Here is a 66,517-nt window from a genome sequence, read left to right as displayed (position 1 = left end):
CAAAGTCACTCTCAAAAAGAAGAGGTGGAGAGACGGACAATTCTGCTGAAATGAGCAGAAGCTGCTGAGAATTGTGCTGATAAGAGGTGAGAAGGCTGAGAATTGTGCAGAAAAGAGGTGAATCAGCAGAATTTCTGCAGAAAAGAGGTAAAGAAGCAGAAAGTTGCGCTGAAAAGAGATGAATCAGCAGAATTTCTGCTCAAAAGAGGTTTTTTCTGAAAACAGCTGAGATTTGTGGTAATAACAGGTGAAAAGGCTGAAAATTTTGCAGAAGAGGTGAATAAACAGAATTTGGGCTGAAAAGAAGTGAAAATTCTGCTGAAAAGAGTTCAATCAGCAGAATTTCTGCTGAAAAGAGTTCTGCAGAACTCTTTTCAGAATTTTGCTGAAAAGAGGTTTTTGCTGAAAACAGCAGAAAAAGCTGGGATTTGTGCTGAAAAGTGGTGAAAAAACTGAAATATTTTACTGAAAAGGGGTGAAAAAGCTGAAATTGAGTTAAAGAAGTTTAACTGTTAACTGAAAGAAATGTGCCATAAGAGGGATTTGAACACAGGCCTCCAGTCTGAGAACGGATGCTCATCTCACTGAGCTAAAACACAGGTCATCCCGGCAAGGAAATCAGTGACGCCACTGATGATATGGCAGAAATGGGCAAAAATATTGCAAAAAAATTCAATATCTCAAAAAGTATAGAAGTTATGAGCACCAAAAGTCACCAAAAGTCATAGCAGGCATATGTTTCAGTACAAATACGCTGATTTGTACTGAAACATAGTACTGATTTGTACTGATTTAAATACTATGTTTCTTCATAAATTCTATCTTTTGGCAAAATTATATATATGGTAAATGGCCTGTATTTATAGAGCGCTTTTATGGTCCCTAAGGACCCCAAAGCGCTTTACATATCCAGTCATTCGCCCATTCACACACAGATTCACACACTGGTGATGGCAAGCTACGTTGTAGCCACAGCCACCCTGGGGCGCACTGACAGAGGCGAGGCTGCTGGACACTGGCGCCACCGGGCCCTCTGACCACCACCAGTAGGCAATGGGTGAAGTATCTTGCCCAAGGACACAACGACCGAGACTGTCCGAGCCGGGGCTCGAACCGGCAACCTTCCGATTACAAAGCGAACTCCCAACTCTTGAGCCACGATCGCCCTAACCACAGAACGGAACGTCTACGACTTAGTACTTATGCTATAACATAACAGAAATATTAATTGGGCACAAATACTATAATTTGAAACAAATACCATGTTTTGTCACAAATACCATGGTTTGGCACAAATACAATGATATGGCAGAAATACTATGATTGGGTACAAATACTATGATTTGGCAGAAAAACTGCGTTTTAGCACAACTACTGAGATTTGATTGAAATACTATGATTTAGAAGAAATACTGTGACTTCGTACAAATACGATGCTTTGGTACAAATACGATGCTTTGGTACAAATACTGTTTTGGTTTGAATACTATGATTTGCAACAAATACTATGATTTGGCACAAGTATTGTGATTTAGTACAAATACTACGAATTGGCAGAAATACTGTGCCTTAGTAGTAATACTAAAACATTACAGAAATACTGTGATTTTTCAGACATAGTACGTTGTTGCAAATATAGTACGATTTTGCTCAAATACTATGAAATTGCAGTAATACTATGATTTTGAAGGAATACTATGATTTGGCAGAAATACTATGCCTTAGTAGTAATACTATAACAACAGATATACTATGATTGCTTTGTTTTTGCACAAATACCACAATATGGCAGAAATACTATGTTTTAGCACAAATACTATAATTTGGCACAAATACCATGATTTGGCAAAACCCATGATTTGGTACAAATACAATGATATGGCAGAAATACTATGATTGGGTACACATACTATGATTGGTGAGAAATACTGCGTTTTACCACAACTTGTGAGATTTGATTGAAATACTATTATTTAGAAGAAATACTATGACTCCATACAGATACGAAGCTTTGACACAAATACTATGATTTAGTACAAATACTATGATTGGGCAGGAATACTATGATTGAGCAGAAGTACTAAGATGTAATAGAAGTACTTTGATTTAGCAGAAATACTATAATTGAGGAGTAATACTTTAACATAGGAGAAATATTGATACACATATACACAGAGTGTACAAATCAGTACAAATACTATGATTTAGCAGGAATACTATGTTTTAAAATAAATACTATTGTTTGGCAGAAATTTCTGCTAAAAGGTACTATTTCTGCTTTTTAGCAGAAATACTGTAATTTGGCATAAATACTTTGATTTGGGATGAATACTATTATTTGGCAGATATACTATATTCAGCACATATACTATAACATAACAGAAATTCCTCCACCTAGTAGTAATACTATAACATAACAGAAATATTCTGATTTGGCACAAAAGCCATGAGTTGGCACAAATACCATGATTTGGCACAAATAGTATGATTGAGCAGAAGTACTAAGATGTAGTAGAAGTACTTTGAAGTACTATGATTGAGAAGCAATACTTTAACATAGGAGAAATATTGATACACACACACATACACAGAGGCTAAAGTGAACAGTGGCTGTTAAGAGTCTGGGCCTGGTATAGGTCAGTTAAATTAGCTGCACCTGCTGTAATCAGCCCTTACACACGCAGACACAGAGAGAGGTATGAGTTTTCTGCAGTGTATTTCTGACATTCAGGATTCCCCTCGCACAAATGGCCATAATTTCCTAACCGTAGGAGCTAGAACAGTCATTCTGACACCGTTTTGTTCAGAAGAGATGGGGGAATCTTCAGGTCTTCATAATTCAAAGATAAAATATAGATTATTGAAGATATATGACTTGTAACACACTGTAACTGAGTAGAGGCGAAGCAAAACTGCCTTGACTTGGCCTCAAACAACGTTTTGTAACTCTAAATCTATATGGAGCATCAAAATCATTCTTTCACTGTAAGAAACAGCAGGCTTTGGTGAACAGTCATGGAAATTTTCAGGGCTCTGTTGCAATCCATCAAAAAGATATGACGAGAGAAAAAAGTGTCTCATTTCCAGAGTTTGAAATCTGAAGAGATCTGAGCGAGGGACAAATTTCCTACTCTCAAACATATGCAATTCATGGCCAAACGGTAATAGGTGAGAAAAAAATTCTTGAATTGTGAGCATCAGGACTGTCTGGAGATATATTGGCACAAGCCTCATGTCTCAACTCTGTTTTGTTAAGGAGATATGACGATTTGAAAATGCCTCTCATTAGAGAATTCCAGCGGTGATTTTGAACAAGCTCTTCATTGACTTTCTATGGAGAGTTTTGAGACTTTGTGTTGGTCTGAGGAGATTTGCCAAAATTCTATAAATCCCACAACAATGATAGTGACATTTTCTGAAAGCCTGCAAAAATACCTACATTTTGATGTATAATTTGTGGGAGTTGAGTGGAAATTGAGCGAGTAGAAAGAAGTTGTTCGGACATGAAGAGAAAATTCAGAATGGACGAATGTACACTCTGAGTTAATTGCATAGCAACCATAACAACGCATGTATTTTCTGAAAAATCACAATTTTGCAACTCAAAATTTAAAGAGGGATAAGATTAAAATGGTAGAAGATCTGAAAAAGCTGAATCAGACAGGAATAGTCCAATAATTTGAGAACATTTTAAAGTTTGAATGGAGTTCCTAGGTGAAAGTATAAGAAAGTAGTTAAGTTTCAAAAACAGGCAAGTTTTAGCAGAATTGTGGAAGTTTTCCATTCATTTCAATGGGACAAATTAAAGGAAAAAAGTGTAATATTTTAAAAAGTATAATAGTAATAAACACCAAAAGTCATAGCTGCAATACGCAGAAAGAGCAGAACAGTTTAGAGTTTGAACGGAGAAAATCGGACAAAAACTGCGGAAGTAGTTCAGTGCCGAAAAACGTACGGAAGCAACTTGAAGATGAAGAAAAGATAAAGAACTAGAAAAATTTGCATTTCCTGCGAAAATGCTGTGTGGATGCCTTAACGCTGAAGCTGTCTGCTGAAAAGCTGAAAACGATGAAAAGTTGCAAAAAGTTGTATGGTGGTGAAAAAAAAAAAAAAAATGCCACCCTGAGCAGGATTCGAACCTGGATCTCCTGGTCTCAAGGCGGCTATTCATTTCACTGAGCCAAAGTCATTCTGACAAATAATAGGTGGAGAGACTGACAATTTTGCTGAAATGAGCAGAAGCTGCTGAGAATTGTGCTGAGAAGAAGTGAAAAGGCTGAAAATTTTGCAGAAAAGAGGTGAATCAGCAGAATTTCTGCAGAAAAGAGGTAAAGAAGCAATAAGTTGCTTCTTTACCTCTTAACGTGGACCAAGGTGGGATTGAACCCACGACCTTTGAGCTGCAGAGCCGTGTCATTACTGATTGCGCCACCTGGAAAGGGGGCGGCGGTCTGAAAGACAGATACTTGGGCAGTCAGAAAATAGATCGCGGTGAGAGGCGAAAAACGCCGTTTTTTGGAGTTACAAAACGTCGTGTAACTCAAAAACTAGGAGGGCTAGCAGCATAATTCTTGTACTGGGTGAATCAGCGGACTTTGGTGTATTTTGACTGCGATTTTCATAGCTCGTTCTACCTCCGTCGCGGAGATATGACGAGAGAAGAAACGGCTTCATTTCCAGAGTTTGAAGACTGAGAGAAGGACAGATTTCCACCCCTCAAACAAACGTAATTCATTGCTCAACGTTAAGATAATTGTAAAAACTGCTTCCACTGTGAGTGTCAGCAGTGTCTGAAGATATATTGGCACAAGCCTCATGTCCTAACTTTGCTTTGTTAAAGAGATATGGCGATTTGAAAGTGCCTCCCGTTTCAGAATTTCAGCTCTGAATTTCAAAACCTCCCCATAGACTTTGAATGGGGAGTATTGAGACCTTGTGTCACTCCGAGGCAAATTGCGAAAAAACGGTAAATCTCACAATAAAGATAGTAACATTGTCTGAAAGCCAGCAAAAATACCTACGTTTTGATGTATAGTTTATGGGGGTTGAGTGAAAATTGAGTGAGCAGCAAGAAGTTGTTCGGACATGAAGAGAAGTTTCAGAAAGGACCAGTGCTCACTCTGAGTTAATTGCACAGAATTGTGGAAGTTTCCCATTCATTTCAATGGGACAAATTAAAGGAAAAAAGTGTAATATTTTAAAAAGTATAACAGTAATAAACACCAAAAGTCATAGCAGTCATTAGCAGAAAGAGCAGAACAGTTTAGAGTTTGAACGGAGAAAATCGGCTGAAAACTGAGGGAGTAGTTAAGTGCCAAAAAACGGAGCAACTAGAAGAATAAAGATAAAGAATAAAGAGAAACAGGAACACAATAGTGTGGAAGCCCTTTAGGGCATCCACACAATAAAGAGAAACAGGAACTCAATAGTGTGGAAGCCCTTGAGGGCATCCACACAATAAAGAGAAACAGGAACTCAATAGTGTGGATGCTTAATCAGCATCCACACAATAATTGACTAACGCGTTTCAGCTTGTGGCCTTCATCAGGGTCATAGTAAAACATTGTAAAAAAAAAATTGCTTAAATACAATACAGGAAACAGAAAAAAATTCAAATTAACCAGTCAAAACTTCACAGATAGGTCAGCTGACATATAATAAGTAGGTATTGGTTAACTAGTTAAGTCACGCCCAAGTAAATACTGGACTAGAACATTAATGATGAGGAGGAGAGGGGGGTGACATAACCTCCATATGTCTGAAAATAATACATGCATGAATAGCATAAGAAGGATACTATAAATATACACACAGGTCAAAAAAAACCCCAACAAGGGGCAGTCTTTAATGGTAAAAGCACGTTTGAATTGCAAAACAAGATTACATCAAGACATGGGAACATATTTGTTAAAAAATCCTAATTTATGTCTCTAAAATTTAGACTTGAAGTGTAGACTAAAGATGAGATGTCTAGAATGCTACGCCTTCTTTGGCTGAACGTGCAGAAGATAAGGTTAGGTTTACGGTAGGTTTAGGTTTATCTTCTGCACAACCTTCACGCCAAAAACCAGAACAATTAAAGAAATAATTCTAAAACATTGGCATATCCTTCAGAATGACCCAAACTTATTAGGTACCTTTAAAGAACTACCAATGATAACTTACAGGAGAGGAAGGAATATTAAAGATAGACTTGTTAGAGCTTGCCAGGACCAAGGTTATTATCATTAACGAAAACTAACGAAATAACGAATAAAAAACATTTTCGTTAACGGAAATAAAAATAAAAACGAGACTTTGCAAAAAAAGGAAAACTAACTAAAACTGAAATGACCGTTCACAAAACTAACTAAAATTAACTGAATTTATAGAGAAAATGTGTTTAGTTTTCGTTGATGTGTATGTGTCATACGTTAGTCTAGGGTGAGAATGAAGTGTATTTTCCAGGTTATGTTCTTGCTGTGCCTTATTGTGCCAGCAGGTGGCAAGTACCTCAGTCGGGTCGTCTGTGTTGCCGCTCAGTCCACGTGTAGTATCATGTCAACAAAAGTCGGGAGAAAGCGCCAGAGTCCAATTTGGGATTACTTCGAATATGATAGTGTTTTAGATAAAAGCAAGTGTCTTGTAATGGAAAGAGATAAAATATGTGGGACATTTTTAAAGGGGAAAAATCCCACAAACCTTAAAGTGCACCTGAAAAGTTTGCACAAGAAGGCTAACCTAGCTTACCTTGAGAAGGTAAGGGAGAACGCCCAAGCCTCATGCCCAGAAACAGAAGCTAACCCCAGGCAAGGCAGCGGGATGCATGCTGAGACAACCCCACAAAAAACATTAATGCAGTGCTTCCAACGGCGACCCGATGGCTGCTGGTTGGTCAATTCGCAGGAACATCACAAGCGAGAGGAAGCGTTGGTGAATATGTTTATTGAGACTGGGATATCTACACAACTGTGTGAGTCAATTGCCTTCAAAAACTTTAGCAATTCACTTGAACCAAAATTCCGAACACCAGGAGCTGCAAGAGTTAATTGTCTCATTGGGGCCAAGATGGATATAGCAAAGCAGAAACTGAAAGAACTAATAAAAGAAGCGAGGAAGCTAACACTGTGTGTAGATGGCTGGAGCAAAAGGGGATTAACAGCATCTTTCATGGGTGTGTCAGCTTGTTTTTACCACCCACCTGGAGGCCAGGTCCACCATGCTTTGCTTAACCTGCACCGACTGGAGCACCCACATACTGGTGAGGCCATCGCCCGCTGCATTGATCAGACATTAGAAGAGTGGGCTGTAGGGAAAGAGAAGGTGCTGCTCGTTGTAACCGATAACGGGGCCAACATCGTCAAGGCCGTACGGCTTCTTCAGAATCGCAGGCGAACTGATGATACCAACGGTTCTCAGGATGAGCAAAGAGCTGCTGGAGAGGGCCAACATGAAATGTGGATGGAGTCTGAGTCGGAGGAGTCAGACACGGAGTGTGAGGAACGTGGAGATTTTGGTGAGTGTTTTTATAGGAGCAAACACATTGTCAATTTTTTTTCTTTTTACTCATGTAAACCGTTGCATTAATCAACAGCATTTGCAGCTATAATGTTAGTTTCCTAGTAAATTTTCTGATGCATGTGAATTTATGGATGAAATCTACTTCCTACTTCCTCTTCCTCTGTAGCTATATTGCAGACAGCATATATGTTGCAGAAAGGCTGGAAATGGAAACTAGCTGTAGCTGGTAAAGATTCACTATGTTTTTGTAAACGAAAGTTCCCCAACTTTTTTTATTTAAACTAAATAATTGCAATGCTGTTTATGCTTTATTCACATAAAAGGCTGCCCACATCATTTGACTCACAATCCCCAGTAAAAGCTTTAATCAGTGCTTCTGCTGTGATCCTACTCATGGCTATGGGGATAACACTATTAAGAAGTAAAATGTATTGAAACAGGTCTGCTTACTTAAGAGACCTTCAGCACAGAGCTAATGTCCATAGTTTACGAAATAGTTTTTATTAAATCAAATACATACCTCAAGTGGAAATATAACAACATTTTTAGACTATTGCTTCTATGTTTATAATGTTTACACGTTTTATAACTGTCTGTTTTGTTTTTTTTTAAGACCTTGAGCTGCAAGAATATGGGGAGAGCAGCAAGTTCCACAGAATGCCGTGCCTAGCACACACTCTCCAGCTCACAATCAAAGATGCCATGAAACACCCGACTGCTGATTAAGTCATAACTAAAGCAAGAAAACTGGTACATGCTGTAAGAAAATCATCAGTGGCAAATGAAGAAATGATCAAAAGGTGTGGTAAAACTCTGATCCAGGATTGTACCACTCGTTGGAACAGTACTTTTGACATGTTGAGACGACTGCTAGAAACCCGAGCTGAACTAAACCAACTGCTTGAGCAGCTGAAGATGGATACACTTCTCACAAGTGATTGGGCCAAGCTGGAGAACCTTGTCAAGCTCTTTGAACCCTTTGCCATTCATACAGACCAGCTTCAGAGTGACAGCCAGTCACTCTCACAAGTAGTGCCATGTCTGCTCAACCTTGAGGCACATCTGCTGACAAGTCCTTTTAGGAATCCTTTAGCACAAGTGCTTCTGAAGTCTTTAAGGGAACGGTTTGCTGGTATTCTTAATCCTGATTCCACACAGTTTGATGCTACACCAGCAGGAGCCTGCCTGCTGGATCCAAATGTTTCACTGATTCTTCAGTCACCAGATACAGCATCGCTGATGAAAGCAGCAAAGTCCTTTGTGCAGAACCTGGCAGCTCAGTATAACCCACGCACTACTTCTCAGGATGATGTTAACACTGCAGAGCCCACTGAAACTGTAACAGGGGTCCCTCCTAGTGTCCTTCAGAAATACCGCTTCCTTGCATCTCGTATAGAGCTCAACTTGTCATATGTAAATCAAGATGGTCTGTTTACTGAGATGGAGAAGTACATCACTGAGGTCAAACAGGGTGTGTTTAATGAGACACCCCTGCATTTCTGGAAAGCAAGACAGGCTGTCTATCCAAAACTTGCCCCTGTAGCTCTAGATCTTGTTAGTGCCCCTGCTTCACAAGCATTTGTGGAACGCATCTTTTCTGTGTGTGGACTCCTGTCATCTGGGCTGAGAAACAGAACAACCACATCTCTGGAGCAGCGAGTTTTCCTTAAGATCAACAAAAAATTGTTACTTGACTGATGTACCCTGATGTACCTCTCCTTTTTCACCCACATGCACACTTGCAGTTCAGTTCAGTGCTTTTTTTTTGCTTTTTTTATATTTTACTAATGTATAACTAAACACTTAAAAGTTACTCATGATGGCTTGGCTTTTGTGTTGTGTTACTGTATTGCTAGTCAGTTGCAGTGTTTTATCACAGCTGTAATACCAGCATTGAATGTTTGGCTTCCTAATGTTTAACTTAAATTTCATCCAAGTTACTTTAGAGTTGGCTAAGCTCTGTTTATCTACACTACCTGCTTTTCAGATGCTGTTGTAAATCTGTCTACTAAATATTAAAGCCATATATCTTTAATAGTTGCCTGGTATCATTGTTTGTTCATCTGCCCTAAATTAATATTTTTAAAAAAAGAACCCATAGGTTCCCCATAGTTGGGAATGTGGGTTGTCTGTCTCTATGTGTTAGCCCTGCGACAGACTGGTGACCTGTCCAGGGTGCACCAGGGTATTGTAGCTGGAATAGCAACCTATCCAAGAATAAGTGGAAGAGGATGGATGGATGGATATGATGAAACTGGGATTTTGTTACACTTAATTATTTCCATTTTTTAAACAGTCTTGCCCCTAGTATGTAGCTCGTATTGCAAACAAGACTAAAACTGTAACTATAACTAATAAAAACTAAACTGAAACGAAGGATTTTCAAAAAATAAAAACTAAACTAAACTACCAAAAAAATGGTAAAAACTAATTAAAACTGATATAGAATTGAAAATCTGAAGTCAAAACTAAATAAAAATAAAAACTAATGAAAATTGCAAAACTATTAAAACCTTGGCCAGGACCCTATTACTCCAGATAAAACCCTGATAACCCATAACCTACATGGTAATTTCAAGTGTGGGGCATGCATTAATTGTCAATACACCAAAAATGTTAAATCATTCAAAGACCCTACTATAGGTGACAAAACCATTGCCATAAAGGGCTTTATCACATGCAGAACTAAAAATGTAATCTACATGATACAGTGCCCATGCAATAAAATATATATAGGAGAAACATCCCACCCTCTGAAAGAATTAATGAACACAGAAGTTCGATCAAGAGGAATGATTTAACCAGCCCTGTTGCAAGACACTTCAATGTTAAACATCCAAATTCACCATTATTTTTCCTAGGCATTGACGCCATTAAACTAAACCAAAGAGGTGGCAATATAAATTTTATCCGGAAAAAAAAAAAAAAAAAAAGAGAAGCATTTTGGATATTCCGTTTTAAGAGTCTGCACCCCAGAGGTATGAATGAGGATTTTTCTATCAATGAGTTTTTATGAATTACAGCTTTTTAAATAAATTTTATTTTTATTTTTAATTTTTCATTTTTTATCCTAATTTTATCAGTTAAATTACTCTCACATGAGTAATGTTTATTCAATTGATCTTGTTACTTCAGCCAAAGGAGGCATAGCGTTCTAGACATCTCATCTTTAGTCTACACTTCAAGTCTAAATTTTAGAGACATAAATTAGGATTTTTTAACAAATATGTTCCCATGTGTTGATGTAATCTTGTTTTCCAATTCAAACGTGCTTTTACCATTAAAGACTGCCCCTTGTTGGGTTTTTGTTTTTTACCTGTGTGTATATTTATAGCAGAGGTTCCCAAAGTGTGGGGCCCGCCCCCTAGGGGGGGGCGCAGAGCCATTGCAGGGGGGGCGCGGTATGAAAAGAAAAAAAAAAGAGCGCTTGGACACTGTGGACAGGTTTTTGACGGGGCTCCCACATAAACGCAAAGCAGGAGATGAAGCATCGCCAAATATATTTCCAAACCAACTTCCTTCCAAGCCAAAGACTAGAAAATATGGTGAAGCATGTCTTCCCTTTGGCCTCACCTGCACAAGTGCCAAGGTAGGTCTCCCCTGCAAAATTAGTTTCCCTGCGTCAGGAGCAGCGCTGGGCTCTCCAAATCACGGACAAACAGTATCCCACATTCTTGATTTTTAGTTCACAAACACTTCTTGTAATAACTAACTACTCCTGACATTTTGGACATGTTAGCTCTTTATGCAGTAAACTTACAGTGGGATACAAATAATATCAGGCTGATCCTGCCGTAATTTGTTCCCCCTGTTCAAATCACGGACAAACAGTATCCCACAGCTGTTTATGTGTTTAAACCCATTTTGCACAGAGAGGCATTTTTTTTGAAAAATGTATTGATAGCAATGTTGAATATTATTACACAGGAAAAAAACAACTACACATAAAATAATTACACCGTGACGCCTCTGCCTTTCTAAATGGAGGGACAGTAACTGCGTGTGTATATGTAAGCGTGTAAAACCTGACGATAGAGACAAAATACTGTTAATCTGACTATCTGCAATTCATCTCATATAAACAATAACGTGGCGCACAGCGTGACGTGAAAAGAGGCACATACCTTTGACGTTGCGTGACGAACTCTGTATTCCTCGTCCACACATAAACGCAAAAAAGGAGTTTTAAATAATCTCCGTTTTCGGTGAATCGCAACGCCGTTTACGTGTTGACGAAAAGCCCAAACGCATAGAAACAGCTGCGTTTTCAAAAATACCCGTGCAGGTGTGGACGCAGCGTAAAAGAGTTAGTAGTATATTTTATTACTACCTGTAATTTATTGCCGTTTACTTGTATTTGCTTAATTGTTTACTAAATGTTTGAGGTGTGAAATAAACCGCAATGGAGTTTGTAAACAAAATATGGGTGTGTGTGTTTGGAGGATGTGTTTGTGCGGGGGGGGCGAACATTTTTCTTGTGAAAAAGGGGGGCCTGGCAAAAAAAGTTTGGGAACCACTGATTTATAGTATCCTTCTTATGCTATTCATGCATGTATTATTTTCAGACATATGGAGGTTATGTCACCCCCCCTCTCCTCCTCATCATTAATGTTCTAGTCCAGTATTTACTTGTGACTTAACTAGTTAACCCTACTTATTATATGTCAGCTGACCTATCTGTGAAGTTTTGACTGGTTAATTTGAATTTTTTTCTGTTTCCTGTCTTGTATTTAAGCAATTTTTTTTTACAATGTTTTACTATGACCCTGATGAAGGCCACAAGCCGAAACGCGTTGGTCAATTATTAAAGTTGTTCTTCTTTCCTCAAGTGTTGCTGGAGTTCCTGCTTTTTTAATCCTCCATTCTGCATGCCAAGAGTGTTAATGTGTATGAATGTAGTTAGGAAGCACTCAGTCTTGTGAATGTGGCATGTTGTATAGAGCACTTTTAGTAATCCGGGAGCGTAGAAAAGTGCTGTTCATATCTCTTCAGTGAGATATGAACAGAGTTTCGTCGTGTTACTTTTGCACTTTTATGTTCTGGCACATGTTGTTATTACATGGCTTGATTAAGGTACACATTAGGCTGACATCTGGGGCTAGAGATGAAACTGTTCTGGGCCAGCACAGGGCCACCAGTGTGTCTGCAACCTGCCTTGTACTGGCCCATGTGTGGGCCACCTCTGGCAAACCAGACCTGGGCCACCAAAGGGCCGTCATTCTTTGCGTTATGTGGACCATGTGTAAGCACATTGTGTGGGCCAGATCAGGCCATACCAATTTTGCTATGTTGGAAGCTGAAAGAAAAAAGTGTGGCCTGCACTTTGTGATGGAAATTTTCTAGTTTGTTCTCTCATTTAGATTCAAGTGCTTGGAATTTCACTGTAGAATGCTGTATTGCCTTTTATTTCTTAGATGAAGGACACATTTGTCACTATGCCTTGGTCACAGCTGATTGCGTTGCAGACTTTATTAACAGACAATTTCACGACAACTTCTGTTTGTAAGAGTGACAACAACTGGTATAAATGGGCATGAGGAAAAGAGAAGTGCAATGTTCTGAGAACCTGAAAACATCCACAAGACACTGTTGTGTCTTGTGGATGTTTTCAGGTTCTCAGGTCTGCAGCACTGAAAAGAAATTGTCCATAAGAATAATTTTTCTTTTTACTATTCAAGTACGAGTATTGAGTATATTGATCACAATATACTTATGATAGTAAATCATACCGTTTCTGGTCAGACATTCTTTTTAGATTAGTGGCTACCCTCTCTCCCTCTCTCTCTCTCTCTCTCTCTCTCTCTCTCACACACACACACACACACACACACACACACACACACACACACAAACAGACTATTCAGTGAGATTTCTTATATTCAGAATCATGAATAATGATGGGTTAGAAACACATTTTTTAACTTTCCACATTCCTGCAGCTACACACAGACTAATCTGCCAAGGTCATGTAGATGCACACAAAATCCATTAAAACATTAAAACAGGAATTGTCATTACTCAAACTGGATTTCTCGTTCAAAATATTAATCAGACTTCTACTTTCATTATATCGTTAACTAAGAATAAAGATGATTTATTATTAGCAAGAGCATGTGTAGATAAACTCTGTTTTAGCACTCTGTATCATTTTAACCTAAAAGGCTGGATGTGAAGACCTTTTACCCTCTCTGAAGATGTGATGACAGGTAATACTCTGCCCCACCTCTCTCAACAATAGAGATGTAGATGATGCTAGCTCACAATAGACTTATATTATATGCATACCAATATCCATATATTTTACTATACAAGCACATACACACACCCACATAGAGTAAACTTATACATTTTGTATCAGTGCCAAAAAACCTGTCCATCACATTCACACTTAACAACTCCACGCTAAAGTAAACCTAATGCAAAAGAGCTGAAGGATGAATAACAGGTAAGAAGTAAAGGGATCCAGACAAGAATGAGTAAATCAAAATTGTGAAAAAATAACCATGACAATGGTTGATTGGTCACTTATGGGGCACAATTATTAGCTCACAATATCTAACTCCGAACTGTTATGTGCCATCTCCTTTTTCTTCTTGTACTATGAGGAAGAGCGTTGTAATCGATCTCTTCCAGTTTCATAACCACTCTGTGACCAAATTAATAGATTTATCATGTATTGTAAGTTTAAATCTACTAAATATTACATCAGCCCGCGTGTACGTATAATATACTGTTCTTGGTCTGTCACAGCTCCAAGCGTTGTACCTCATTGTTTTTCAGCCACAGGACTTGGACACGTTGTAGTAACTGAGCTGACCATGAACTCTTCTAGTATTCTAGTCAAATGTGATGTTAAAAGTTGTCTGAAATTAGTGGATGACGATCTGCACTCCATCGTTACAGTTGTTACATCATTTGACAAATTAATTTCCCTTTTCTTTGGAAAATTGTTTTATTTCCCTAGTGCTGTTAGTGTCGCTCTCTTGTCTGTGATTCTTATGCAAATGCAAAGTGTTGTTTGTCTGTTTGTCCTATGGCAAAGAATATAGTTTGTAAGTGCCCTTCAATTCTAGCACTTGCTATTTTCAGTAAACCTTATGCGGTAGTTGGAGATGGGTAATATAAAACACTTGTGTACTGTGGTGTGTGGTCACTTTTCTACATATCTCTAAAAATACAGATTTACTCCAAAAAACTGGCCACATTTCAACTGAAATAAGTACTATGCAGTGTATCCGGAAAGTAATAACAGTGCTCCAGTTGTTTTATAGGCCTTACCTGACATTATACCGTAGTGACACACACTAGATGACCCCACACAGTCATGCAAGTGCTTTCCTGAGGCCTCTGGCTATCTTTACTGCTCCTGTTTGGTCATCAGGAAACTAGCTTGTCTGCAAACATGAATGCTTTTGGCAATGTGGTGTACTTTGGAATAAGGCTGTAGTATGACAAAACGTGGTACAAGTGAAGTGCTGGGAATTTTTTCACTGTATCAAAATATTGATAACAAAAATTCAATTCAGTTTTATTTATATTTCACAGTTGCTTCAAGGCGCTACAATGATACAGAGTCTCCCTATGAGCAAGTGCTTTGGTGACAGTGGGAAGGAAAAACTCCCTGCTAACAGGAAGAAAACTTTGGCAGAACAAGGCTCAGAGAGTGGCAGCCATCTGCCACGGCTGGTTTGGGGTCAAGGCAGGAACACAGAACAAAGACATGCTGTGGAAGAGAGCCAGAGATTAATAATAAGTAATGATTAAATGCAGAGTGGTGTTTAAACGCATAGTAAGTGAAAAAGGTGACTGAAGGAGATATACTGCATCATGGGAAGCCCCCCAGCAGTCTAGACCTGTTGTAGCATAACTAAAGGAGGATTTGAGGTCACATGATCCAGTCCTAACCAGAAGCTGAAGCTAAAGGCTCTGCCTCCCATTCTACTTTTAAATACCGTAAGAACCACAAGTAAGCCTGCACCCTTACAGTGAAGTGCTCTATTGGGCTGATAGGGTACTATGGGGCTTTACATTCAGTTCTGGATTTAACCGGGAGCCAATGAAGAGAAGCCATTATAGGAGAAGTATGCTCTCTATTTCTTGTCCCTGTCAGTTCTCTTGCTGCAGGCTTTGCAGGGACGTTTTAGGACATCCTGATAATAACAAATTACAGTAGTCCAGCCTAGTTTTTTAAGCATCACAGGATGTTTCTAATTTTAGAGATATTGTGCAAATGGAAGAAAGCAGTCCTTCGTATTTGTTTAATATGTGCATTGAAGGACATATCCTGGTCAAAAATAACTCCAAGGTTCCTCACAGTGTTACTGGAGGCCAAGATAATGCCATCCAGAGTAAGAATCTGGTTAGATACCATATTTCTAAGATTTTCAGGGCCGAGTACAATAACCTAAGATTGGAGTGGTAAAGGAATCAAATATTTAGAACATATACTAGAAGGAACAGAATTTATTTCATTTGACAGACTAGTTACACAATATGGGATCAACAAGAAAAGATTTTTAGAGTATCAACAAATTAAATCCATAGTAAAAAAGAGATTTAAACCAGGTCAAGTTGAACTACAAACACCACCAAGTGTGGTTCAATTTCTTACTCTTAAAACCCCCAAATTACTGTCCAAAATATACAGAATGCTTTCTAAAACAGATGAATCAATATCACTTCCTATTGCAAAATGGGAAGCGGATTTATCAGTTAACTTAGACCAAAACTTCTGGTCTCAGATTTGCTTAAAAACCTTTCATCTAATTAGAAACCCCAGTCTTCAATTAATTCAATACAAAATACTACATAGAGTACACTATACAGGTCATCGGATGTTCAAGATGGGCTTTACGTCTACCAACAACTGCTCACACTGCCAAACCAATTCACCGGACAATTATATCCACGCTCTTTGGTTCTGTCCACCAGTTCAGAAGTTTTGGCGCGAGATATGTGAAGACTTATCAAAGTGTCTGAAATGTAACATTCCAACTTCCCCTTTAGTGTGTTTGTTGGGCAGCCTAGATAATGTCACTACGGAAAAGAATATAGCCCATATGGTTTTCACTGCCCTATGCATAGCCAAGAAAACAGTCCTCATGAACTGGAAAAATAAAAATAATCTTAATTCTAACCAATATAGAAATTATCTATTAGATTACATTAGTCTTGATACAGCCTCTGCCACCACATCAGATCAATTGCTCTGGGCTCCTTTGATCAGCTCCATCACCTAGTGGGGGTGGGGGGTCATAGTTTGGTCCCGCCTTCACTGTTGTGATGGGTGTGGGGCAGGGACGGGCTTAGGGCATCGGGGGGTTCCCCAGGAGCATCTTCCGTGGGGGGCTCAACCCGGGGTAGCGGTCATGGCCAATTAAGGGCTCTGTTGGCTCTTGGGTGACGGTTTCCTCGTGGCTGCGTGCAGCAGGGCTAGGGGAGGGTCTGTGCTGACGGACGTGGGTTACTGACCTGGTAGCCTGGCTGCCCCTGGGTGGGTCCGGGACGGGCATGAGGTTCTGGGGGCGCTCCGTCTCTGGGCCGGGGCCCTGGCCGGGCCTCAGGGGCTGGGTCCTGGTTGGTGTGTTGCCGGGGTTGTGGGCGGGTGGGTGTATGGGGGCCCGGCCCTGGCGCAGGGTGCCGCCGGTGCATTGAGCCACCTGGGGGGCTCTTCAACTGGTGGGGGAGGTTGTCACATCTTGCAGGAGCTTTCCTCTCTTCAGGAACTCTCTCTGCAGGAGGGGGAGATACAGGAGAGGTGGAGGAAGATCTCAGCCTGGGCGTCTATTGTCTAGTGTAGTCTGGAAGATGAGTGGATGATGGGATGGGATGGGATTCTCTGTGGTGGGGTCGGGTGGACTGTCCCGGGCTCTGTGGGGCCGGGCAGCGCTGCCGCGCTGGGCCCCGGTCCGGATGGGCCTGGGCCCCCCTTTCCCTGGCGGGTTGCAGAGTATGGGGGTGCCTACTGGGGTCAGTGGGGGAGCTGGCCCCAGGGAGGGGTTACTTGCCCCTCCCTTCCTTCCCTCCCCATCTCCAGCTGCCTCCTTCTTCCCGCTCCACCACAATCACCCACACATGCAGGGCCTTGGGGTAGGGGTGTGTCACCAGGGTGCAGGGGAGGCATCCCCCCCCTCTGTCCCCTTCTGGCTGCCTCTGCCTCAATTTTATCCCACACCTTAGACATTCACATTACTCACACTCTCATTACACATACATATGTCTTGGGGCTGGGCACGCCACACAGAATCCAAATTACCATCAGGGTGTACACCTCACCCCTGGCGTTGTTGCCCACCTCTCAATTTTAAATACACGTAGACATTGAGGGCTAGCAGGAGGGGCTATGCGCTTACCTGCTGCTCTGGCAGGTAGCTCCATGCCCTCCTGGGTTTTAAATGCACCTTAGAACACACATGCATCAAAGCTACATATGAGCGGGTGGAAGGAGGTTTGGAGTCTTCACACACCCCCGTTCTCTGCGGCGTGCTGGAGCGGGGAGGCTGGGAGGAGGAGTTGGCCGTCCGACTGGGGTCTGGAATGTGGGGCCTCCCTGCTGCTACGGAGTCGGGGCGGTCTGCTTCTCCCCACCGCAGGGAAAAGGGTAACACCACCTGGGTCTGGGTGCAGTTTCCCCCTCCAGGGGCAAGGGTACCCAGACCCGGTTCTTAGAGTACGCTTGGGGAGAGTGATTGTGTGTACAGCGTCTCTTTATGTCTGTCTCCACATTGGTTGAGTGTGGAATAATTGCTTATGAGAGCATGAGGGTGGGAATGGATGTTTGTATCTGTGTGTGCCTGTATGTCTGTGTCTATATGTCAGGTTGGGTATCAGACGCCACCTCTCTGGGGACATCTCAGGCCCTCCAAGGTTTGGAGGCCTATCTCCCCCCACCACTTCCCCTGCTGGTGGCGGACGCCCTCAGACATCGGTGCGTTGGTGGTTCTGTGTGTCCGGGGGTGGGCGCCCAGGTACACACCGGCTCACTCCTTGGCGGCTGCTTATCGGGGCCTGGAGCCTGGGGCTCGCTCGGGCCACTTCGGAGGCGGGGTGCCCTCGGCCTCTCGGCCCGGAGCTCGGTCACTCAGGCACAGCTGGCTGCCGGCGGAGCTCACGGGCACGTCACTGCAACCCCCCCTGGCTTCTGCTCCGCGGCTGCTGAGTGACCCCTCATCTGGGACTCTCCTCAGCTCTTTCTGGGATAGTGACGTGGCTGCCCCTCTGTTGGTCTTCCTTGGTCTCTTGTGTTCTGGGGGCCTCTGGATGTCTAGAGTTTTGATCTCCTCCATACCTGCGTCATGCCCTGGAGGACGGGGCAGTGGCCCCCCACACCCTCTAGCCAATCATTACATGAAGGAACCTTTTAAAAAAAAAAACCAAGCGTGTCCATGCTCACAGGTGTACACACAGGTGATCACACACACAAACTACACCCTTTTTGACTCCTACCTCAAAGCACACTGTGCGCTGTCGATCTTATGTGCTGCACAATAATGTTTAATATTTAGTATTTACTGACATATTCCCATAGATCATTGTGATGATGTTTATTACTCTCGTTTTCTTCTGCTTGCTTTCTTCTTTCTTTCTCAACAGGTGATCCAGGTGATCGATATATGTATTTTTTGTCTGCTTATTCTGTTGGTTTTTGGTTTTTTGCCCTTTTTCCCCGTCCCTCTTCCCCGCTGTTTTTCTTTCCCTCTTTCTTTCTCCCCTTTCCTTCCCCCAGTCAAGTCTGTCCCGTATTCAGCAAGTGAAAATAAAATAAACAATAAAAGGTGAATCAAATGGACCATTACGGCAAGGCTGGGATGGTCCATTTGGTAAAGTAAATCCGTTGGGCATCTTTCTTCGCCTTTAGACAATAATTCTGATGGCAAAAGAACCAAACGGGACAGGTTAAAAAAAAAAAAAAAAAAAGATTTTCAGGGTCGAGTACAATAACTTCAGTTTGATCTGAATTAAGAAGCAGAAAATAACACAGCTGACTTAAACGACTTGAGCATTGTGTTAACTATCTATATTTACAGGAAAATCAAAAAATATTAAGATGGTAAACAGGACACGGATACACATATAAAAACGATAAATGCTAGAGTTTCCAGTAGATTCAAGGCAAACACAGTTAAATGGGCTTCCAAAGACAAACGCTAACTATGGCTACAGGATGACAGTAAATGAAAAAATGGTGTATCACTTCTGATTTGGTTATAATTTATGTTACATTTTAGGATTTCACTTGACAAGCAGTGTTTGGCTTGCTTGTCCTGATGTAAGGTCACTGCTTGTATATGGCCAGTGTCAACAAGTAACTGAGGGAGGGAGTGCCAGTGATTAGTGTAGTGATACTGAAGGTTTGACTTCATTCCATATTTGTGGGAGGTGTTGAGGCTTGCTAGCTCAGCTTTTGCTGTGAGCTGTGATCTGTTCTTCCAAAAGAAATCTGCATTGATATAATATGATCTCTCATTTTTAAATAGATGTTTTTCATTCTTTAATTTGACTCCTTAATTCTGTTCCACAGGTGACAGCCAAGGGTTTCGCTCCACTGCTTCAGTTTGCCTACACCGCCAAGCTGGTTTTAAGTCAGGAAAACATCCATGAAGTAATTCTGTGCGCGGACGTCCTAGGTATCCATAATTTGGAGGACTCTTGCTTCCGATTTCTTCAAGCCCAGCTTAGGAATGACAGCCAACCTGCCCATAATGGTAAGGTGGAATACAACGATAATATCACAACAGAGAATCCAGTCTTTTCTGAGGAAATATCCTGTTATGATTCTGCAGACACAAGGCAGCAGGGCAGTCATGCTGTTGCTGACCTGCCGCAGTGTCCAAAATATAGGAAATATCAGGATGGAGTTTGTGATAACAAGCACAATGTAGAGAACCATCATATTAGTAATGACATCATTTCGGCTAACCATACCTCAATTAGCCCTCTGAGCTCACACTTCACCGACAGTAGCGCTGTTCCGCAAACACGTCTTACACCCTCCAGGATCAAAGAAGAACCCTGCGTATTTGAGGAAAAAGGAGATGAAAGGAATGACAGCAACTCAGACTTGTGTACTGAGGAGGTATTGGAGATGGAGTTAGAGGTAGAAGGGGTTCCAGTAGAAGATATGCAATCTTCCAGCCAAGTATCATACTCTTCCTGTTTGCGTTCCTACCTCCAGACAGGTGGTCTCAGCAGCATGCCAAGCACCACCATTCAGCAGCTACTAAGCAACCAACTGTCTCTAAATCATTACAAAGAACTGGTCATACAGAGACCACAAACGAAGAGGGAATCCCTGGATGAAGTTGACCTCAACACTGGCATTGCCAATGTGATACCAGCAGCGCTTACTGGTATAAGTAGAAACCTTGAAAATTCAGTGTCTAAGCATGAAGGGAAGCTGGACAGACGCAGTGTCATTTTCTCTTCTGTGCCTATCAAGCAACATATGCTGTCCCATACATATGTTGATGAGGCCATCTCAACCTTGATGCAGGAAGAATCCCTTCCCTCCAGTCAGTCATTCCTCATTACCAGCTGCCCTGTTTCAATGAAAACATCAGTGGACTCTCCTACTACTTCTAAATCATGCAACCAGATTTCCAGCCCCTGTGCCTCATACTCTCACCCAGAGGATGCAACCATTGGTAGCTCATCTTCCACTTCATCCCAGTTTGACTTTTCCTCATCGCCACAGTCAGGCTCAATTTCTGGACTTCCTCACTGCCTGGCTGGGATGGTGGAGCACAGGAATCCCCACAAAGAAGTAGTCCTCACTCAGGATTGCACAAAGATTAAATCTGAAAAGACATTCAGTGCTAGTCGTGGGAACTCCAGTGATGAATCAGGCTCTTTCTCAGAGGGAGACAGTGAAAGTGGCACCTCTAGAATCTCTGGACCTGAGGTTAGTATGGCTCTTTATTATACTCCATTAGCCAAAATGTCAGTGTGTTGGCACTGAGGTCATCTTGGAACTGTCTTTCTGGCATGAGAACTGCGTTAAAGCAGAACTGTATATATTTGGCTTAACAGCCTCAAAATTACTGGGATCATTGATTTAACCTTCACTTTCCTTGTCGGTCATTAATCACATTTGGAATAAGGTCACAAGGATGAAACAAACACACCTTTGTGGCAGTGTTTTGTGTCTTGTCTCCTGTCTTATGTCTTGCTGTTGAAGCCATTAAATCCCAAAAGGTTGATTCTCTTCATCTGGACGTAGCATGGCAGAGCAGTAGGGTGGTGCAGGACAGAGGACAGAGAGAAATTGGTAAGGTGTGCGATAGGAGTGACAGATTGTTTCAAGGTGGTAGTAACATTACATCAGGGATCTGCTCTCAGCCTCTTCTTGTTTGCAGTGGTGTTGGACAGGTTTGCAGATGGGGTCAGGCTTCGTGGAATATGATGTTTGTAGAAAATGCTCTGGATGCTCCAGAAAAGAAGAGGAATGAAAGTCAGTAGAAGCGAGACAGAATACCTGTTGAGAGGGAGGCAGGTGTAAAACTGACGATGTCAAGAGCAGAAGTAGAGATAGTGAAGTTTGATGAATTTAAATATCAAACTGCACAAAAGAGGCAAAGAAGGCAGGATGTACATGGGTGTGCTGCCCACATCTCCCATCTGCTGACTAGGGATGGGTACCGGTATCGGGTGCCATTATGGCACCGGTTTTGACATAAATGGTAGTAACCAGACCGAAAAGCAGCGCACATTTCGGTGCTTTTTTTTTCATGACATGTCATACACTTTGGATTCTAGCCGATCATTTTACCTTTACAAGGATAGTAGGCGGGCCCAGGTACGTACGTTCTTTTAGAGCAGAGCTACAGATTAAAAATGCCCAAGGCGAAGCGGTCAAAAGTCTGGCTGTACTTCACAGCAAAAGATCCAAACTCAGCAGCCTGCAACAAGTACTTTAAACCCCACGCCCCCAGTACCGGGAGCAAAAAGGAGGAGATCATGTTTAATTGGTTATAACACGGGGTGAGAAATATAAGTCCAGATATGTGTGGTATCCACAGAAACCTCTGAATCTCAGCTAAAATCTCATATAAACCATTTCTACAACCACCAAACTCAACGAAAACAAGCCATGATTAAACGAGCAGTTATGTAAATGCGCACAAGTCCGCTAAACAAACAAGGCGAACCAGAAATTCTCCAGACTTCATGTAACCGGCTAAAGATAGGCTGGTTATCTTTCAGAGCTATCACCAATTCCAAACATCAAGTTTCACCACACTCTGACCAAAATTCACTGAATCAGCCGCAAAAGAAGACCACAAAAACACACAGCAGCGCAAATGCGCTAAGACAGAAATTGGCTTACCGTCCAGATTTCCTCCATTATTTTCGCCGGTAGCCGCTGTACTGGCGGCACTCCGTCTCTATTTCACTCTTCTGTACCACCTTTAGCAGTCAGTCCGGCAACATGCATTTGAAACGCGAGCAAGTCCAGGCTCTTTTCTTGCAAAAAAGATGTTTATTGAAACTTTGAATTTACATTGGCTAAGGGTAAACGTAAATACAGTAAGATCATAATTCACGTCGGCAGTAATGACACCCGGTTACGCCAATCGGAGGTCACTAAAATCAATATTGAATCGGTGTGTAACTTTGCAAAAACAATGTCGGACTCTGTAGTTTTCTCTGGTCCCCTCCCCAATCAGACCAGGAGTGACATGTTTAGCCGCATGTTCTCCCTAAATTGCTGGCTGTCTGAGTGGTGTCCCAGAAACGATGTGGGCTTCATAGATAATTGGCAAACCTTCTGGAGGAAACCTGGTCTTGTTAGGAGAGACGGCATCCATCCTACTTTGGATGGAGCAGCTCTCATTTCTAGAAATATGGACCAATTTATTAAACCCCCCAAAATATGACTATCCAGAGTTGGGACCAGGAAGCAGAGTTGCAGTCTTACACGCCTCTCTGCAGCTTCTCTCCTCCTGCTACCCCCCCAAAAACCCATCTCCATTGAGACTGTGTCAGCTCCCAAGCAGACAAAAAACAAACTAAAAACCAGCAATAAACAATTTAAACATAAAAAATCCCAAAGAAAGAACAATAGAGTATCCACATCTGAACCAAAGAGTAAAACAGTGAAATGTGGATTATTAAATATTAGGTCTCTCTCCTCCAAGTCTCTGTTAGTACATGACTTAATAATTGATCGACAAATCGATTTACTCTGCCTTACAGAAACCTGGTTGCAGCAGGATGAGTATGTTAGTTTAAATGAATCAACACCCTCGAGTCATTCTAACTACCAGAAATCTCGAAGCACAGGCCGAGGGGGCGGTGTGGCAGCAATTTTCCACACCAGCCTATTAATCAATGAAAGACCAAGACAGACTTTTAATTCATTTGAAAGCCTGATGCTTAGCCTTGTCCACCCCAGCTGTAAAACTCAGAAACCAGTCTTACTTGTTATTATCTATCGTCCACCTGGGCCTTACACAGAGTTTCTCTCTGATTTCTCAGACTTTTTATCTGATTTAGTGCTCAGCTCAGATAAAATAATTATTGTGGGTGATTTTAACATCCATGTAGATGCTAAAAATGACAGCCTCAACATCGCATTTAATCTGTTATTAGACTCAATTGGCTTCTCTCAAACTGTAAAAGAACCCACCCACCACTTTAATCACACTCTAGATCTTGTTTTAACATATGGCATAGAAACTGAACATTTAACAGTGTTTCCTGAAAACCCTCTGCTGTCTGATCATTTCCTGATAACATTTACATTTACAATAATTGATTACACAGCAGTGGAGAGTAGACTTTATCAAAGTAGATGTCTTTCTGAAAGTGCTGTAACTAAGTTTAAGAATATAATCCACCCACTGTTATCATCTTCAATGCCCTGTACCAACATAGAGCAGAGCAGCTATCTGAACGCTACTCCAACAGAGGTCGATTATCTTGTTAATAATTTTACCTCCTCACTACGTACGACTCTGGATACTGTAGCTCCTGTGAAAACAAAGGTCTCAAATCAGAAGTACCTGACTCCGTGGTATAATTCTCAAACACGTAGCCTAAAGCAGATGACTCGTAAGCTGGAGAGGAAATGGCGTGTCACAAATTTAGAGGATCATTATTTAGCCTGGAGAAATAGTTTGCTGCTTTATAAGAAAGCCCTCCGCAAAGCCAGAACATCTTACTATTCGTCACTGATTGAAGAAAATAAGAACAACCCCAGGTTTCTCTTCAGCACTGTAGCCAGGCTGACAAAAAGTCAGAGCTCTACTGAGCCAACAATCCCTTTAACGTTAACTAGTAATGACTTCATGAACTTCTTCACAAATAAAATTTTTATCATTAGAGAAAAAATTACCAATAATCATCCCACAGATGTAATATTATCTACAGCTACTCTTAGTACCATTGATGTTAAGTTAGACTCTTTTTCTCCAATTGATCTTTCTGAGTTAACTTCAATAATTAATTCCTCCAAACCATCAACGTGTCTTTTAGACCCCATTCCTACAAAACTGCTCAAAGAAGTCCTGCCATTAATTAATTCTTCAGTCTTAAATATGATCAACCTATCTCTAATAATCGGCTATGTACCACAGGCCTTCAAGCTGGCTGTAGTTAAACCTTTACTTAAAAAGCATCTCTAGACCCAACTGTCTTAGCTAATTATAGGCCAATCTCCAACCTTCCTTTCATATCAAAAATCCTTGAAAGAGTAGTTGTCAAACAGCTAACAGATCATCTGCAGAGGAATGGCTTATTTGAAGAGTTTCAGTCAGGTTTCAGAGCTCATCACAGCACAGAAACAGCTTTAGTGAAGGTTACAAATGATCTTCTTATGGCTTCTGACAGTGGACTCATCTCTGTGCTTGTCCTGCTAGACCTTAGTGCTGCGTTTGATACTGTTGATCATAATATCCTATTAGAGCGATTAGAACATGCTGTAGGTATTACAGGTACTGTGCTGCAGTGGTTTGTATCATATCTGTCTAATAGACTCCAATTTGTTCAAGTAAATGGAGAGTCGTCTTCACACACTAAGGTCAATTATGGTGTTCCACAGGGTTCAGTGCTAGGACCAATTCTATTTACATTATACATGCTTCCCCTAGGCAGCATCATTAGAAGACATAGCATAAATTTTCACTGCTATGCAGATGACACGCAGCTCTATCTATCCATGAAGCCAGATAACACACACCAATTAGTTAAACTGCAGGAATGTCTTAAAGACATAAAGACCTGGATGGCCGCTAACTTTCTGCTTCTTAATTCAGATAAAACTGAGGTTATTGTACTCGGCCCTGAAAATCTTAGAAATATGGTATCTAACCAGATTCTTACTCTGGATGGCATTACCTTGGCCTCCAGTAATGCTGTGAGGAACCTTGGAGTCATTTTTGACCAGGACATGTCCTTCAACGCACATATTAAACAAATATGTAAGACTGCTTTCTTCCATTTGTGCAACATCTCTAAAATTAGAAATATCCTGTCTCAGAGTGACGCTGAAAAACTAGTTCATGCATTTATTACTTCCAGGCTGGACTACTGTAATTCTTTATTATCAGGATGTCCTAAAAACTCCCTGAAAAGCCTTCAGCTGATCCAAAATGCTGCAGCAAGAGTCCTGACAGGGACTAGAAAGAGAGAGCATATTTCTCCTGTTTTGGCTTCCCTTCATTGGCTTCCTGTTAAATCCAGAATTGAATTCAAAATCCTGCTCCTCACATACAAGGTCTTAAATAATCAGGCCCCATCTTATCTTAATGACCTTGTAGTGCCATATCACCCTATTAGAGCACTTCGCTCTCGCTCTGCAGGCCTACTTGCTGTTCCTAGAGTATTTAAAAGTAGAATGGGAGGCAGAGCCTTCAGTTTTCAGGCCCCTCTTCTGTGGAACCAGCTTCCAGTTTGGATTCGGGAGACAGACACTATCTCTACTTTCAAGATTAGGCTTAAAACTTTCCTTTTTGCTAAAGCATATAGTTAGGGCTGGACCAGGTGACCCTGAATCCTCCCTTAGTTATGCTGCAATAGACGTAGGCTGCCGGGGATTCCCATGATGCATTGAGTTTTTCCTTTCCTTTCCTTCCTTTCCTTTCCTTACATGGCAAGACTCGGTCAAAAAACTGTGTTGCTTCCAGCTTATCTGACTCCCCAACTACGTAACTACAGTGTGCCGGAAGCCCAAAATACTAAAAAGCGCATTAGAATGTCGCACTTCTATATTCTTATACCTTTAACAAAACAGTATTTTGAAATTAACTAGAAATTATATTCTTAACATCAAACATGTATATTTCTCCTCTAATCATTTTACCAGTACCAATAAAATTAACCTTTAATTGGCTCTTACATCATCCGGCCCCTAATTGGTTAGGTGGGAGAACTAAACAATTACTAACTTACACATTAATCCTTAAGAGCCATCCATTCATCCATCCATCCATCTTCATCCGCTTTATCCGAGGCCGGGTCGCGGGGGCAGCAGCCTAAGCAGAGAAGCCCAGACCTCCCTCTCCCCAGCCACCTCCTCCAGCTTATCCGGGTGAACACCAAGGTGTTCCCAGGCCAGCCGAGAGATATAATCTCTCCAGCGTGTCCTGGGTCTGCCCCGGAGCCTCCTTCCGGTGGGACATGCCCGGAACACCTCACCCAGGAGGTGCCCAGGAGGCATCCTTGTCAGATGCCCGAACCACCTCAACTGGCTCCTTTCGATTAAGAGCCAACCTAATTGTAATGTCCATGAACAACATTCTTTCTCTTCATCGCTCGGATGAAGCCTCCTCCAGAAGACACAACTTGTTAACGGGTCTTTCGAGGATGTTGCTTTTAGTTTTTACTTTCAATCTTCGGACTATTCCACTTGAGTCTGGCAACGTCTCAACCACTCTCCCCATGAGCCAGGAGTTGCGTGGAGAAGAACTGTCCACCAGCAGCACAAGATCTCCGACCATGAAGTTTCTTCTCGGTTTCAGCCACTTCTGGCGCTCTTGCAGAAGTGGAAGATATTCACGAGTCCATCTGGTCCAAAACAAATCTGCCAGATATTGAACCTGTCTCCATCTTCTTCTGGTGTATGCATCATTTTTGTTGAAGACACCTGGAGGCATGAGGGGCTGTGACTTAAGCAGCAACAGATGGCTCGGCGTTAAAGCTTCAACGCCATTTATGTCATCTGATACACTTGTGAGAGGTCTGCCATTAATAATGCTTTCAATCTCACACATTATCGTATGAAGACAATCTTCATTTGGCACTTGTTCCTTCAAGAGAGCGCTGAGAATTCGACGCACTGTTCGAATTTGTCTCTCCCAAACTCCACCTTGATGTGAAGCAGCCGGGCTGTTAAAAATCCACTTTATACCTTTTGGTTGTAGGACTCTTTCTATTTTGTCGTTATCCAATCTTTGCATGGCTTCCCTCAACTCCCTTTCCGCTGCCACAAAGTTTGTGCCATTATCTGACCTCATCATGGTAACTTGACCTCTTCTGCAGATGAAACGTCGAATCGCATTGATACAGGAGTCTGTGTCAAGACTGTCTGCAACTTCAATATGTACAGCTCTGAGAGTGAGGCAGGTAAACATGACACCATATCTTTTGACAGTACCCCGGCCCCGCTTGACATCAAATGGGCCAAAGTAGTCAACACCAGTGTTCGTGAACGGAGGTTTGTCTGGTAGAAGACGGTCTTCAGGTAAGTCTGCCATCCTCTGCTCACCAACCCTTCCAGAAATCCTACGGCAAATTTGACATTTGTTGATTATCTTTCTAATTGCTGAGTTGGCTTGTGGAATCCAATACCTGCATCGCAACTGCGCCAGCACATAATTGCGACCACAGTGACCAGTTCGTTGATGGATGTCTCTCAAGATGATTTCAGAGACTTTGCTGTGTTTAGAAAGAATTGCTGGTTGTTTAGCATTTTCTGGCAAGCCTGATTTATTGAGTCTGCTGCCAACTCTCAGCATCCCATCTCGCAGAACTGGGTCTAATTTGAACAGCTGGCTGCTACAACTGAGCTGTCCTCCCTTCTGTAGGATTTTGATCTCCTCTCCATCATGTTGTTTCTGGCTGAAGCGAACAATTTCTGACTCGGCAGCCTCAAGATCCTCCAAAGCAAGTGCTTTCTTTCCCATTGCAGATTTAAATGTCTCCATGTGCACTTGCAACTTTAACCTTTGCTTTTCAGGATCATTTTCATTTTTCTGGACTATGTTCGAGTAATTCAATTCAATTCAATTTTATTTATATAGCGCCAAATCACAACAAAAGTCGCCTCAAGGCGCTTTATATTGTACAATAGATCGCACAATAATAAATACAGAGAAAACCCCAACAATCATATCATATGACCCCCTATGAGCAAGCACTTTGGCGACAGTGGGAAGGAAAAACTCCCTTTTAACAGGAAGAAACCTCCGGCAGAACCAGGCTCAGGGAGGGGCGGCCATCTGCTGCGACCGGTTGGGGTGAAGAAGGAAAACAGGATGAAAGACATGCTGTGGAAGAGAGACAGAAATTAATAACAGATATGATTCGATGCAGAGAGGTCTATTAACACATAGTGAGTGGCTGGAAAGGAAAAACTCAATGGATCATGGGAATCCCCGGCAGCCTACGTCTATTGCAGCATAACTAAGGGAGGATTCAGGGTCACCTGGTCCAGCCCTAACTATATGCTTTAGCAACAAGGAAAGTTTTAAGCCTAATCTTGAAAGTAGAGATAGTGTCTGTCTCCCGAATCCAAACTGGAAGCTGGTTCCACAGAAGAGGGGCCTGAAAACTGAAGGCTCTCCCTCCCATTCTACTTTTAAATACTCTAGGAACAACAAGTAAGCTTGCAGAGCAAGAGCGAAGTGCTCTAATAGGGTGATATGGTACTACAAGGTCATTAAGATAAGATGGGGCCTGATTATTTAAGACCTTGTATGTGAGGAGCAGGATTTTGAATTCAATTCTGGATTTAACAGGAAGCCAATGAAGGGAAGCCAAAACAGGAGAAATATGTTCTCTCTTCCTAGTCCCTGTCAGTACTCTTGCTGCAGCATTTTGGATTAGCTGAAGACTTTTCAGCGAGTTTTTAGGACATCCTGATAATAAAGAATTACAGTAGTCCAGCCTGGAAGTAATAAATGCATGAACTAGTTTTTCAGCATCACTCTGAGACAGGATATTTCTAATTTTAGAGATGTTGCGCAAATGGAAGAAAGCAGTCTTACATATTTGTTTAATATGTGCGTTGAAGGACATGTCCTGGTCAAAAATGACTCCAAGGTTCCTCACAGTGTTACTGGAGGCCAAGGTAATGCCATCCAGAGTAAGAATCTGGTTAGATACCATATTTCTAAGATTTTCAGGGCCGAGTACAATAACCTCAGTTTTATCTGAATTAAGAAGCAGAAAGTTAGCGGCCATCCAGGTCTTTATGTCTTTAAGACATTCCTGCAGTTTAACTAATTGGTGTGTGTTACCTGGCTTCATGGACAGATAGAGCTGCGTGTCATCTGCATAGCAGTGAAAATTTATGCTATGTCTTCTAATGATGCTGCCTAGGGGAAGCATGTATAATGTAAATAGAATTGGTCCTAGCACTGAACCCTGTGGAACACCATAATTGACCTTAGTGTGTGAAGAGGACTCTCCATTTACATGAACAAATTGGAGTCTATTAGATAGATATGATACAAACCACTGCAGCGCAGTACCTGTAATACCTACAGCATGTTCTAATCGCTCTAATAGGATATTATGGTCAACAGTATCGAACGCTGCACTAAGGTCTAGCAGGACAAGCACAGAGATGAGTCCACTGTCAGAGGCCATAAGAAGATCATTTGTAACCTTCACTAAAGCTGTTTCTGTGCTGTGATGAGCTCTGAAACCTGACTGAAACTCTTCAAATAAGCCATTCCTCTGCAGATGATCTGTTAGCTGTTTGACAACTACTCTTTCAAGGATTTTTGATATAAAAGGAAGGTTGGAAATTGGCCTGTAATTAGCTAAGACAGCTGGGTCTAGAGATGGCTTTTTGAGTAAAGGTTTAACTACAGCCAGCTTGAAGGCCTGTGGTACATAGCCGATTATTAGAGATAGGTTGATCATACTTAAGATCGAAGAATTAATTAATGGCAGGACTTCTTTGAGCAGTTTTGTAGGAATGGGGTCTAAAAGACACGTTGATGGTTTGGAGGAATTAATTATTGAAGTTAACTCAGAAAGATCAATTGGAGAAAAAGAGTCTAACTTAACATCGATGGTATTAAAAGTAGCTGTAGATAATATTACATCTGTGGGATGATTATTGGTAATTTTTTCTCTAATGATAAAAATTTTATTTGTGAAGAAGTTCATGAAGTCATTACTAGTTAACGTTAAAGGGATTGTTGGCTCAGTAGAGCTCTGACTTTTTGTCAGGCTGGCTACAGTGCTGAAGAGAAACCTGGGGTTGTTCTTATTTTCTTCAATCAGTGACGAATAGTAAGATGTTCTGGCTTTGCGGAGGGCTTTCTTATAAAGCAGCAAACTATTTCTCCAGGCTAAATGATGATCCTCTAAATTTGTGACACGCCATTTCCTCTCCAGCTTACGGGTTATCTGCTTTAGGCTACGTGTTTGAGAATTATACCACGGAGTCAGGGACTTTGGATTTGAGGCCTTAGTTTTCACAGGAGCTACAGTATCCAGAGTCGTACGTAGTGAGAAGGTAAAATTATTAACAAGATAATCAACCTCTGTTGGAGTAGCGTTCAGGTAGCTGCTCTGCTCTATGTTGGTACAGGGCATTGAAGATGATAACAGTGGGTGGATTATATTCTTAAACTTAGTTACAGCACTTTCAGAAAGACATCTACTGTGATAAAGTCTACTCTCCACTGCTGTGTAATCAATTATTGTAAATGTAAATGTTATCAGGAAATGATCAGACAGCAGAGGGTTTTCAGGAAACACTGTTAAATGTTCAGTTTCTATGCCATATGTTAAAATGAGATCTAGAGTATGATTAAAGTGGTGGGTGGGTTCTTTTACATATTGAGAGAAGCCAATTGAGTCTAATAACAGATTAAATGCGATGTTGAGGCTGTCATTTTTAGCATCTACATGGATGTTAAAATCACCCACAATAATTATTTTATCTGAGCTGAGCACTAAATCAGATAAAAAGTCTGAGAAATCAGAGAGAAACTCTGTGTAAGGCCCAGGTGGACGATAGATGATAACAAGTAAGACTGGTTTCTGAGTTTTACAGCTGGGGTGGACGAGGCTAAGCATCAGGCTTTCAAATGAATTAAAAGTCTGTCTTGGTCTTTCGTTAATTAATAGGCTGGTGTGAAAAATTGCTGCCACACCGCCCCCTCGGCCTGTGCTTCGAGATTTCTGGTAGTTAGAATGACTCGGGGGTGTTGATTCATTTAAACTAACATAATCATCCTGCTGCAACCAGGTTTCTGTAAGGCAGAGTAAATCGATTTGTTGATCAATTATTAAGTCATGTACTAACAGAGACTTGGAGGAGAGAGACCTAATATTTAATAATCCACATTTCATTGTTTTACTCTTTGGTTCAGATGTGGATACTGTATTGTTCTTTCTTTGGGATTTTTTATGTTTAAGTTGTTTATTGCTGGTTTTTAGTTTGTTTTTTGTCTGTTTGGGAGCTGACACAGTCTCAGTGGAGATGGGTTTTTGGGGGGGTAGCAGGAGGAGAGAAGCTGCAGAGAGGCGTGTAAGACTGCAACTCTGCTTCCTGGTCCCAACTCTGGATAGTCATATTTTGGGGAGTTTAATAAATTGGTCCATATTTCTAGAAATGAGAGCTGCTCCATCCAAAGTGGGATGGATGCCGTCTCTCCTAACAAGACCAGGTTTCCTCCAGAAGGTTTGCCAATTATCTATGAAGCCCACATCGTTTCTGGGACACCACTCAGACAGCCAGCAATTTAAGGAGAACATGCGGCTAAACATGTCACTCCTGGTCTGATTGGGGAGGGGACCAGAGAAAACTACAGAGTCCGACATTGTTTTGGCAAAGTTACACACCAATTCAATATTGATTTTAGTGACCTCCGATTGGCGTAACCGGGTGTCATTACTGCCGACGTGAATTATGATCTTACTGTATTTACGTTTACCCTTAGCCAGCAGTTTTAAATTTCCTTCAATGTCGCCTGCTCTGGCCCCTGGAAGACAATTGACTATGGTTGCCGGTGTCTCTAGCTTCACATGTCTGAGAACAGAATCGCCAATTACCAGAGTTTGACCCCCGGCGGGTGTGTCGCCGAGTGGGGAAAAACGGTTAGACACATGAACAGGTTGGTGGTGTCCCTGGGGCTTCAGTTTAAGACTATGCTTCCTCCTCACCGTCACCCAGCCGCCCTCTTTCCCCAGCTGCTTGGGGTCTGCCGGGGAACAGCTAGCGGGGCCTACGCTATCTTCGGCTGCACCAGCTACAGGGGCCTGGCTGGCTACGGGTAAATGAAGGGTGCGAAGCCGAGTCTCCAATTCAGTAATCCTGGCCTCCAGAGCTACAAATATGCTACATTTGTTACAGGTATCATTACTGCTAAAGGAGGCCGAGGAGTAACTAAACATCTGACACAATGAGCAGGAAAGTGCAGGAGGGACAGGTGAAAGTAGCCATGGTGCTAACGAGTCGGCTATGAGCTAAGCTAAGCTAGCGAAACAGTACAGAGACAGTGAGTGAATACTTTGGCTATAAATTAGGCAGTGAGCACACAGAAAGGGTGATTCAGATGAAGCACGTTAAGATTATACTATGAAAAAGGGATGTATCAAAAGATTTAAATTAAATTGCTAAGCAGAAAAGCTACTCAGAAACACCACTGTGTTTGAGCAGGAACAGGAAGTGATACTATACCGCAGAGCGAGCGAACACCAAGTGACAGCGTCACTGTGAGTAATGTTTTCTTTCTTCCTTTAACATCCACAGCACCTTCCTTAGCTTCATTATCCAGGCCACTGCTCTTTTCAGTTTAGTCCAGTCTGAATAGTAGTCAATGACATGTTTCATCGGTTCCATGCATTCCTCAACTTTCAGCATATTAACCGTTGCTGAAGTCTTGACTTCTGGATCATCTTGAAGGTTTTCCTTCTTTCTCACTGGCTGTTCCGGCCATTCATTTTCATCTAGAAGATAGTTCGGCCCGTGAATCCATGAACCTCCTTCTAGCAGATCTTTTGGCTTTAAGCCTCTGCTTGCTTGATCTGCAGGATTTTCTGCCGATGTCACATACTTCCATTGTAATGGCTTGGTTGCTTCTCGAATCAGTGAAACTCTATTTGCAACCAAAGTTTTGAAGCGAGATGTTTCGCTATCAATGTAGCTAAGCACAGTTGTGCTGTCTGTCCAGAAGACTGATTGTTGCAGAGGAACTTGAAGTTCTTGTCGCAGTAATCTGTCCATCCTCACTGAAATCACTGCTGCAGTCAGCTCAAGCCTAGGAATTGTGACTTGCTTGAGCGGAGAAACTCTTGATTTCCCAATGAGAAAGGCGCAATGTCTCTTGCCATGTCTATTTTCCATCAACAGGTAAGAGACAGTTCCATATGCATAATCTGAAGCATCGGAAAAATGGTGCAACTGTGCAACAACGGTGCATCCGAAACCTGTAGGCTTTAAGCATCTACTCACATGGAAGCTGCAGAGGAGTACAACGTCTTCTTTCCATTTTTTCCAAACTTTTGCATGCTTTTCGTTGATCTCCTTGTCCCAACCATGCTGCTCTTTACAGAGATCTTTCAACAAAAGTTTTGCAGGCAAGATGACTGGTGCTAGAAAGCCAAGAGGGTCATAAATTGAATTAATGACTGACAAAATGCCTCTTCTGGTCATTGGCTTGTCTTGCAACCTTATAGTGTAAGTGAAGGTATCTGTTTCTGTGTTCCACTGTACACCTAGAGTTCTCTCAACTGGCAAAGTGTCATGCCTAAGATCCAGATCTTTCACCTCGTTGGCTCTGTGTTCTTCAGGAATTGACATCAACACTTTTCTACTGTTACTTGTCCATTTTGTTAATGTAAACCCTCCACTGGTACACAGAGCACGAAGATCACTGACTAATTTCACTGCAGCCTTTTCTGTAGCTACGCTTTTCAGACAATCATCTACGTAGAAGTTGCACATGACTGTCTGAACAGCTTCTGGAGATGCTTCTTTCTTGTGATCTTCTACGGTTCTTCTTAGCGCATATGAGGCGACACTTGGTGAGGAAGTAGCTCCGAATAGGTGCACCATCATCCTATATTCCTTCATGGGCTCATCCAGCTTGCCATCTGGCCACCAAAGAAAACGAAGAAGATCAGCATCTCTTTCTGGTACATTGACTTGGTAAAACATTGATTCAATGTCTGCCATCAGCGCTTCTGGCTCTTCACGGAATCTTAAAAGAACACCCACCAGCGTGTTAGTCAGATCCGGTCCCTGCAGTAACTCCTTGTTTAGAGACATATCCTGGTATGAAGCCGTACAGTCGAACACGACTCGCAACTTTCTCTTCTTCGGGTGATACACCCCATGGTGTGGTATATAGAACACTCTGTTGTCGTCACGGCTCAACTGATGGTCTGGCACTGGAACTGCATAGCCCTTGGTGATGATGTTTTCCATGAAGCACTTATAATCTTCAAAAAACTGAGGATTCTTCTTAAACTTCCTGAGCAAACATGCTATCCGCTGCTCCGCAACACAACGGTTGTTTGGCATTTGCAGATTCTCATTCTTAAGTGGCAATCCAACGTTATAGTGTCCATTTTCGAAGGTCGTTGTCTTTTCTACTGCTCGTAGAAACTGTTTGTCTTCTTGTGACATTTCCTCTTTGTCGTCATAATTACGTTCCGAAAAATTGATGTTATACTGTTGGACCAGTAGCTTCTCAACTTCCACTAAGGAGATTCGGCTTACTGAGAAATGTGGTTCTTTGTTTTCTGAATCATTTAGTTCTTTTCTTATGGGTCCATTCACAACCCAACCAATGGTGGTCTTCACTGCATAAGGACCTCCATTTTGTCCATTAATGACACGCCATGGCTCCATTGCTTTTGCACAGTTGGCTCCTATAAGCAGGTCTACATTAGCCTCTATCTCTGGTAGCCTCACTTCATGTAGATAAGGCCACTTCTGAATGTCTGACTGCTTGGGTATGTTTCCACTACTCACAGGTATACTAGTGTGAGTGAACACCTTGGGTAAGTCAACGAACTTGGAATCTTCCAACCCACACACTTCCAGGCCTGATATAACAAAACTGTTCATGAGTTTCTGTTCTCCTGGCTTTTCTTGACTCATGGTACTTAGAAGTATCCGTGTAGGCTTTCCTTTAACATTCAGTTTCCTTTGTAGATCTTCAGTGCAGAATGTTGCCGTGCTTCCCGGGTCCAAAAAGGCATAAGTCTCTATATATTTATCACTTATTTTAGATTTGATCTTGACTGGTACTATAGAGAGCACACATTCCTCTTCTCCGGCCCCTGTAAGCCCACAAGTCTCTTGACTGACAGGAACTTGAGCACAAGGTGCCTCATTGCCATCAGTAACATCCTTCCTCTTTGCTTCCACAGAACTTTCTTTTTTCTGGCTGTGCAGAATGTCTGGGTGCTTTTGTGAACACTCTTTACATTCCATTCTGCGCTTACAGAACTTGCTGAGATGCCCATAAACCAAACATCCAAAACAGAGTCCCTTTGACTTCAAGAAATCTACACGTTCTTTGTGTGGTTGATTCTTAATCTTGCCACAAGAAGCAAGAGTGTGAGGCTGCTGACAATACAAACATGGCTTCTCAAAGGCACTCACTGTCTTGATTGAATTTTCAGTTTTAACGTTTGTTTCTTGTCTTTTGTTCTCGGCGGAGATGTTGGTGGCAAAACTGCTTCCTCGAAACTCCTTCTTTGCTGGATATCTTTCCTTTTGGTCAGTCTTTCCACTTGTCACTGCACGGTTGTCTGGGATATTACCAAAGAGTGGATCCATAGCTATCTTAGCCTGGCGGTCTATAAAGTTCACCAAATCTGCAAATCTTGCTCTTTTGCCCTTCTTTTCTTGGAGTTCAAATGCTTCTACATGCCAGCGTTCTCTGGTTTTATAGGGCAGCTTGGATATCACTGTGATTGATTGGATTATCCATCTCTTCCAAAAATTCAACATCTTCCATGGTGTTGCGACATCCAGTCAGGAACATAGCATAAGCATTTAATGCTTTTGCATCATCATTTTTCACTTGCGGCCATTTGAGTGCTTTCTCAATGAATGCGCTTGCGATCCTTAGCTCATCTCCATAGTGCTTATGTAGCAACCGTCTGGCCTCACGGTAACCTTTGCTAGGAGTCATGTGAACACAACTGCGAATTAGCTCCTGTGGTTCGCCAGCAGTGAACTGTTCCAAAAAATACAGCTTATCTTGATCGTTATCAGTCTTTTGCTCTACTGCATGTTCGAAGGCTCTTATGAAGGCCTTATCCTGTAGTGCATCACCTTTAAAAACAGGAATGTCCTTTGTTGGCAACTGACCCAGCTGCTGCTGTTTCACAAGTAACTCAGTGATTGCATTCTGTTTCTGCATGACTGACAATAGATCATCACTTCTGTTAATGTGAGCATTAAGCCCATGAGTGGAGACTGGATGAGACAGTTGTGGTACCTGTGAGTTTTGCACTTGTGAATTAGCGTGACTACTCACATCAGCTTGTTGTGGGAGCATTATGCCAACTCTTTCCTTTTTAACTCCTCGACCTTGCGATCTTTGTATTGACACATAACTGCTCAGACCATCTTCAGATCTTTCATATTCTTTGAGCACCTTTAATTTTGCTTGACTTTCCGCTAGTGCAGTCTCCAACTCTAACTCTTCCTTTTCCACTTTGACTCTTGCTGTTTCAAGCTCAAGATGTTGCCTAATCCTAGCCAACTCTAACTCAAGTTCTTGCTTTTTCTTCAATGCTGCGGCTCGTTCCAACAAGGCTGCGTGTTCTGCCTCCTGTTTAGCACAAGTGGAGGAAACTCTAGATGTTGTAGATGCTCGGCTGATTTGAGACCCATGCGAGCTATGAACTGCATCCTTTCTAGCTCCAACCTGTGATGCGCTGTCATCTGGGTTCACAGCTTCCTCCAAGTCATCTGTAATGTGCTCCTGCTGCTCAGCTTCATTTGGAATCATATGCTTATGATCCTCTGCTATCTATTTCTTTGTTATTTTCATAAACTCTCTTATTGATGCCATTTTGGGCTCAAACCAATTGTCCTGGTCAAACATTTTTTCTTCTTCAGACAAAAGGCTCATAACCTGGTTATTGTGACTGTGAAACTCATTCAGAGCCAATGCAAAGTCACTTTCCATCCTTTCTTTCACATTTTGAAGGTTCTGAGCATCACTCATCATTGTCTTTATCTCCTTTATTTTGCCTGTGATTGTTCCTAATGTTCGTCTTCTTAAGGCAATGAATCTCTGTAATTTTTCTTCCAAAGCCTTCTCTGTTAACTTACACGTTCTTCCCACCTCTCTTTCATCTGCCATCTTACAAGTTTCAGGGGTTTATTGGCTCAAGTTGCATGCACTATTTGTCTTCTTAGATTTTTTTAATAGACATAGTGTAAACCAGCTTCATAACGTGCCAAAAACTCCACATTGACTGCATCAAATCCTGTTTTACAACATGCAGTCCCACAGGCAGAGAGAGAAAAAAGAGAGCAGGGTTGACAACGGCAGGGAAGTTAAGTTTCACTTTCGTTTTCCACCAAACTTAACGAGCCGCCGAAAGACGTCCTTTTCCTCTTACAGCACGAAGTAATAAGAGAGTTTGTTACCTTCTTCTAAAGAATAATCCAAAGAATTATCCGGTTCTGTGCCAGCATCCTTAAGCAGCGCCTTTTATCTTACATTCCGCTAGGCTGCGCCCTTCCATCCGAGCGCCACGCAGCCGATCCCCCACATATTGGTGAAGCGAGTTTTTTGACTTTTGTAGTGGCGGCACTCCGTCTCTATTTCACTCTTCTGTACCACCTTTAGGAGTCAGTCCGGCAACATGCATTTGAAACGCGAGCAAGTCCAGGCTCTTTTCTTGCAAAAAAGATGTTTATTGAAACTTTGAATTTACATGGCAAGACTCGGTCAAAAAACTGTGTTGCTTCCAGCTTATCTGACTCCCCAACTACGTAACTACAGTGTGCCGGAAGCCCAAATACTAAAAAGCGCATTAGAATGTCGCACTTCTATATTCTTATACCTTTAACAAAACAGTATTTTGAAATTAACTAGAAATTATATTCTTAACATCAAACATGTATATTTCTCCTCTAATCATTTTACCAGTACCAATAAAATTAACCTTTAATTGGCTCTTAAAGCCGGTAGCCACATGATTATCAGCAGTTACCACGCCTACCTAGCTGCATCAGAGCCGTTTTCTGTCAACAACCTCCATTTTAGACCCACCTATAGACACGTGACTGGACAGACGTCACATGCAGGAAATTTGGGCCCACGTGGGTTTTGGCCTTGGAATGTCTGACTGGTTGAAGTAACGTGAACGTGACATTGTTACTGTGACTCTATTGGCTCAAACAATTAAAAAGAGGTGTCAATCATGCAAATTGACCGAAAGAAACCAAAGTTACAGCCCCTCAGAGTTTAAAGGGCCAGAGGCCAATTAAGCGCTCCATGCGCAGAAAAGGCCCATTACCATGTAAATGTGTGGTTAATTCTTCAAAAATGTATTTTTAAAAAAAGCATTTTTAGGCATGTTAATAAAATTAATGAATTTCTGCTCTTAAATACCTAAAAAATTCAACTGGCATGGTGTCCAGTTGTGTGCCAAAATTGGACATTTTTGTACGTCTGGATATTCATGTATTGACAGTGCTGTAATTTTTCACTGTTTCACTTTAAAAACATAAATCTTTGCACAGATGATGTTTATATGTTAGTACAGTTCTCATCATTTTGCAGAAAAAAAGAGACTGCTAAAAATAAAAACATAAGAGGTTTTTGGACAAAGTTTGTGTTCTCCATTCTTTAAGCACTGGTTCGAGCACCGTTTAAGCACCAGCACCGTTTCAAAAGTACCGATTTGGCACCAGTATCGGATAAAACCTAAACGATACCCATCCCTACTGCTGACCCAAGCTCCACTTATGCCAGTTATGAATATATACAGTACTGAGCAAAAATGTTGGAGGCCAGTCCATGACTGATGGACTGACTGTGTGTTTTTCTAGCCAGTTATGCTTTTACTACATTGATTTGGGATAGTTTTCATGCTGACAAATGAAGCTTTTGGTAAACAGACTCTTTCAATATGATATTGCAGAGTGGATCAAAATCTGACCACTCCATAAGACCCATCGGCACTGATGTTCAGTCCAGTTCTTGTATAATTTGGCATAGCTTGGCTGTTGCTCCCTATAGCCTTTACTGAGGAATGGCTTCTCTCCAGCCACCCTTCCACCGAGACCATTTACGAACAGTTTGTGAATCAGCTGAAGGGCCAGATGCATCTCTGAGGTCCTGTGTTAGGTCTTTTTCAAAGAAAGTGACTTTCAGATAATATTCATTTGCTGTTTTTAAGCCTGTCATTTGTTCTTTTCTCCTCAGTTCAAACCATATCTATGTTGTCCAGGTTAAACATAGCACCCTATGCCGATATATAATATAATAGCTCTTGAGGAATCACCTTGTTGGATCAAAAATTACATTTTATAGCTGTCAAAATGTGTTGTCTTTGGCATTTTTCCTAAGTTCAACAAAAGAAATGGGTGCAAATGGTATGTTTTTGTGACAGGTTTCCAGTAAATAAGTGCCTCTTCGCATTGTCAGCACAATAAATGATACCATACTTGAATGTTGGCACTGTTGTGCAGAGCATTGCTAGTTTGAAGAGGAGAGGTTGTCCTGTTGTAGTGGACTGTTCTGATGCAATGTAACAGTAAGAGCAAAAAGAAGTGGTGAACATGTCTGTCGATGCATTAATAGTTTTAATCAGATGCATTTAAATGTGTTCAGGAGTCGTTTATTTATACAGTCAATAAATGAAAAAAAATGCCAGCGTGTTTCCATGGAAAGAGGAAGAATACACAGAAAGAACTATAACTGTTTTGATAAGGCAGAGTTGTGATAACCTCTGTTCTTTGTGCCTGAGATGTGCGCCATCTCAGGCACAAAGAATACTGACATCTAGTGGATTTTATATCACAGTACACTCCATCTCACAACATGCAACTGCAGCAATTGAATACTACTTCCATTTCTGAACACATACTGATAACAGTTATGTCTATATTAAATCGTTCTATGTTGAAGTCTTATATTCACAATGTAAAAATATTCAAATTTATAGCTGGGTAAAAGTACTTCACTGGGGGCACCACTTAATATAATGATTTATGACGAAGACCCTGAGACAGTTGAAGTTGAACATCTCCACTTGGGGCAGCGACTCAGGTGAGAGCCATGACTCCAGAGTTGGAAATGCCATTTCTCATCTCTCTCAACTGTAAGACATCCCAGTGCAGGCTCGTGGTTGTCACTTGGTGACACCTACAAAACCAAATCATCTGCAAAAAGCAGAGAAAAGATCAGAGCATGTGATCCCACTGAAGTCGTAGATATAGAAAAATGACAGATATGTATGTTAAATCATTTTCTTGTATAAATACGTGAAGAGTCTGATTTTTTTTTTTTTGATTGAGTTCACTTCATCTAATTTAAGGACAGGTTAAAATCTAATGTTTTAGGTCATATTAATGCAGAAAAAAAGGAAATGTTTAAGGGTTCGCAGACTTCCAAGCAGCATTCTATATGAACTATATTTTTAAATGTAAATAGAAAATATCTTAAACATAACATATAGTTTTCTTAATTTCCTTGGCAACAGTTTTGTTTGATTTAAAATTAAATAGACTGCAATAAAGACCTGATTTTTGTAGGTGAAGCTGCCTTTTCCTGTGGACCAGATCACCAACTTGCCACGCAATGACTTCCAGATTCTCATCAAGATGCATAAACTGACCTCGGAACAGCTGGAATTCATCCATGACATCCGCAGGCGCAGCAAAAATCGTATTGCTGCCCAGCGCTGTCGCAAGAGGAAGCTAGACTGCATCCAGAACCTGGAGAGCGAGATTCACAAACTGGTATGGTCAACTAAAACACATACACACACTTTGAATAAATAAAATAATAATAATAATAAAAGGTTTGTGGGTATAAAATGGAAATGTGACACTTATTAAGCCATATTTTAATCTAACATGTTCTCCAGTATCCACATTGAAAATCTAATGCTCTAAGGGTCTGTCCAGTGAACGTGTTAACAATGTATCTAAGCCATTCACAGATTTAAAAGCAATAAAAAGTATGATAAACTTTTTACAGGGAATTTGTAAATATGGTTAAAGAAGACAATATGGGGGTGGCTGTAGCTCAGGAGGTTCCGCAGGTCATCTACTAATTGAAAGGTTGGTTATTCAGTCCCTGGCTGCTCCAGCCTGCATGCCAAATATGGGCAAGCTACTAACCTCAGGTTGCTCTTGAGGTCCATTGGAGTATGTTATATGTTATATAGATTAATAAATTATTTATTTTTGTATTTTTTATAATTTTTTGCCTCTTTTGTTTTTTGTTTTAGGAATTACCGTACAATGTATTTTTCTTTTTACATGCATTTTGTAAACCCTTAGTGATCCATAAGCTTGAACTATAATTTAAATCCACAAATGCTGGTACTAACCTCACATTTATTATATTTGGCTTTTTGGAACAATAGACCTAACACAGCAGATGCTATAGTGGATTGGCGATTCATGGATTGTGTGCTCGACTTATAGGGCGATCATGCTACTCAGCTTCACTGGAAAAGTCTACTCCAAAATACTGAAAAGGAAATTATCATCATTATTAATATCTCACTACACTATGTGGTGTTGACCCTGGTCATGGAACTTCGAACTAGCTCTTTCTTCTCTGAAAGTTTTTTCAGGGTGCATGGGAATTTGCCCAACAAGTCCACCTGTGGTTTGTGGATTCTGTGGGTATTGCTTTAGGAGTATGCGATATCCAGCATACCATCCCTGTACACCTGCAGTGACCTCCAGCTTTGCTGGCAAGTAGTCAGACTTGTTTGGAATAGAAGTTGGACTTTTCCAGGGCTCCCGTTCTCACCAATTCTTCTCAGAATTTTTATGCATAGAATTTCAAAGCAAAGCCAAGAGGTGGAAGGCTTCCACCTTGGTGGAAACTTCATTTAAAAAAAAAAAGAAAATTAAATGGTTAAAATAGTGTCACTACTAAAGACTGCCAGAACGTGAACCCTCCTTCATTTTTCTCATGTTAAGCAATAGTGGATCATTGTCAGTCCACTTTTGCAGGGATTTTTCCTGCTGTACGTAAATATCTGTTGGAATATATTGACAGTTGTTTTATTGATTCCCAGCTCCAGTGCTATTAAGCCTATTAAGAAACTCCCTAATATCAATCTTGTAGGCACTTGTCAGTTATGTAACAATATATGATATATAAATTTTACTAGGTCTAAACTTGACGTTGCAACTTTTACTGAAAAGCAGAGGCTGCTCGTGTAGACATGAGATTGAGTTAAAAGATTCTTCACAGGCTTATAACTGTAATGAGAGGTATGGGGCCAGATTGGAAGTGGGCTGCAGTTTACCTGATGAAGTGATCAGCAATGAGGAACAGCAATGTCATGATAACCTGATGATGCTTTGTCTTGTGAACCCAGGTATGTGAGAAGGAGAAGCTGCTTAGTGAGCGAAACAGGCTGAAGGTTTGCATGTCCGAGCTGTTGCAGAACCTCTCTTTCCTCTCCCAGCAAGTGTGTAGGGAGGTGCAAGGCAGCCAGCCATCGCCCATCTTTGCCAGCATTGATCTCACATCCAACCCCTCATCACCTTCAACTGAGGACAGGTCTGTCCAGCCCACGTCACCTGTGACCCAACAAAGTGAGGTTGCTTGTACATCTAATTTGGATGCCAATCAGGAGGGGTTAGAGGATAGGCAGCCTGCAGAGGAGATGTTGCCTTTAAGGCAGGAGGATCCTGAGCGTTCACTAGTGCTTGAATCTACTGACAAAGTATGTAGCCCCACTGTAACAGTGGATTTCTGTCAGGAGATGACTGTGAAATGCACAACAGAAGAACACAACAGACAAGACTGTGCTTAGAGTTTGGGGCTAAATGACACAATCTGTGCATACTTTGATATTTAAAGCATTTGTTTCTATTCTTTTTTTTTTTAAATGAATGATACCAGTATTGTCTTTCAATATTGTTCAACAGGTATTTTTTTGACTGGTATAAAATAAAAGCATTGGCAGCTTTCTCTCTCTTTCTGTGTTCCATTGGATTCTCTTCCTATCATCTTCCCTCCCTGTCTCATGCATCATGGGAGGCTAAACTCAGGAATTCTACAGAATGTACAGTGATATGCTTGTTAACATAAACCTGAACTTTACTTTGCAGTCCTGTCTAATCTTGACAGTTACTTATGTGCAAAAATGATTAGTGGTAAATGTTTGGATATATTGTAAGTCAGTTTTCATTTTGAACCACTGAAATGTGGAAAATTTTAGTTTAGTTTAGTATTATTATTTCTATTAATGTTATTTATATAAAGTAGCTTTAAGCTGTTTTTTAATATGCACCCATTTTACTTCAGTCTGTTGATGCTCCTCTAGTTATTTAACCATGAATTGGTAAAAAAAATATATATATATATATATATATTCTAATGTCTATAATTTAGGGAATCCCACCTTTACTTATGGTTGGGGCATGACCAAGGTGACATAAATCCAAACTAAAACCACAGCCATTTTTAGAGATCTTTTTGGTGTTTGGGTTAAATAGTGGAGCTATAATTGGACAAGTCTGAGTGTTTTTAATTTTAGTGAGAGCTCAGCTAGGCCATGCTGACTTTCCTGGATATTTTTGCAGGGGTATCCACAGTCTCTTGCAGACCATGGCCCCTTAGACAGATAATGAAATTAATGATACAAATATTCTATCTAAATGAACTATTGAAAAACTATTGAAGTAAATCTGATTATATCAAACAGTTTAGGCTTGACTCTATAAATTGATGCAGTAACTGTTAAGTGATACAGGCCTTTAAAGTAAAATGTTACCAAAGTTCTGTATTTATAAAATTTCACATTGGAAGACAAAAATTAAATGAGCTGTCATATACATTTAGAATTTCTTATGTCAGACTTGAGCTTTACTTTTTTGTGTATTTTTTTTTTTTATCTTTGTCTTCTGTGTTTTTTAAATGATTCTACTAAAGAGGCAGAGATACATTCCAGAGTCAAAGCACTGCCGAGTACATCTAAGGGGGAAGACATGGAATTGGTTACATGCTTTGTGATGTTAGCACTAAAATTAAGTATGAAGCCAACTAAGTGGTTTCCAATAGATGGTTTCCATAGGGGTCACTTTATATTTATATTTTTCCTGAAGATTTTTCCTGAAGATTTTCTCACTTGGTCTTTATAATATGAGTTTAGTATAAAAATCAGCATGCAAAAAAACTATAAAATTAAGCTTGGCAGATCTTTGTCAAAACTGCATATATGGTGTTCAAACTGGGTTTGGGGTTTCTAGATGTTCCAAATTGTTTCCTGTAAATTGGAAGGTTTCTACACAGACCTGTTTCACTTGATCCTGACAAAGACTAAAATGAAGTATTATTCGCTGGCCATTTTTTAACAAAGCTTACAAAGAAATTACTGTCTTTGATTATAATGCATATAACTCAAAACAGTTACTACTGCATATAAGAATATTTGAGTACTGTGAAAAGTTTTTCCTCTAAAAACAAGGCCACTTTCATATATTCTGTATTCATTACATTCAAAACATTTGAAAATCATTAATGTTGAGCTTGAGTAAAATAGTATAAATAGCATATATCCACTTGGGAACTTGGGAGAGCTTCACAGAGAGTAGACTGAGGCTGGTGTTGGTGCATCAAGAGCACCGTGCACAGACGTTGCTCCTTTTATAAAGTCACCATTTAATTAAAGACAATGTCAGAAGCATCTTACCAGAGCTAAGGTAAAAAGCAAAAGAACTGGTGTGTTTCTCAGTGGTCCAAAGTCATCTTTTCAGATGAAGGTAAATTTTGCATTTCATTTGAAAATCAAGTTCCAAGAGTCTAGAGGAAGAGTGGAGAGAAACAGAATCCAAGGTGTCCAATGAGAAGTTTCAAAAGATTGTGATGATTTGAAGTAACATGCCGTCTGCTGATGTTGGTTTCACACAGTCACACTAAACTCCAACATGAGTGTAGCTGTCTACCAGGAGACACCTAATGCTTCCGTCTGCTGACAAGCTTTATGCAGAATTGTATTCCTTTTATATCCGGATTGGTAGGAAACTCCAACCAAATGGTTTGCTGACCATGTTATTGCTGTGCTTGATCGAACTAGTCCAGGGGTGTGCAACCTTTTACACCCAAAGAGCCACTTGGACCCGGTTTCCACGCAAAAGAAAACACTGGGAGCCGCAAATACTTTTTGACATCTAAAATGAAGATAACACTGTATATATTGTTTTTTACCTTTGTGCTTTGTGTGAACAACTAAGGTGTGTTGCTTATGAAATCCATGAAGTGCTACAGAGAAAATTACATTTTATTTACGTAATTAACACATTTTGAACTCTTAAAGAAATATAACAAAAGGAAAGACACCCAGCTGAACTAAAATGATCCATGTAGCAAACAAAAACTGTTGTCAGCCGCCACCCTTATATCGCCTTTGGGCTGTTGGAGCCTTGACCTGACTCTTAAAAAATAATTGGAAAAAAGCACTATGCTGCTGAAAAATGAAAAATAGATATTTGCAAAATTCTGCCTAAATATGTATTTTACCTGGTTAACGCGTGCGGCGGGGCGTGGTTTGCAGCGCCGCTGCAGGGGAGGCGGACGCACCTGAGCGACACCCGTAATCACGCCTCGCCGCCTTTACGTCTGCGCTATCTGTGCTGTTGTGTTGTTGGTGGTCTATGTCGGGCTGTGAGCTGAAAAGCTACAGCCGGCTGTATGCGTACAGCAACCGTGTGTGAAAAGTGCTCAATAAAGAGGTGCTCAAAAGCGTGTTCATGGAAACATCGTCGGGTCTGCCGTGATATGTTTACAATGGGACTTCTGCTCCTGAACCTCTGTGCACAGAGTCCGCAAATCGGGGATATACGAAGTCAGTTTACTCACGGTGTTTGTCTTTATCATAGTTCACGGTGGAGAACAGCTGCTGACATAATGTGGATCCGAAGATCCGTAGGGTTGAAAGTCTCGATAAATGCACGGCGTTTCGGCGGCTTCCGCGAGTGTGACTCTTATTTTGAGCGATGAAAAAAATAATAGAATATAATTTTATTTTTATATTTCAAAATCACAACAATCTTCCAATTTAGAACTACGAGTTAAAAAGAACTAACATAAATAAAATACACTTCAGCTAAATACTTCTAATTTATTTTCCCAAACCACGCGGAGCCGCAGTATAAGGACTAAAGAGCCGCATGCGGCTCCGGAGCCGCGGGTTGCCGACCCCTGAACTAGTCCCTCACTTCAATATTGCCATAGACACTGTTAAAAAACGGTCATCTTATATGGATCATTTCTACAGAGATGTTTTTGTTATTAGTTTATCTGGATTCTTCTCATTGGGAATTTGGCCAGGAAAGATTGGTGATTCCAAGGAAACTCCTCCCAAATGGTTTGCTGACCATGTTATCACTATTACCACTGTGTTTGATTAGCCCCAGAAAATTAAGCTTTAAATTAGGCTAGGCATTTCTCTCAATTGTAACATGCTAACAATGAGAAGTCACTGTTTTGCTGGATTTTAAACTTTAGTAAATCCCATGTTCACATGTGAAATTATAAAATAATCAACATTCTTGGCTTTGTCTAATAGAGGTCATAATGTCTTGAATCATTGGGATATATTATCCATTATAATGGGTTTAAAATTCAGTCATGCTGGTAAGGTCTGTAATCGACAGTTTAAAGACCAGTACATAGAATCTATTTGTGGAACTGGACAATAGAATTTATAACTTTCCATGCTCAGAGGGAGACGTGCAAGGAAATCATATTCTGTTATTTCTTTCCTTTTGACCCATGTATTTATTGTATTAGTCATATTTTAGTGTTTGTAGTAATTATGCATTAAATTGCACTCATTTTGCATTGTTCATAAGACAACCGTGCTGAAAAGTATTCAATGCAGCATGTTCAGTTTCAAATTAACAAATGATTTCAATGTGCTGAAACTCCAAGCAAATACTGAATCTCTACATACGCATCAGTATCTGTAATACTGCATGGTGGTTCAAAGTTTCAGGCACACTGGCACATATTGATTTAAAGGGATGCCAGATTCATCCGTTGAAATGTCAATGGTGAGGCACGTGGCAGGGGTGAGTGTTGCTGGTGTCTGTGTTGTTGCTGCTACACAGCGAGCATTATGATGAAGCATGCCCGTGGCATTTTAATGTGGGTTGTGCCACTTTTAGCACAGGAAAGTCTAATATTACACTTTTGTTTATTCTCAGATATCAACCCAGGAAATAAAGAGTCAAAATTTCCCTGTGTGATTATGTAAATGTGAAGCTATTAAATATCCTATCGTAAAGACGATAGGATATTTAAATTCAAAAAGTAAAACTCTTAATGGATAGGATGTGAGCTTGACATGCCAGCTTTGACCATGAGCTGGTCCCTCACTCACTTATTGCCACACACACTGTTCTTTATTTGCAAGTCACTCGTACTTTTAAGTTGTAATATTTTAACATAAAGAGGTGTGAGTCTGTTACAATGTAGAGTAGTAAATGGTCTTTTAACTGTAGGGATAAAATTAACACTGATATATCATTTTAATAGAAATGCTGATGCTTTATTTAGATTGGTTAAAAGTTTCAAGGCTTTGTGATAAGAGTAGGATTCTAACTGGTACTGCTAGAGGGTATAGACTAAAGCATCAAATGAATATTTTATTCACTGGAAATTCCACTGCTCTTATAAAAAACTGTACTGTAAGTGTCACAAAACAAGGCAATCAAATTTTGTCATCACCAGAGTCCAGTAGTAGAACTTCCATAAGTTTATTTCAGGCATTTTGTTTCATTATTGATGAACCTTCCATTTGTGACATCCTCCCCTCTGAAAATATTGAGAGCCAGCAATCAATATATTAAAAAGTTATGTAATTAACAAACATCATTAAACTGGAAAACATTGTTATGAAAATGTGGAATAATCACAGAACGTGCATGGTTTGTATAAAAGTGCTGAAATGGAAAAATTACTTGAAATAAATAGATCTTTTGAAAATTAAAAACACTTTGTTTTGAAAATGTGTTGGGTTATCTCACAGTATCATCATTGTTTTTATTTGTATTTATCCATAAGATTATGTGCTATAACTTCTTTTCCTTTGTGTGTGTTGGTTTTTTTCATATGCTCAATGCTTTCTCAAATGTCCTCCTGGATAAAGGAGATGTACACTTGATCTAATTAATCTGATCCATATTTGTTGATGAGCTTACAACACTGTTTCTTACAGAATATTCCCTTTCCCTGTAACAAAACACCATCAAATTTTAAAGAAGTGAATATAAAATGCTTGACCCAGTTACACCCACCTATTTTATGTCTGGTTTCTAAAAGAAAAAGGCTTGTCAGGGGGAAAAAACACTAATTGCAAAGATATGTGAAAAATATTTTGGGTTTTGATATTTTTTGGGAATGTATTGTGTGCGATCATAATATCACCTACACTTGCCTTTGAGTCAACATTAAAATTTTGTTGTACATTTTGGAATAATTAATCCCTAATTTTAAAAAAGGAGTGATATAAAACTGCTGTAAGACTGAAAAACGTCATATTGTAGAATTATGTTGCCAATATTCTTTCACTCCTGTTCACCACATGCACTTTGTGCAGTCATGAAGAAACTTCATGCAGTGATTCTGTGCCTTGTTTTGACTGTAAATTTAACAAGATTTTGGTTTGATTGAAGGTTTTACTTCAGTGAAGTCAAAGGTATCATTTGCTGGTCTGAATTTCAGAAATCCAAACGTCAGGGTACAACATTTGTAGAATGTGTAGTAATCTTTTTTAAAAATATTTTCAGAAAAAGTCATGTAGCGCATGTAATGCCAGTTCAAATGTAAATTTAAGACAGAGACTACAGTGGCAGCATATGTTACTATGGTAAAATGATATCATTGTACCTGTGTCAATGAAATGAAATGCTGCTTTAAATTATTTTACGTAATGTTATACTTTGAAAGATAAATTTGTCAGAATTTCCAGGAAACTGAAGACAGTGTTTATTTGGCACACAGCACTGGGTATATGGGAAGAGTTTTTTGACATTCATTAAAATTTCAGATGCCTCCAGTTTGCAGTGATCTGATATCTGATAGCAGACTAATAGCGTTACCTATTTTATCCAGCCAGTTTACAGAATGAATGAATCTTGGATTGTGAACTTGTTGTTTTAAGAAAACAAAGCTAACAAAAAATAAACAGTTGAACACACTCGTAACACTTATCTACCTGCATGCTTCAGCAAACCTCTTCATGAGTAAAGACCATAGGACAGACAAGTAGACAGCTTCTGTGGCATTGTTTGTAACTTTTTATAGTATTTGTACATTTTACATTTTCATTTACCTGCAACACGACTGTTCGAAACAGATTTAGTATTTTTCATTTCCTTTTTAATCTTTGAATATTCAAATGACCAGTGTTTTGTTTTGTTTTGTTTTTGTAACTATTGTGCAATGCCATGCCTTGGTTATTTGATATGAGAAAAACATACATTTTGCTTGGGCATTCGTTGTTGAAAAATAAAATAAAAAGCATGGAAATTCCATAGTGGTGTGTGTGTGTTTGTGTGTATTTTGTTTAAATAGTTGTTGAAAAAAGTTTTTGGGGGGGTTGTTTGTTTTGTTTTGCTAATAAATATTTCATTTTAATACAATATAAAGTATAATTCCACATGAAATCACTGCACTGCACTACACACACACACACACACATACGTCTGCTGTTGCTATCCTCGTGGGGACATCCCATTGACATAATGCTTTCATTAGCCACTTACCTTTACCCAAACCACCAAAGATGAATGCCTAACCCTAACTCTTACCCTAAACCTAACCATAACCCAATTGTAACCCTGACCACATATCGAGTATAAAAAATGCCTTCAACCCAGTGGGGACCTGGATTTTGGTCTCCACGAGGGCTGTTGGTCCCCACCAGTATAGTAAATTTCAGATTTTGGTCCCCACCAAGGTAGGAAGAACCAGAACACACACACAGATTCTAATTAATTCTTTGACTTAGAAAAGGTACTTAAGCTTATAAAGTACATGTTACAGAAACAAACAGATCCTCTTAAGCACAATGCTCCATGATTAATAATGGGGTGGGGCTTTTTTGTTTTTTCCTGAAAAATTATAAAAAAATTTGGCCAACACACTGAAAGATGTCCATGTTAAAAAAAAAAAAAATCCTTTTCTATTAATGTGAACATGTAGACATTGTAAGGTGCTTTGGCACTGAGTCTGCTGCCTCATCATGGCTGAGTGGTTTGGGCCACATGTGACTTGAGTGGATCAATGTTGATGGCTGGATCATTGATACAGTTTCTCCCTTGTTTGTGACCTAGCTGGGTTGTGGACAACAGCTCTTACAGCCATGGCATTAGCCTTGTCTCTTCACTTCTTCATGATTGAGGAGATATCCAGAAACATACTCTGGAAAAGACAAAAAGACAACTCTGACTTTTAATGTACTGTCACGTTTTCATCACATTTAGAAAAAGCAAAAAGATGAATGACTCATTATATTATTATTATTATACAACTTATTTTATTTGTGTCAGGGCTACTATACAGCTTTGGACCAACCAATTTAGTTAGACATGGGATCTTAAGGTTAATGCAGTGTTATCTATTAAAGCGTGTGTGCTTAACATATATGTTTAATTTCTAATCTATTCTAATTACTCTTAATTTCAGAACAATTAAACATTGGCAAATCATCCATGAAATTTGTCTTATAAAATAAAAATACAATATGTACCAAGTGTGAAAGTAATATTTCATTAGGACTGACACATTTTCCATTTTGAGCTCTTCAATTAAAATTATAGTCAAATAATTATTTGCTGACTCTGTAACTCTGATGTGTCCTTTAATTTCTAACAAGAGGTCAAACAAATGTGAGGCCATTTAATGTCTTTATCTCTAATAATTTAGGGGAATTGGAATTCTAATCATTATTTCCACAGAACCCTGAATAGATAGTATTGGGCCTTAGCTAGATTCACAAGTAGAGTATCTACAATTACACACATTACAGTTATGTGTGTATATAATTATAGTACTGTACAGTCTAATTTAGCCTCTGAACATCAAAAGGTGAGGTCAACTTTCTGGACAGTTGTGTTCTGTTATTTAGGGACATGAGACTGCTGTTTACTTGCCATTGACATTCTTCGGCCTCCGGCTGGTGGCATCATCGGCATGTCTCCCTGCAAGGACCCCAGTTCATCTGACTCTTCTGATGTATGTAAGGAGGGACTTGTGGAGCCAGTCATGGATGACAAGCTCTCAGATGGTGGCCTGATCATAAAGCTAGTCTTCCTAGTGTTGGGGATCAGGAACTCGCTCCCCACTGACTCCCTTCTTTCATTTTCATTAAGATTTGTGATAGCTCTGGGCCTGACGTTGCTACTGGCCAGCAGAGCTTCCAAATGGCTGGGGTGAGGATGGTCTTCCTCATGAGTGTCCTTGTGGCTTGTTTCATTAGCATCTGCAGTGGACATGACAGGGATCCAGGCTTGATTGAGGTCCAGGTTTGTGGGGACTGCAGATCCCTCACTGGTTTGGGGAGCTTGGATTGCACAGCTCAGGGCAGATGTGGGTGGATTCCTTGCTTGGGGATAGATATAGATGGTTTGACTGTGCCCCACATGAGCCAAGCTGTTGTGTCTTGGTGTGTCCTGGTTGGCTTTGAGCCCACTGTTGTAATGACTCGGTTTCAGGTCCGCCCCTGGAATCACTTTGAAGGTTTGAGTCAAAGGCCCATCGTGAGGTGATACATTGCTTGTTACACAGAGATGTGGTAAGGATGACTTCCTCTTGGACCTGTAAATCAAACTGTCATCTTCTGTGTACCTCTCTGCATACAACACCTGTTTGATTTTCCTGATACCTAAGTGGGATATTTCTAGAATGTTTAGGAAAAGTGAGACACCAGCGATAGCAATCATGAAGACCATAAATATCGTCTTCTCTGTGGGCCTAGAGATGTAACAGTCTACGCTGTTGGGGCAAGGCAGTCTCTTACACTTATAGAGAGGCTCCAGCTGGACACCATATAGTATATACTGGCCCAGGATGAAGCAGATCTCCACCACGGAGCGTGTAAGGATATGGATGATGTATGTTCTCAATAGAGAGCCTCTCAGAGGTGCCTTCTTCACCTTCTTCTGCTCTTCCAATCTCCTCAGCTCTCTTTCCACCCGCTTTTGTTCATCCAACGCCAACTCAGCCTCATCAAGCTCCTCCTTTAGCTGGGCCCGTCGCCGGTGACGTTCCTTCTCCAATGAACGAATGCAGTAAAGAGCATGGCCCATGTAGACAAGTGAAGGTGCAGACACAAAAATCACTTGTAAGACCCAGAAGCGAATTAGTGAAATGGGGAAAGCACGATCGTAGCAGACTGCCTTACAGCCTGGTTGGTCAGTATTGCAGACGAACTCTGATTGCTCATCATCCCATACATCCTCAGCAGCTGCTCCCAGAATAAGCATGCGAAAGATGAAGAGTATAGTAAGCCAGATCTTTCCCACAATGGTGGAATGTATATGGACCTCTTCTAGGATGCTGCCCAGCAGGTTCCAGTCACCCATGGTCAGCTTCTCACCATGTCACTGTCACATACTCAAACTGTGGAGATAGAGCATTCAAATACAACCCATTATCACACAAAACACAAGGTTCAATACATTTTAATATCCATCCATCCTCCACCGCACATCCTTTAGCAAATTGGAGTTTCCAGTAAACCTATCCCCACTAACTACGTCTTTGGACTATGGGAGGAAGTTGGAGTACCCGATGCATACTCCACACAGAAAGACCCCAGCCTGATGGCAGAATTGAACTTAGGACCTTCATGCTGTAAGGAAACAGGGCTAACCACCATGCCACTGTGCTGCCAGATTTAATATCAACTTTTAAATATTGTTCATTGTATCAACAGATTCTACTATTTATGACAATTCTATCTATAGATACCGGTGCAATTATTGAATTTTCTGAAAATCATTAAAATAGCGCCAAAAACACAAAAAACACAAGAAGACAGAATGGTTGCAAACAAACAATGACCTGCACAGATTTTGGCCTGCAGAGCATGCACATCAATGCCCTTATATACAGGAAAACGCACAACCAAGATTCCAGCCTATGAACCCAACTAATCCCCATTTGTGTATAAATTCGGCAATAAACTAAAATAAAACAGCAACAAAACTGCATCAAATGTGTGGTGAAGAGCCAAGAGAAGATACAGTGGGATTTTTTGCTGTTTTACAACACAGCAGCTTTATAGTTATGTAAATAAGCATAAGAAAATAAGGAATGTGAGGAGACCTATGACCAGCTTGCGCAGTTTTCCTCTGGGTGTTCCAGCTTCCCACTACAATCCAAATACATGTATGTTAGATCAAATGGGATTCTAAATTGAGCATGAATGAAAGGTAGACAAAAGTTGCATAGAATAAAGCCCCATATGAATATATGGTTCATGTTGCATGTTGCACTTTAAATGGTTGGTAAGACGTGAAAAGTTCTATATAAATGCCGGTCCATTTCCACTAACATTATCATTACTCTCATAGAGATTCGTACAAGAGTCTAGGGCTCAGAAACATTTGTTTGAAAGCAAGATGACTTTGCGCCAATGATTTTATTGTGATTCTTCTTTAAACCACACCTGGTCTGCTTCAGGGCAAACAGTGTTATTCTTTACAAAGTCATGAATTCAGCTGGAAAAATTTCCTGTTGTTTTACAATAACCACAACAAAATACAATATTTTAAATACATACAATGAGTGAAAAAATGTTTTCCATTCAATCCAATAATAGGTTTTCTAATTTATGTTATGTTATCCCTGTTCGTATAATTATGTTGCCTGAGAAAGTCGAATAGGTGACATTTTAATGTAAATCACAGTATAAGGAATAAAGGTCTTACAAAACACACAATACATATATTAAACATAAACATTTACTAAAATCTCTTTCTTTATTTTCCATACGGGAAGACTATTTTGGTCATTTGAGAAAACTAGTTTAAACGAGTCATTCAGGGCCTCATTGGAGAGGATGACATAACAGATATTTTCGTTTCAATGCATCAACCATTTCAGAAGCACTTACATGTCACTGGTATGGCTTCCCTCTTGGCCTCTTGATGCACTTCATTGTGTTTATTTTTATCCTGGGAACCAAATGGGTCTGTACGGCTACCCCATTGAGCTATCTAGAGGTCTTTTTGTGCCCATCCAAAAATCCAGTCCACATCCCAGAACTCTCCTCTCTCTTTGGTTCTATATGGCTCTGTGTTTTCTGGCTCCTTGTTTGTTGTGAGTGCTTTCCTGTGTTACATGCAGAGTTCACAGGATGTAAGCATTGATTGCCTCTCGACGGGACATTGCCCCCACCCTACTCCTTTCTCCCACGCCAACAGTTCCAACTCCAAATTATGCATTCGATATAATTCTTCCCTGTGGAGCGAGTTTAGGTTTATGTCTATGGCTGGTCTTTCGCACAGGGCCTGCTTCTGGTACACTCAATATAAAGATAACTGAGCCAGCATGGACATCTTAACATCAAATTTCAAAGTTCACTCATCTAATGTAGAGACTGTGGTTTTATGGCTTATGTCCTACCTGCCTCAGTGTCAACAACTTATACCTTAGGAGTTGTCTTATGCGTGTGATTAGATCCATTACAAACCCTGCTGTGTAAATTAAATCCAACAAAGTGCATACAGGTTTATTGTAAACACATGAAGGTAACGAAAGAATATTCATGACTTTGGCCAAAAACACACTGACACTCATATTTTGACAGTGTATATTCTATTCCTTAGAACAGGGCTCTCCAACTCCAGGTCTTGAGGGCCAGTGTCCTGCAGGTTTTAGATCTCACCCTGGGTCTACACACCTGAATCAAATGATTAGTTCACTACCAGCCTCTGGAGAACTGCAAGAGATGTTGAGGAGGTCATTTAGCCACTTGAATCAGCTGTGTTGGATCAAGGATACATCTAAAAACTGCAGGACACCGGCCCTCGAGGCCTGGAGTTGGGGACCCCTGCTTTAGAAGAATACTTTAACATTTAGATTTAGATGATATTTTATCTATTGACCCAGATTTCCCACAGATCCAGTCAGTGAGCACATGTTTTTGCATTCATGTCACAATGATATTAAAATACTGATCTCACACTGTCAATGCAGTGTGAGATAGGACTAGTATGTCGTGTTACACATAGTGATTATGAAAAACACAATTACATAGACAATATAAAAACGGGGATGCCCAGCTTCGGTGTCTGAAGTGAAGCCACTGGAGAGGTGCTTTATAAAACTGAATACTTTCAATGTCCAACAAGGGCTAAGTTATGTTCTTATTTGATTTATTATCTTGTGACTGAAAGGTCTCTGCAAAATGGACAGGCACAGTGTCTTTGCAGTCAGATCTCCTGACTTGAGCTGCTGCAGAAACATTCTCGTATATTGCAGATTTGTTTCATGTTGTGAGGACTTCTTTAGTCAGTTATGTGTACATTTGAAACGTTGTAGTAAACAAAAATTCTGCAGCTTTTTAAAAATTCCACAGCAAAAAATGAAATTGATACATGAAAAAGATTTACACTAATATGAAGTCACACTACACCATTAACATAATGTTTCTTTCCCTGACAATTAACTTTTAACTGTCTCTCAGACATGTTTGTGCTTACAGATTCCCTCCCATACAACACAGATTGCAGTAATAGTGCATATTACTAGCTTGATTTTAGAGCCCTACTGCTTGCCTGCATAAAATGACCAGCTTTGCCTGTAGGGCCTTTAATTAGGTTTCCATCACTTTCTGACAGAGTCAATGAAGCATTGATTTGATTTTCCCTTCAGAAGCTACTGCTGTGGCCACTGAGGCCAAATGCTAGATGTCACACCAGGATCATTGTGTTACACAACAAATGCAAGCTTTATGAGGAACTCCACCCAACTGCCTGACTAACATCTGAGCTGCAAGGGTTGGAATTTGTCAGCAAGCAATGACACTTTGTGTAAAAACACCCGCATTTAGGGACATATACTATGACATGAGTAAAACGTACACAGTGTGCCTTTCTGTTTTTGCGATTCACTATCAGCAGTCAGGAAAAGTGGTCACATGAAGCTAGTTATTCAATTCAATTCAATTCAATTCAATTCAATTTTATTTCTAAAGCACCAACTCACAACAGTTGTTGGGTAAAGACCCTACAATAACACAGAGAAAACAGATAATCCCAACAGTCAGATGACCCCTATGAGCAGGTCTTTGGTGACAGTGGGAAGGAAGAACTCCATTTTAACAGGAAGATACCTCCACCAGAACCAGGCTTAGGGAGTTGTGGTCATCTGTCATCATTTTTTGATATACACTTTGAAGAATATATCCTGGTCAAAAACAACTACAAGGTTCCTCACAGTGTTACTGGAGGCCAAGGTAATGCCATCCAGATTAAGCATCTTGTTAGATACCATATTAAGATTTTTAAGGATGATCTCAATTTAGAAGCAGAAAATTAGAGGTCATCTGAGTGTTTCTGACTTTAACACATTCAGCGTAAATACTTGATGGATAAATAAAGTTTGGTGTCATCTCCATAGCAGCGAAAATGTATACTGTGGCTTCTAGTGACACTGCCTAAGGGAAGCATGTATAATGCAAACAGAATTGGCCCTAGCACGAAACCCTGTGGAGCTCCAAAATTAACCTCAGGGTGTGAAGATGTCTCTCCATTTACATGAACAAATTGGAGTCTGTTAGATAGACAGATAGATTAAAACCAATACAGCACAGTACCTTTAATACCTACAGTCTGCTCTAATCACTGTAATAAAATAGTCAAAAGTATCAAACGCCAAAAAGTCCACTGTCAGAGGCCATAAGAAGATCATTTGTAACCTTCACTAAAGCTGCTTCTGTGCTGTAACTGGCTTTGAAACCTGACTAGAACTCCCGTGTTACGTAGCCTATCAATAGAGATAGAATGATCATATTTTAGATTGAAACATTAATTAATGGCAGGACTTCTTTGAGCAGTCTTATAGGAATTGGGTCTAAAAGACACATTGATGGTTTGGAGGAAGTAATTACTGAAGTTAACTCAGAAAGATCATTTGCAGAAAACGACTAAATTATATCAGCTATATTGCAAATAATGTTATATCTGTGAGATGGTTGGGACTATTTTTTCTCTAATGCTAAAATTTTTTTTGTGAAATTAAAAAAAAATAATAAATAGAATATAAACTATAAATAAATAAATTCATTAAGTTATTTCTAGTTAAGGTTAAAGGAATCCTTGGCTCAACAGAGCTATGAGAGCCTGGCTACAGTGCCAAAGAAAAACTTGTTCTTATTTCTTTCCTATAGTATTTCTTTCCTATAGAGCTATAGTATCCATGTCACGGGTTGCTTAGAGGATCCACTCGCAGGACTCCTGGGTAGCGTTCAAACAGAGATTGTTTATTACAGATCTTCACCAAGTGTATGTACAGACAGTGCGGGGTTAGTGCTATATACAAGACGTGAGGGGCAGGGGTCCAGGGCTCCAGGGAAAATGGGGAAATCACACACGCGCTCAAAACAGCCTTTCTCCTCTCCACTAGCGACCTGTCACTCCTTACACACTCCACACGGGGAAACACGGGAACGGGTCCAGGGAATCTAGGAACAAAGGAACACGTTAAGTCTCTGAGACAGAGGCATGGGAAACTTGAGCTGGGTGTGTACTGACAGAAGCCTTCACAACAATCCAGCATTGAACAGCTGATCTCCTCCTTCTGATATACCAGCTGGTCTGATGAGGCCCAGGTGTGCACAATCCGGGAAGGCGTGGACCGAGGGCGTGAACCCGCCATGAGTTCTGCCCCGGCAAAACAGGGGAGAGAAGGGGAGAGAAGGGGAGAGAGAGAGGAAAAAGAGGAGAGAAGGGGGGCTAGGAGTGGAGAGATGCTGATCAGCGCCTTGCCGATCCCGCAGGTTGTGACAGCACCCCCCCCACCCCAACGGGAGCCTCCCGGCGACCCCCAGGCTTCTCAGGGTGAGCCTCATGGAACCGCCGAACCATGCCCAGGTCCAGCAGAGCCGCCCGCGGGATCCAGGAACGCTCCTCGATGCCATAGCCCTCCCAGTCCACAAGATACTGCAGGCCACGACCCCGGCGCCTGACGTCCATAATCCGAGTCACGGAGAAGGCCGGATGGCCAGCGATGACCCGGGCGGGCAGAGGGGGTCCAGAAGGAGGGCACAGAGGACTGGAACAGTGGGGTTTGAGTTGTGAAACATGAAACACATTGTGGATACGCATGGTCCTGGGGAGCTTGAGACGCACAGAAACGGGGTTAACAACGGAGTCCACTTCGAACGGTCCTATGAAGGGGGGAGAGCTTTTGCGATTCTGTTCTGAGAGGTACGTACCGGGTCGAGAGCCAAACCTTCTGTCCAGGTGAGTAGGCCGGAGCCGGAGTCCTGTGGCGGTCTGCCTGCCGTTTGTTCCGGTCTGCCGTGCGAAGAAGGGCAGCTCTAGTGGCCCGCCATGTGCGCCGACACCGCCGCAGGTGCTGCTGAACAGAGGGCACAAAGTGCTCACCTTCAATAGCAGGGAACAGGGGAGGTTGGTACCCCAGGGAGGCCTCGAACGGAGAGACGCCCGTGGCTGACGAGGTAAGGCTATTGTGAGCGTACTCCACCCACGTCAGTTGCTCGCTCCAGGTGGTCTGATTAGTGGATGTCAAGCAACGGTTGGCCCGTTCTGCTTGACCGTTGGTCTGTGGATGAAAACCTGACGAGAGACTGACCTGGGCCGCCAAGGAGGTGCAGAACTCCTTCCAAACACGCGAGGTGAACTGTGGACCCCGGTCCGAGACCACTTCAGCGGGGATCCCGTGGAGGCGAAACACATGAGTTGACAGAAGCCGGGCGGTCTCCAGGGCAGTGGGGAGCTTGGGGAGAGCAACAAAGTGGGCAGCTTTAGAAACACGGTCGACAATGGTGAGGATGACTGTGTTACCTGATGACGGCGGAAGACCAGTGACAAAGTCAACCGCAATGTGGGACCAGGGGCGGCTCGGCGTAGGTAAGGGATGAAGTAGGCCGGCAGCGGGCTGGTTGACAGGTTTATTTTGGGCACAGGTTGGGCAGGCGGCGATGAATTCTTGGACGTCCTTGGCCAGAGTAGGCCACCAGGCGAACCGCTTGATGAAGGTGACGGTGCGATGAATGCCCGGATGACAGGTGAGATTTCCCCCGTAGGCCCATTGAAGCACCCGTGAGCGAACAGATGTGGGAACAAAAAGCGATCCCGGGGGGCCAGTCCCTGGATCCGGTTCTGCCCGCTGGGCCTCCCGTATGGCGGACTCGATCTCCCACGACAGGGCTCCGATAACGCATGTGGGAGGGAGAATGGGAGCCTCACGGGTGGGATCCTCTGAGGAGGTGAATTGGCGGGACAGGGCATCGGGTTTCACATTCCGAGAACCGGGCCTGTAGGTGATGGTGAAGCAGAATCTGGTAAAAAACAGAGCCCACCTGGCTTGTCGGGCGTTTAGTCGTTTAGCCGACCGGATGTATTCGAGGTTCTTGTGGTCAGTCCATACTACAAAGGGTTCTGTTGCGCCTTCTAGCCAGTGGTGCCACTCCTCCAGGGCGAGTTTAATTGCCAGCAGCTCCCTGTCCCCGATGTCGTAGTTCTGCTCTGCGGGAGAGAGACAACGGGAGAAGTAAGCACAAGGGTGGAGCTTACCCTCTAGTTGCTGGGAGAGAACGGCTCCGACCCCTACATCCGAGGCGTCCACTTCTACAATAAACTGCCGCTTGAGATCCGGTTGTCGGAGGATGGGAGCCGACGCGAAGCGTTTCTTTAGCCGAGAGAAAGCCTCCTGAGCTTGATCATCCCAGCAGAAAGGTACCTTAGGGGAAGTTAAACGGGTTAGTGGCAGAGCAATTTTGCTGTAGTCACGGATGAATCTCCGATAAAAGTTGGCAAAACCGAGGAACCGTTGAAGCTGCTTATGGTTAGGCGGAGTGGGCCAGTCCAAGACTGCTTGTACCTTAGCTGGATCGGTTCTTAGATCGCCCTGTTCGATGATGTAGCCCAAAAACGACACAGTACTCACATGAAACTCGCACTTCTCCCCTTTAACAAACAGGCGATTCTCCAGGAGACGTTGCAGGACCAGTCTGACGTGGCGTACATGATCAGAGAGAGAGAGGGGGAGAAGATGAGGATGTCGTCAAGGTACACAAACACAAAACGATTGATGAAATCTCAGAGAACATCATTGACTAGACCCTGAAACACAGCGGGAGCATTAGTTAGTCCAAACGGCATGACCAAGTATTCAAAATGGCCCAGGTGCGTGTTGAAGGCTGTTTTCCACTCGTCTCCCTGTCTTATCCTGACTAAGTGGTAAGCATTTCGCAGATCGAGCTTAGTGAAAATGGTCGCCCCCTGCAGGAGTTCAAAGGCGGAGGATAAAAGTGGCAGAGGGTATTTATTCTTAATGGTAATGTTATTGAGGCCCCGGAAATCAATACATGGCCGAAGGCTTTTATCCTTCTTAGTAACAAAAAAGAACCCGGCAGCCACGGGGGATGAAGAGGGGCGAATCAGTCCATTAGCCACGGATTCATTAATGTACTTCTCCATGCATTCACGTTCAGGTTGAGAGAGGCTGTATAAGCGACTAGTGGGAAGAGGTGCACCTGGGAGCAAATCAATACTGCAATCGTACGGGCGGTGAGAAGGAAGAGAGCGCACTTGGTCCTTACAAAATACTTGCTTGAGATCATGATACTCTGATGGGATGGCTGAAAGGTCAGGGGACTTGTGAGGTTGAGGGTTAGATGCTTTTATGGGAGTAGCTGCTTTTAAACAGGTCATGTGACACTCCTCCCCCCACCCCAGAACCCTCTCCTCCTTCCAGTCGAGTACGGGGTTATGCTGGCGTAACCATGGAAATCCTAGCACTAGGGGTGTGAGAGGGGCTTTAAAGACATAAAACTGTAACATTTCAGTGTGATTCCCAGACAGAGTTAGGGACACGGGTTCTGTGATGTGAGTTATGTCGGGGAGACGCTGACCATTTAACGCGGTGACCTGCAATGAGTGGGGCAATGCTTGTGTGTAAATCTTGAGTTTGAGAGCCAGGGAAGCATCCATGAAGTTCTGCTCCGCCCCGGAGTCAATCAGCGCCTGAAGGGAGTGAGAGGCAGAGTGGACAGTCACTTTAGCAGCTAGCATGAAGCGTGGAGGAGAATGTGAAGAGGAGACCTCGCCACCCGTATCCTCCTCTCTACCGGCGGGCGAGACCTTTTGGCCGTGCTGGACAGACCTTGGCGAGATGGCCCTTGCGGCCGCAGTAAAAGCACTCACCGGACCTCCATCTGCGTGCTCTTTCCTCCGGGGAAATTTGGGAGCGTCCGATCTGCATAGGTTGCCCATGCTCGTCGCCGCGGTCCACTTCCCGATCGCTGCTTCCGCTTCCGCCGGAAGCTGTCTCTGCTCGCCCCACGGGCCTCTGGGAACTGTAGTTGCTGGCGCGGCGACGCGCCCTCAAATGTTCATCTACCTTAACACATAAGGTGATTACTTCTGACATGGTCTTGGGCAGCTCCCTCATTAATAGTTCGCCCTTGAGTTCATCACAAACATTGTTTAATAGGGTACTTATCAGCGCAGGCTGCCCCCATCCGGTCTCCTCAGCCAGTGTCCAAAACTCCACAGAGAAGTCCGCCATACACTGTCTTCCTTGTTTTAAATTCAGCAAACGGTGGCCCGCTGCCTCTGCTCCGGTGCCCCTTTCAAACACACTTTTAAACTTAGAGAGAAAATCAGCATAAGTAATCTCCGGGTTGGCTTGAGCCCAGTTTAAGGCTTGACCGCGGAGTAACTGAACAAAAAAGGCTATCTTAGCTCCATCACTTTCATATGTTCGCCGCAGCTGCCTAAACTGCAACGTAATCTGTGTTAGAAACCCAGCACACTTGTGGAACTCACCAGCGAATGGCTCCGGTGACGGTAGAGCTCGTTCCGGGGGCTCCGTGGTGGTGTGGAGAGTTCTGGGGCTGGCGGCTGTGCGGGAGCAGACGGGGGGGGCATAGCGGGACCTGGCAGAGGTATGTGCTGAGCGAGAGCCTGAGTGAGCGCGAGCAACTGATGGTTAATATGTTATAGCATCTGCTCATGTCGCTCCAACACGGCTTCTGGAGGTGGGGCGGGTTGCTGAGCTGAGTCCGCTGGATCCATAGTATGGCTGGATTGTTACTGTCACGGGTTGCTTAGAAGATCCACTCGCAGGACTCCTGGGTAGCGTTCAAACAGAGATTGTTTATTACAGATCTTCACCAAGTGTATGTACAGACAGTGCGGGGTTAGTGCTATATACAAGACGTGAGGGGCAGGGGTCCAGGGCTCCAGGGAAAACGGGGAAATCACACACGCGCTCAAAACAGCCTCTCTCCTCTTCGCTAGCGACCTGTCACTCCTTCCACACTCCACACGGGGAAACACGGGAACAGGTCCGGGGAATCTAAGATAAGATAAGATAAGATAAGATAACCTTTATTAGTCCCACACGTGGGAAATTTGTTTTGTCACAGCAGGAAGTGGACAGTGCAAAAGTTGTGAAGGAAAAATTAGAATAAAATAAGATAAGAATAAATACAGTACACAACTGTACAGAATAGAATAAAATAAAATACTATATACAGCAGAATAAAATAGAATAAAATATACAATAAGATAAAAATAGAATACAAATGCTATATACAACTGAGTAAAAATACAACGATGCCAGAAAGGATTATTGCACATTAGTATTATTGCACATGTGTGGATGTGTGTGTTAGATCAGTCAAGGTCTTTATCGTGGAGTCTGACAGCAGTGGGGAGGAAAGACCTGCGAAATCTCTCCATCCCACACCGTGGGTGCCGCAGTCTCCCACTGAAGGAGCTGCTCAGGAACAAAGGAACACGTTAAGTCTCTGAGACAGAGGCACGGGAAACTTGAGCTGGGTGTGTACTGACAGAAGCCTTCACAACAATCCAGCGTTGAACAGCTGATCTCCTCCTTCTGATATACCAGCTGGTCTGATGAGGCCCAGGTGTGCACAATCCAGGAAGGCGTGGACCGAGGGCGTGAACCCGCCATGAGTTCCGCCCCGGCAAAACAGGGGAGAGAAGGGGAGAGAGAGAGGAAAAAGAGGAGAGAAGGGGGGCTAGGAGTGGAGAGATGCTGATCAGCGCCTTGCCGATCCCGCAGGTCGTGACAATCCAGTTAGTATAGTATCCTGTCATTTCTTTTAGTTCATGAAGTTCCTTCAATCTAGGACAATAGCTCAAACTAAATGACACCTGACACATCCATGCTGAAGCAGGAAGTGGCTCTAACTGTAAGAGCTGACCTCAGTTTCCACAATCTGTGATCATGTTATTGGTTGGGTGTTTTTTAAAGTTCAGCTGTAGTTACAGCTATAGTTTGTCCAGTTACTGTAGCTAAAGCTTAGAAATGACCCAAAGCTTTAGAAATAGAAATAAATAAAATAAATCTTCTAGGAAGACAGATATCACCTCCAAAGCACATTCTGAAGTATAAATGCTAAAATGATCACTTCAGACCAATCTGATTGCTTTCTGGCCTGATCTGATCCCATCTATTAGGGCACTCACCTCCACTGTGTGCAGATTGTTTCTCTCCTGGCTGAATGTTGGCTCAGCGGGACAATTAATGAAAAACTCCAGGGTGGTGGATTGTGTCACTGCACAGCATCAGGCACTCATCAGCTCATCAGTCTGTCTTGGGTTGTCTGACAAAGCTAGTTTAAATGTGCTTTAGGCAAAAAATGTAGAAAATGTAAACAAACCAAGACGTGGCTAGATTTGAAAAAAGACTGCATCCTAGGGTAGTCACCTAAAGACCTATGACCGGCTCAAATCTCACTTCACAACATGGATTTCTACATTCTCAAAACATTGCCCAAAAGGCATGCAGGAGTCTTAGTCTCATTTGACACTATTTGGCCCCTTCTTGATGGCTTAGTTTTTTTTGCACATTTGTAACACCTATGATCAGATCATCTGCTGGAGCCACGCGCCCAGTTTGGGGGTCACTGCCCCGAGTGCTTAGATTATTCTTTTCTTAGTTAATTCTTTCTTTAATATGATAAATTAGCTTGGGAGAGTTATATAATGATGTATTAGTAAATATAGATTATAAGGAGTTATAAGATGATCCGATCTCCACATGCGAGGTAGCTGGAACAAGTGGGGATTGATTAGGGCTGGTGTAAGGACCAAGAGGACGTCAGTAGTAGCATGTCCTCTTTCACTACATCAATGAATCTTTAATATAATCTTTCTCTTTTCCTCCATGTTAAACATCCTTTGTCCAATATATTCATTATCCCTCCTCTGCAGTTATCCAAACCATCTCAGTCTTGCTTGTCTAAGTTTGTCCCAAAAAAACACACAACCTGAATTCTTCCTCTTCAATAATCCTATCTAACCTTGTCCATCCTAGTCGAAAATCCAGTGAAAATCTGGATATAATGAGATGGAGACAGATGATCTGAAAAGCACAATAACTCACTGCTGCAAGAAATGGGTAGGTGTCACGGTTTGGCTGGCAGACCGTGGGGATGTGGGGAAAGGAGGACCCAGTCGCGGTACTCTGCAATGCAAACAGTGCTCTTTATTTACAGTGAAAACTGTACACACAATAATACATCCCGTGTGCTCCCGTGACTCCCGTGTCGTGTCTTCTATAAAAGTCCGTGCTCCGTGTTCTCCACTCTCGGGTGTCCACACACCCCGTGCTTGCTGCCCTCCAGTGTTCCACGCTCCTCCTGAGAGGAAATAACAGAGGCAGCCGTCAAGACACTTAATTCCAGTAGGCATACACTCACAGACTTAACTAAGCTGAAGACTAACGTGGAGTCTCATGGAATGATCCCGCGTCGGTGGGAGCTCCATCGGTCTCTTAAATAGCTCCCCCGACGTGCCTGATCAGCAGCAGGTGTGTGGGGCTTCAGGCGTGGCCAATCCTCTAGCAGGACCACACCCATCAGGCCTGCAGGAGCTTGACATACACACACACACACACACACACACATACACACACCCTGCCTACACACACAATAAGTGGAACACCGAACAGAAGCATAGAATAACAACTACATATACATAACAATATAGTTCATTACTGCTCGGGGACCCTGGGTCGCTTCGACCCAGGACCCTGACAGTAGGTTTATTTTGAAATCAAGTTACTATTGCTTATACAGTGTAATACCTTTAGATTGTTCTTCAGGATAAATCAGAGAGTCGAGTCTCTCTGATTTATTGCTGTATGTTTCAAAGGAGCCACATTGTCAAGGGTAGTATGCAGTGAGGATGTAACAGTTTTAACAACTGACCTTTGGGAGTACACTTTAAGTAAGTATGTCAGGGTCTAAGCAAAGGGAAAAAAGGCAAGAAAGGAATTATTTTTCTGTTCAAAACAGTTTTTGTTCTGTTGCCCATGTCTATTTCTCTCTCTCTCCTTCAGGGATGTCAGGCATGACTCTTTGGGCCTTACATAATTGTGTAAAATTGCAGAAAAAGTTTCAGTAGCTCATTGACCAGACT

At 41.7% G+C, this 66,517-nt stretch overlaps 3 protein-coding genes and 1 long non-coding RNA gene across 4 annotated transcripts; 2 read left to right on the top strand and 2 right to left on the bottom strand.

Annotated features, from left to right (window-relative positions):
• The first annotated feature begins 6,411 nt into the window (after nucleotides 1-6,411).
• Nucleotides 6,412-9,535, top strand: LOC109195782 (uncharacterized). Its single transcript, XM_019348494.2, has 2 exons — nucleotides 6,412-7,495; nucleotides 8,114-9,535. The coding sequence occupies exons 1-2, from the start codon at nucleotides 6,430-6,432 to the stop codon at nucleotides 8,224-8,226; spliced, it is 1,179 nt and encodes a 392-aa protein (XP_019204039.1). The 5' UTR covers nucleotides 6,412-6,429; the 3' UTR covers nucleotides 8,227-9,535.
• LOC102083216 (transcription regulator protein BACH2) lies at nucleotides 8,416-46,065 on the top strand. The gene is made up of 5 exons (XM_025901127.1): nucleotides 8,416-9,054; nucleotides 11,033-11,089; nucleotides 20,021-21,400; nucleotides 41,420-41,626; nucleotides 43,231-46,065. Exons 1-5 carry the CDS (start codon nucleotides 8,416-8,418, stop codon nucleotides 43,669-43,671), a joined length of 2,724 nt encoding a protein of 907 aa, XP_025756912.1. The 3' UTR covers nucleotides 43,672-46,065.
• Nucleotides 46,066-50,464: 4,399 nt separating this feature from the next.
• LOC100710823 (gap junction alpha-10 protein) lies at nucleotides 50,465-55,167 on the bottom strand. Its single transcript, XM_003460139.4, has 3 exons — nucleotides 54,985-55,167; nucleotides 52,019-53,486; nucleotides 50,465-51,287 (listed from the first exon to the last, which is right to left on the bottom strand). Exons 2-3 carry the CDS (start codon nucleotides 53,447-53,449, stop codon nucleotides 51,249-51,251), a joined length of 1,470 nt encoding a protein of 489 aa, XP_003460187.2. The 5' UTR covers nucleotides 53,450-53,486; nucleotides 54,985-55,167; the 3' UTR covers nucleotides 50,465-51,248.
• An 8,033-nt stretch (nucleotides 55,168-63,200) lies between these two features.
• Nucleotides 63,201-64,157, bottom strand: LOC112843136 (uncharacterized). The gene is made up of 2 exons (XR_003215279.1): nucleotides 63,920-64,157; nucleotides 63,201-63,422 (listed from the first exon to the last, which is right to left on the bottom strand). It is a non-coding gene; the product is annotated as an uncharacterized LOC112843136 (long non-coding RNA).
• Between the last annotated feature and the right edge of the window lie 2,360 nt (nucleotides 64,158-66,517).

This window comes from Oreochromis niloticus, linkage group LG19 (genome assembly GCF_001858045.2).
Source record: "Oreochromis niloticus isolate F11D_XX linkage group LG19, O_niloticus_UMD_NMBU, whole genome shotgun sequence".
Lineage (NCBI taxonomy): Eukaryota > Metazoa > Chordata > Actinopteri > Cichliformes > Cichlidae > Oreochromis > Oreochromis niloticus.
The sequence above is the reverse complement of the archived record's forward strand: the minus strand, read 5'-3'. Positions and strand labels throughout refer to the sequence as shown.

Excerpts from the sequence above, each read along its gene's own strand:
- LOC109195782 (XM_019348494.2), top strand. The coding sequence starts at position 6,430 with ATGAAGTGTATTTTCCAGGTTATGTTCTTGCTGTGCCTTATTGTGCCA. Across the intron at positions 7,496-8,113 it reads TGAGGAACGTGGAGATTTTG|ACCTTGAGCTGCAAGAATAT; the intron begins GTGAGTGTTTTT and ends TTTTTTTTTAAG.
- LOC102083216 (XM_025901127.1), top strand. The coding sequence starts at position 8,416 with ATGGATACACTTCTCACAAGTGATTGGGCCAAGCTGGAGAACCTTGTC. Across the intron at positions 11,090-20,020 it reads TCACCTGCACAAGTGCCAAG|GTGACAGCCAAGGGTTTCGC; the intron begins GTAGGTCTCCCC and ends TCTGTTCCACAG. Across the intron at positions 41,627-43,230 it reads AGAGCGAGATTCACAAACTG|GTATGTGAGAAGGAGAAGCT; the intron begins GTATGGTCAACT and ends TTGTGAACCCAG.
- LOC100710823 (XM_003460139.4), bottom strand. The coding sequence starts at position 53,449 with ATGGGTGACTGGAACCTGCTGGGCAGCATCCTAGAAGAGGTCCATATA. Across the intron at positions 51,288-52,018 it reads GAGGCCGAAGAATGTCAATG|AGTATGTTTCTGGATATCTC; the intron begins GCAAGTAAACAG and ends TGTCTTTTCCAG.